Source organism: Rhinopithecus roxellana, chromosome 21 (assembly GCF_007565055.1).
Source record: "Rhinopithecus roxellana isolate Shanxi Qingling chromosome 21, ASM756505v1, whole genome shotgun sequence".
NCBI lineage: Eukaryota > Metazoa > Chordata > Mammalia > Primates > Cercopithecidae > Rhinopithecus > Rhinopithecus roxellana.
In genome coordinates this window covers 77,700,035-77,772,123 of record NC_044569.1, presented here as the reverse complement: position 1 = coordinate 77,772,123, position 72,089 = coordinate 77,700,035, and the positions used below count along the sequence as shown (strand labels likewise).

Here is a 72,089-nt window from a genome sequence, read left to right as displayed (position 1 = left end):
CCACATTCCAGGCACTTTTTGAGGAGTGGGAGTTGGAGACCTTCCATGCATCACTGCATCTAATCCTCATAACAACACTGTGAAGTGAATGTCATTGTCTGTATTCTCTATGAGAAACCTGAGGATAAGAGGAACATTTCCTCTTCCCCCACTGTGGTTATTTTCTTCCTTTTAAAGAAGTCTCTAAGTGTAGAACTATGCACTTCACTTAAGGTGATCTTATGTATTCTCACCCAGTCCAGAACACTTTTGAGAGTGACAGAGACCAATGTTGTAATTTTGTTCCAACAAAAGGTGTAACCTGAGACTGGGAATACCTGGACCTCTGATCATCATAACTAAAGGCCCCTGAGAGGTTCTAGCTAGGAGCACTGTAACTTAAGGACATGATCAAGTCACATCATCTTTTGTTTGTAACTCTCACGGCCCCTGTCTGTATGCGTCGTATGAGAAAGTATCATCTTATATCAACTTCCACTCAAGAAATGTTCTCCTTTTCATAAGGGACTCATTTCCACCTAAATTCACTTGGGTTTCCGAGAAAATTCCAAACAAAAGAGGCCTTCTGTAACTCTCTCAGGACAATAGTTGAGAAGAAGTTCAGTCCTGGACGGTGTCATGCCTGCCATTCCTAGGGCTGGTTCACTGTCAGCCTCCCATTCACTCAGGAGTTGAACAAGTCAAGACTATTCTCTAGCCCTTTGCCTGGTCCTCTGGAATTACTATTTCTACATACCTCAGGAAAAGGTGACATTAGTGTTTGCAGAATCCCTTTGAGATCTCTTATGAAGATGATTTGATGGCATAGATTATTATTGTAAAAAACAGACTGTGGGATTGTGTCCTTGGAGTTCTAAACAATGCTCTCAACACCGTATGAGAAGATGAGCTTGAAACATCCACTTCCTGGTATCTTCTAATGGCTTTCATTATTGTGGATCAGCAAATGTTTTGTCAATTCATAGTGAGAACCACTCTGTGTGATGATTACTTAACAAGGCACAAAACTTGTTTTACATGCACAGATAGACTGAATCATATTCTGAGTTGGGATAAGCACTAACAATACAGGTAGGAGCTTGTTCAATTATATGCCTTCTGAGAGCCAGCTACCAAAGAGAAGAAGACTCTAAATTTGTCAGCAAATTTATCCAAAGTGATTCCAGGTTTGATAATGCCAAATGAATAGAATTTTGTCTAGTTTTACTTTATTATCTTAAAACTTGCAAAGCTTAAAAGGAATTCTAGTTATCTTTTTATGTTAAACTAAAGAACAGGGAAGTTGAAGTTTACAAAATAAATAACATTTTATACAATAAAAAGGTATAAAATTATAAAATTCATTGTGGAAAAAATACTTTGACTATACAATTTGTCTATCTTCCTTAATTTCCATCAACTTACAGAATTAGGGCATCATTTTTCTGGCTCCATTATACTTTGAATGATCTGAAGGTTCCCATTGCTATGATAAGCAGTAAAGTTATAACATATCACTTAACCTAACAACTGATATTATGCTATGAACATTTTCATAATGTGGCATTAAAATGTATTTTAACCCATAATGCCTACTTCAAAAACAAAATACTTTATTATAAAGGTGAATAGTGACATGCTTACAAGAATATTTCTTATATAAAGAAAGAAAGATACTTTAGAGCACCTAGAAATGCTAGCAAAATATATTACAAGAGTAGCTTAATGGAGTTTTTATTTTATAAAGTTCTCTGCATATAGATTTATTAGAGTTGAGTTCATTATACCAATCTTTTTGAGGTATAACTTTGGTTTCCCTTAGCAGGAAAAGAGATTGATTTTTGTTTTCCAACCTACTTGTTTGTCACATCAAAGGAAAAATGGAACTCTAAGGTAAACAAGCTCATTTTTTATGTTTGTGTCTTGGTGCCCAGGCCTTTAGAATCTAGGTAAAGAGAATCACTTTGCAATATTTCATGACTATAAGCCACTATCAGAAGATTCGCTTGCAGAAAAGTTGTAAAGATTCACTTGGCAGAAAAGTTTGCAAACTTTAGTGAGCATAAATGCTACCTGTGGTGTTTGCTAAACATGCAGTTTCCTTCATCTCTCCCCTTCCCCCATATCCCAGGACAGATTCTTCTGGTCTGGAATGAGATCAGGAATTTCAGGTTTATCAAGCACCTCATGTTTCCCAATGCTTGTAACCCACTTGCTGTTCTGAGAAATGCTTGTCCAAATTATCAGGGAGTAGAGAAAGGAAATGTAAGACAAGTGTAGTAAAGGCAGAAATAGGATGTTTATTGTAACCTGTCAAGGGTGGTAGAAATGTATGGGTATAATCAAAACACTAAAACTTTATTTTCTTGCCATTTCACTTCTTTTCTTATCAGCTCCTCCCCTAGACCCACTCTCCACCCAATATGCCTTTCAGGTTAGAACCTATTTATTCTATCCTTCTAGAAGATAACTGATATCACTTTACAATGTTTTAACTTTAATAGAGTGCTCTAGAAATATGTTCTACATCAACTGCTCCTCTTTTTGTTAGAGAGGAAGTTTAGTTCAGTGATTAAAGACAGACTACCAGGATTCAGATTCTACCTCTATCATTTATTAGCTACACACTTTTAGACAGTCACTTTATGCCTTAGGTTTGTTATCTTTGAAAAAGAATAATAATAGCATCTATGTCATAGGATTGTTGTGAGAAGCAAATGATTAACATATGTGAAACATTTAGAACAGTACGAAGAACACGTTAAAGCTGTATAAATGTTACTTATTATTTGTTGTGTTTAAGCCAATGGACCAGTTATGTGTACCTAAAAACTTGGTGTGACACTTGAGTAGTTTTTTTTTTCGTGGATTTAGGGAAATAAAGAATATTATTTTCACTAAGCTTCAGGAACCATTGGCTTTTCTACCCAAATGTAAATAAAAAGACACATAGGCGTAGTAATCAACTTAAAGAAGGCGTGAGAGAACTGTTAAAACAAGAACTTGGATTTTTGTAAAAACAAACAAAAAAAAAGCTGAATATCTTTTAGACATGTATAAAACAGTAATAAAAATATAATTTCAGAAGATATTCATTTAACACAATTTAGCGGTTATTATTAATAACATTATTGTTATATTTTAAATCTAGGAAGATAGTACGTTATCTTAACACTAACAAAGTTTTCTCAGCCTAACAGGCAACCACATCCTTGTATGATTTTCTGATCAGGGGACCTATAGGTCATTGACAGCTGTAGTGAGGTTGTCTTTGTATTCAGCACCAGAGAGCTGCATGAAGAGGGAAATGCCATTTTCCAGGAAAATACCTCGCTAAGCCTGTGACATAAGGCGAAGACTTAAGAAGCAAGGCCTGTAGGGAGATAAGGAAACAAACCACTAACCACTCTATATTAGAAATACCCACTGAATTTAGAGGAGAATAGAGAAAAGGGCAGAGCCTAAATAGAAAAGAACAAAAAAAGAGAAAAAATTGAAAATTTAGTGCACGGGCCAGAGTCTGAGAACAACAAAAGCCACTAAGAAATCCCTGGCATATGGTTGGGTAAATTCTGAGATTTTAAGAAGTAATTTTAATATTACAAGGCTTTGTTTTGCTGTTTTTGCTTTCTAGTTCTTACCATCCACTCTTACCTCTAAAACTCCAGTGAGGCCTGATATGCCTATATATTTCTGTAAGGTGGTATTTTGGTCAATAAATGGTTAGGACTATAAAAGACTGCACATTGACACACAAGGAAAGAACGACCTGGGAGTTCCAGGTGGTGAGTTTCAGGAAACCCTGTGACAGGCTCTGGCAAAACTATCAACCTCATAGAAAGCCAGGTACAGGTTGTACTAATTTTGGAATGGGTAGGACCACATTCTCCTATTCCAGTTTGGTAAATAAATAGGACCACTTTCTCCTATTCCAGTTTGGTAAATAATATATATTTAGCATATACTACATGTCACACACTAGTTGTGTATAGGATTTTGCATAATTATTTACATATTATTATTTAAACCTCACAAGAACCTATTAGGTAGGGACTATTATTATGTCCTCATATAGTCAAGGAAACCAAGGCCCAGTCTTACTGATTTACTTGTCTAAGATTACACAGCTAAGTAGAACCACGATGGCAGAACCAGGATGCAAAGAAAGACCACCAGATCTAGAGCACAGTGTAGCACTCTTAACCCCTCTCAGGCCTTGGTTGGCCTCAGAGACCGGAGGAGGATGCCAGCTTGTGTGATGCGTAAGGGCAGCAAAGACAAAAGTTCAGTGGAATGGCCTGAGAGTGGCAACTTAAATGATAGAGGTACAATAGGAGTCCTGAGCTGGGCACTTAGAGCCAGTGATGATGGTAAATAGCAGAGACATCAGTCCCTGGCAGTGCCAGAGATAGAACTTTTGCTCATTTCAGGGACTTCCGCTGCTCACTGGGGCATGATGTGTGTGAAGACCAGTTCCATGTACAGAATGCCAAGGTAGAGCAGAAAGTACTTATAGGTGAAACATGGATGTTCTGGGTAAAATCAGAAAGGAAAGAAAAATGCTTAATCTCACTATTACTTAACATTATTCTGACAAGTGAAGTAAGACCTAAAGCAGAAAAAGAGATAGACAATATAAAAGATTTGGAAAAAGAGTAGAGACAAATTGTTGTTGTTTGCACATAACATTTTAATCAACACATGACTGGGCATGAAATTAATAGACAATTAGACAATTAACAGACAACTAGAGGGTAGTTTATTAGTGTTTCGCAGAAACCTTTGTGAAAAAGCTTTATAATTTATTTCATAGAAATATTTATATAAAATATTGTTGCTTGTATTTACCACTGCTATTACCACCACCACCACTCTTTATGACTACAGTTCCAATTACAGAATGCAAGTTTAGTCATCCTTAATAAATCCTTTTGCCTTCTTTGTAAGGTTCTTCATATAACCCTTAAGATATTGTTAAACATTAAGTACAAGGTCTGGATGAGTCAAAATGTTGATACTTAGAAACTAAGCGGCACTAGCTAGTATTTCAGTCTCCAAGTGAACCTTTGTCCCAAGCAAGTGTGCTAGGTTTTAGTGGAGAAAGAATAATTTAAAATATTGTTAAAATAGATGAAAAGGAAGAGAACTACATATAAATCAACATATTTTAAAGTATAAATGTTACCAGATTAAAACACCACGAAGACCCCTGCCCACACACACAGAGAGAACATTGTGTCCAGGAAGTGCCTTTGTGGGAAATAGAAAGAGAAGGGCTTTCATCTGGCAGACACAGCTTCTTATTAGGACACACAGCTCGGTGTGAGAGGACCACAGCCGCATTTCATCTCTTACTCACCACTCCCCATGTATCTTCCTTATTCAAGGCACAATCCAAATAAATAAATGCAGTAAATGTGTTGAAAGAGATCTTATTGGCAACAACAACAATAAAATTAGGAATAACTGAAATAGCATACGTGCAGAATCTATATGAAGAAAATTGCAAACATTTTCTGGTAAATACAAAATAATAAATTGAGTGTCATAGCTTGTGCTTGAGTTGGATAATTAAATATTTTAAACCCACCAGCTATTCATGCAAATATTCATTTGCAGACTTAGAAACTTCCAACTAGACTACTGTGTTCTGTAGCAGGGGATGGAGGGATTCAAAGTGTGTTTCTTAGATCAGAAACCTCATTTATTGACCCTCTATTGACTACAACACAACTCTACAGAATTGTATGTCCTCTTGAACTCTTTAAGGTTATATAAGCAACACTGCTTCCCAGGTGGAGAAAACTTATAGGCACAAGGAAAGGGGGAAGAAAGGTGAAAGACTGACTGTTTATCACTGTTTAGATGATGAGATGGAACTAATAATATTAGCAGATGAATTTAAACGTCATTGTTTGTTTTCACCACTGCTATTACCACCACCACCAACCTTCATCTCTGATTTCCCAAATCTTCTAATCTTGTTTCTTTCAGGACCCTGACCCACCAACCTAGCCATTCATCACTGTCGAGGAGTTCATAAATATCTGTAATTCGACCCACTTCTTCCACCATACAAAGTGGCAAATGAGTGCACTGCTCTTGGCTTTACCCATTGGGAGAATTTCTCTTTTCCACTGTATCAAGGGTTGCCCTTGAGTGGGGCAATAATATGGCATCAGTCTATTTCCAGCTACTTCAACGTAGTGAACCAACTCACTAATGAGCCATGGGCAGGTGTTTTCCCCCCTACTTGTTGATCAGTTGATCAGAATTAATCCCATATGTTAGTTAAAGAAGAGACCTGAATACAAGAGAAATAAGTGTCATGGGTGTCTGGATTATCTGACCAGATAACCTTGTGGAACTTCTTGAGCTTAATTCCTTATATATAATTTCTATCATCTAATAAATTTTTCTTGTTCCACTTGGCCCTTTGTCCTGGTGGATTTTATGAGGCCAAATCATGATGGAAGGTCTGCGTTACATTACGGGGTCTTTCCTCAAGGAGACCAAATTTACCCTTCAATCAATGGCCTCTGGGTCTGTAAGCTCCCTGACATCTGGGAACTGGATGAGGAACTGTGATGACTATAAGTCCTCTGCTCACCACTTCATGATAAAGTCTACCATGATGGGTGATCATCCATCTCAACCCTCAGAACACTGTAATTTGTTAACCATCACCACAGATACAGATAGGTCTAGACACCTTAATGACTACTCTAGCCTTGATATTCATTATAAAAACTATGCCAAATATGTATGGCCTTTGCCATTCTAGAATCTCATTATCCTCATTGTCAGTAGAGAGAGTAGCAGCATCTTTTACTGTCAACTCCAGCCTATAGACGACAACCACTCAGTCTCCTCAAAGATGCAGTGTCCCTGCACCAGGGCACTCTTCATTTCCTTAGTTTAAATGGTGCTCTCTAGGCCCTCTCAAGGAACATAATCAGATCATGGGTTCTACCATGTCACATAATAAATTCATTTAAATATTCCCACTTCCCAAACCTTCTTGGAACTTCTCAGATCCCCCAACATCTCCAATTCACTTACTGTAGACCATTTCCACGTCTAAATTTCAAGAAACACTCTCATCAGTGTATTAGCACTGATTCCAAGTGTTCTTGTTGCAACACTCGATTTTGAGTTACAGTAGAGTGTGCTCACATAAAGAAATTCTCCCTTCCCCAGTTTTATATTCTACCCGCTCTAGTCCAACACCAATTCCCACATGTGATCCAATAATTCCTGCTAGTACAAATGGACTAACACTTGTAATCTCTTTGTGTTTAAGCTAGTTCTCTCCAGTACAGAGACTGCATTTCTCCATAAGTCTGGCTTGAGACCTGTGATGGTTGATCGGATGTGTTAACTTGGCTAGGCTATGGTGTCAGCTGTGGTGACAGGTCAAATACCAGTCTGGATGTTACTCTAAAGGTATTTTTTTAGATGGTATTAGTCAGCAGACTTTGAGTAAAGAAATTGCTCTTCATAATGTGAGTGGGCCTCATCCAATCAGTTAAAGGCCTTAGGGGCAAAGACTGCACTTCCCTTAATAAGTAGAAGGAATTCTCATATAAATTCTGCCTGAGTTTCGGACATGCTGCCCTGGGGAATTCAGATTCAAGAGTACAACAACAACTACAAGGCTGTAACATCAACTCTTTTTTTTTTTTTTTTTTTTTTTTTGAGACAGAGTCTTGCTCTTTTGCCCAGGCTAGAGCACAGTGGCGCAATCTCAGCTCACTGAAAGTTCTGCCTCCAGGATTCACGCTATTCTCCTGCCTCAGCCTCTTGAGTAGCTGGGACTACAGGCACCTGCCACCACACCCGGCTAATTTTTTTTTTGTATTTTTAGTAGAGACGGGGTTTCACCATGTTAGCCAGGATGGTCTCGATCTCCTGACCTCGTGATCCACTTGCCTCGGCCTCCCCAAGGGAGGGATTACATGCATGGGATTACATGTTGGGATTACAGGCATGAGTCACCGCACCTGGCCAACATCAACTCTTACTGAATTTTCAGCCTCACCAGTTCGCACAGTTGAAGGAGGCAATTCCTTGGTCTCGCTCTCTCTCTCTCTTTCAGCTGCTCATTTCCAGAAAGGAGTATTTCATCATAATAGTCTGTTTTCCAGGGTGTTTCCCATTTTCTTAGTCTAAGTTCTCCCGCAAGCAGAGCTTGAGACAAGGTAGAGCCTGGCATGCAGATTTATTTGGGAAGCAATCCCAGAAAGCAGGAGGAAAGGGCAGAGGAGAGAAACATGTGAGAAGCAGAAGACAACACACGGCTGTGTTACCGAGTTGGTCACCACTACGGTGACTGATACTTAACTCTATGTGAACTTCCGAGGAGTCTTAGGAAATGTCTCCCAGATCTCTCTGGCCAGAAGATAAAAGGAAGAATCATATATCCATGTTGAAAAGTGTGCTCTGTGTTGCATGTACATGGGCACCAAAATGGACTTACTGCTCACATGATGAACTTTGACACTTGTCACTGAAAACTATTTGAAGCATAATATTTAGTAAACTCAAAGGTTCTGTTCTCTGACCGTGGTTAATCTTCTGTAATTCAGTCATCTCACTCTTTTACAACTGCTTTCTAATTCTTAATCTTTTATTCCTACATTTTATCCTATTCATGTTATCCTATCCTATTCATTTTATCCTATCCTATCCTGGCTGGCATCAAGCAGATTCAAATCCTGTCTTACCTCTTCCTGACTCTCTGACCTTGGGGAAGTTTAACTCTCTAGGTCTGTTTTCTTGTCTATAAAATAGGATAATAACAGCACCAACTTTATGGGGTTGTTATGAGCATGATTTGAGATAATGCATGTAAAGCATTTAACAGCGGATCTGATGCATAGAAACCAGTCAATAAATGATTGCTATTATAATTACAATAGCGATTATAATAATGATGACAGTATTTGTCAACTCTAATACTACAGTCCATGACATCATCTACTCTCTTACCTTTTGACCCTTGGGTTTGTATTGAACCTGACTAGTAAACTTCAAAACAGAATTTATCATCTCTTCCCTTCGATTGGACTGAAATTGGACATAATTACCATAAAAGAGAAGATTAGGGCTTATGTCCATTCATGGTCCCTAGCTTTAGTTAGAGTAACTCTGCTGTTTTCCCAACTGTGTTTATTGCAAAGACATCCTTTGCTGCTGGCCTCTGGTCTTATCTTCCTTCTTTGATTTGCTGTTTTTGCTTATTCTGAGCAAAAATTGAAAACAAGACCTGGACTATCTCAAAGCCACTCTCCTTTTATTGCTTATCTACACCTACTTTGGCAACTCCGTTCATCCTCGGCTTCTTTCCTGTACCTCGGAACATAGATTGTACTGTTATCCTAGTCTAGAAATTTAACATGTGTTCTGGAGGCCCCTTTAGTATCTGCCCCCAACCCCCAGCATCTCTTCACTTTGCTTCATCAGATCAACATACCTATTGTTACCTAGATGGGCTAGTCATCATGACCTTGATTTAGAAGAGCTCTGAAACCTGGCCACCTAGGTGTGAATCTTTGCTCTGCTACTTTTTTAGCAGTGTGACAATTTGGCAAGATTAGCTACTCCATCGCTCAGCATAACCTCTATTCAAATGGAAAATAATAATTCTTACCCACATGGAGTGTATATGATGATTAAACAAATTAATATCTGTAAAGTGTTTAGAATAGGGCCTAGAATATAATCATGATTCTGTAAGAAATTGCTGCCGTTATTATTCTTAATGTAGAAAACACATCCATGAAGATGCAGAGTGGGAAGCCGAGCAAAAGCGAGAGCTCCATGACTACCATTTGTCCCAATAATCACATTACTGGGTATACATCCAAGGGAAAAAAAATTCTACCAAAAAGACATATGCACTCACATGTTCACTGCAGCATTATTCATAATAGCAAATATATGAAATTAACCTAGGTGCTCATCAAAAGTGGATTAGATAAAGCAAATGTGGTACATATACACCATGGAATACTATGTAGCCACAAAAAAGAATGGAATCATGTTCTTTGGAGCAACAAGGATGCAGCGGGAAGCCATTATCCTAAGTGAATGAATGCAGGAACAGAAAACCAAATACACCAAAAACCACATGTTCCCACATATAAGTGGGAGCTAAACTGTGGGTACTCGTGGACATAAAGATGGCAACAACAGAAACCAAGAACTACTAGAGGGGTAGGAAGGAAGAGGGGTGAGGGTTGAAAAACTAACTATTGGGTGCTATACTCAGTATCTGGGAGATGGGAGTATTTGTACCTCAAACCTCAGCATCATGCAATATACCCAGGTAACAAACCTGCACATGTACCCCTTGAATCTAAAAGAAAAGTTAAAATACATAAATAAATAAAACTAAAAACTATAGCCAAAAATTAGAAAAATTTTAAAAATCTTTTCTTTTTGTACATGGTCACCATTAATTTGCATCACTGTGTTAAACTGTATAATTTCTGTTAGATTTGATACTTAATGTATTAGTTCATTTGCATTGCTAGAAAGGAATGCCTGAGTCTGGGTAATTTATAAAAGAAATAGGTTTATTTGGGCTCACAGTTCTGCAGGCTGTATGAAAACCATGGTACCAACATCCGGAGGTACCAGGAAGCTTACAACCAAGGCAGAAGGCAAAAGCAGGGAGCTGGTGTACCTCATAGTGAAAGAGGAATTAAGAGAGAGGGAGCAAGAGGGGAAGATAGCAGGAGGGGTTACACTCTTTTAAACAACCAGATGTCATGTGAACTCATAGAATGAGAACTCACTTATTACCACGAGGACACCAAACCATTCATGAGGAATCCACACTCCCATGAACCAAACACCTTGCACTAGGTCCACCTCCAAAATTGGAAATCACATTTCAACATGAGATTTAGAGGGGACAAAACATCCAAACCATGTCACTTGAACAGGGGAAACAAAGGCTGCGGGTCAGGTGAGATGATATTTAAGGTTGTACCAGGCCTGGGCTTCGAGGACCTACAAGAGGTGATGCCAAGTGTCTGTAGTGGTATGGCTAATGGTCACATCCTAGATAGAAGGATGCTGCGACAGTCTCTTCACTGTGATTTCTTATTACAATGTCTCCCTGGCTCCTCTCAGTGTTAGGCACCTGGTTCATCAGTTTTCTGTTGATTTTGTGATATGCCTAGGATTATTTCAGTAAGTTTCTTTTCTGTCATGTGAACTGAAGTTCATTCTTCTTGTCTGATCCAGGAATCCTAGTGACTATAGGATTCTTGAAGCTCGTTCTTCCTTTGGGAGACATTATTCCTTTACTCCTACCCAAATGCTCCTCAGATTCATATGTCTCTGCTTTCTCCATCAAACTCTTTAACCTCTATATTCTTTTTCTGTTCCCTTGTGGTACTTTTTTCTCATTCTAAACATTCTCTGTGATTGAGTTCATCTATGTAACTGTCTTCAACTACTTCAACTTTAATGTAAGTAGTTCCTACATCTATATTTCTGTGTAAGTCTTCAGTCCTAAATTCCAGATGCAGTTTTGACTTCTTATGTATTATATGACTTGGGTGAACTGACCATGTCATCTTCCATAACTGAACCCACTCATGTCACTATACTCTCTCAGGAAGTAATAGTTAAGCCAAAATTATGCAAGAGTCATCCTTGACTCTTTCTTTCCTCCTGTTCCCTTCTCCTGTTGCTACTGCTTTATTTATGATCCCTCTTCTTTAGGCTGAACAACTGCAAGACCTACTAAACTTCTAAACAGAACAACTGCAAGGCATTCTAAACTTTTAAACATGCAAATCTGATATTGATTCCCTGCTTAGCAGTTTTGGATGGTTCTATATTTCCTTCATATCACACAAAGTAATTCTTGTCAAATTATTTCAGTTCAAAACTAGTCAACTGAAGGATCTTTTTTGAAGTCTTACTATGAAGTATAACGTGCTAGAATTGTGAAGATACATATACATGATTTCTTACTCTTAGAGAGCTCAAAATCTTCTGGGAAAGAAAATCACAATGCATCAGACATGGCTTATGTTCTTAAGAGACTTCAGATCTCTCAACCTTGCCTTCTCCCACCTCTCTTCCAGATCTGCATGGTTCCTGACAAACTTCACAGAGGTACCGAGCGTGCATTTTGCCTCCTGCTCACACAGAGGGCCTCTTGCCACTTTCTTTTCACTCACCAGTAACCACACAGGATTGAAGTGACAATAGGTTCTCAATAAATGATTATTCATAAAATGCAACTTTGATATTACAGTATTTTAAATATTCCAGCATCAATTATAAAGAGAACCTAAATAAGAACATCATATTGTGTATTGGAGAATAATTGGAGATTTATGGCTTATATTATTTACTTTATCTTTAATAGACTTCTAGCTTATATGAGTAGAAAGCATATTTTAAAAGAAAATTCTCCCAACCAACCCAGAGGCTACTTTGTTGAATTGATTACGTAACATAAATAAGCATCCCAAGAATAATGCCTAACTCTATTGATGTTTTTACTAGGTCATCAAGTTAAAGCTAGACTTTACATTTAATACCCTCAATAAAATGAAAGGAAGGCAAATGATTTTTAATAAAATGTTCTCTCTCTCACAAAGGAAGAGGCAAAAATGAAACAGACCCTTCTAAACTTACATCAGAAGACATTTGCTGTGAAGTGTACTTACTATTTAAGGATCATCTATGAATATTTGCTGAAGACATCAACATTTCTAGACTATTTGGCTTGTGTACTGCGAGACATTTGTATCTATATTTGCAAGCTTTATCTTTGATTTTTGAAATTTTTTATTCTGAGATAAATCCAGACTTACAGAAGAATTGTGCAAAGAGTAGAGTTCCCATATACCCTGTGTCCAACTTCCCTTAACATTAATAACTGTATAACTATAGACCTATTATATATTTAAGAAACTTATCTTGGTATGATCATATTAACTAAACTATAGAATTGGGGGGGGGGGGATTCACCAATTTTTCCACCATTTTTTTTGTTCCAGTTTCCAATCCAAGACACTCTGTTGCATTTAATTTTCCTGTCACTTGTCTCCTCCACACCATAGCAGTTTCTTAGTCTTTCTTTTTCATGGCTTTGACATTTTGAAGAGTACTGGCTATTATGTTCACTATTTGGGTGATGGTTATAATAGAAGCATAAATTCCAGCATTATACAATATATCTATGTAGAAACCCTGCACATGTAATCCCTCTAACTAAAAATTTAAAAAGAAAGAGTGCTGCCCAATTATTTTGTAGAATGTTTCTCAATTTGGGTTTGTCTGATGTTTTTTATGATTGGATTTAGCTTCTGCATTTGGGGAAGATATCACAGCAGTGATATTTCCTTCTCAGTATACCACATTGAAGGGTACAAGATGTTCATGTGCCCTATTGATCATGTGATTATTATTGGTCACCTCGATTATGTATGATTAAGGTGGTCTCTGAAAGAATTCTCCACTATAAGGTCATATTTTTTCCTCTTATAAGTTTTTTTTTTTTTTTTTTTTTTTTTTTTTTTTTTTTTTTTTTGAGACGGAGTCTTGCTCTGTCTCCCGGGCTGAGTGCAGTGGCCGGATCTCAGCTCACTGCAAGCTCCGCCTCCCGGGTTTACGCCATTCTCCTGCCTCAGCCTCCCGAGTAGCTGGGACTACAGGCGCCCGCCACCTCGCCCGGCTAGTTTTTTGTATTTTTTAGTAGAGACGGGGTTTCACCGGGTTAGCCAGGATGGTCTTGATCTCCTGACCTCGTGATCCGCCCGTCTCGGCCTCCCAAAGTGCTGGGATTACAGGCTTGAGCCACCGCGCCCGGCCCTCTTATAAGTTTTAATAATATTTTGGACGAGGTACTTTGAGGCAATTCAAATATGTTATTTATGCTTAAACTTTTATTCACACATTTTATCATCCATTAGTGGGTCTTGTCTGGGGCAATTACATTTTGGCATTCTAAAGGTGATTGCCTATTTTCCTAATTCCTTTTACATTTATTTAATTGGAGTCCACCTATAAAGATGAATTTCCTACTTACTCTCATGTATTTATCTGGTTGTTTATATCAGCATGGATCTTTAATGCTTATTTTGTTCCTTATGTTGTAGTCCAAGAACATGTAATTATTTTGCTGCTCAAGTTCTAACTATGGCATTTGGAGCTCTTTCCAGTTGGTTCTTGTGACCTTTGGTATGCTGCTATTTCTTTTCCTTTTCCCTATTCTTCCTTTCCTGTACTCTTCAAAATGTCAAAGCCATGAAAAATAAAGACTAAGAAACTGCTATGATGTGGAGGAGACAAGTAATGGGAAAAGAATAAGTAAAAGAAATAGCAGAATAAGGATAAGGAAAAGAAATAAGGAAATAAGCATTTCCTTATTTCTTATTTGTTATTTGATGACATGATTTAGGCTTATCATGTATTTTTTCCTGTACCAGACATATAATGAATCATTTCCCAAGGATTTTTGGAATCTTTTATGAAGAATTTTATTTAGAAGAGAAGATCTGGTTTCTAGATATGGTCATTGCTACCAGGGCATCAGAGGTTAAAGAAAAATAAAACAAAAAGAGAGACAAACAAAAGTGACAAAGGAAATTCCCAAGATAAGGTTAAAGAGAAGTCTCAGGATATCAGCTGTGCTGAAGGTCTAGAGCTCCACAAGTTCAGCTTGGGGAGAAGGGAGGAGATACTCAGAAAGAATGCCTGCTGTGGGAAGATGAGGCGGGTGGATCACTTGAGGACAGGAGTTCGAGACCAGCCTGGCCAACATGGTGAAACCCTGTCTCTACAAAAAACACACACACACACACACACACACACACACAAATTAGCTGGGCATGGTGGCGGACACTTGTAATCCCAGCTACTCGAGTGGCTGCGGCAGGCAAATTGCTGTAACTTGGGAGACAGAGGTTGCAGAGAGCCGAGATTGCACCATTGTACTCCAGCCTGGGTGACAAGAGCGAAACTCCATCTCAACAAATAAATAAATAAATAAATAAATAAATAAATGTCTGCAATATATAAATGGAATTGAGCAATTACTTGATATATCTGACCTAATTGATAGCCATGATAATGGAGAAAGCAAATATTGATTTGACCAAAAATGTGTGAAGAAAGTTGAGTGAGAGATAACTATTGATTTGGTTGGCGGAGGAGTTGTAACAGAGCTAGATATTTTCTATAGTCCAAAGTCAATAAATAATTGTTTAAATTTAGAAAATAACAATTTATTTACAACACATTATTTAGTAATATGGTGGCAAATAGCAGAAGAAATAGTGAAAGGAGTTGAATGTAGTTGCTTCTAAGGTGAGAGAACTGGGATTTGGGAGTAGAGAGACATTTTTAAATCAGTGTATTTTTTTAAATCAGTGTATTTGATATTTATACACTACTTTTACACAGGTAAAAATTAAATTTAAGAAGTGAAAAAGAACACAGCTGCAAAAGTTACAATAGATAAAGATCGATGAAGCTGCCTCTCTTCCAAGCAAAATAAATACAAAATAAATAGATGTAGAGATATACTGGCAAAATTTTTCTACTCCAGGATGAAAAAAATAATAAAAGAGTTCAGGAAAAAAAGAAATAATAAAACAAGCTAAAACAAAATGATTTCGAGGGAAAAATTCAATAAGAGCTATGTTCCAAGCACACCCTAAAAATTATCTACCTTGTATGAAGTCAATAGAAATTCAATTTCAAATATTTTCAAGTTTACAAAATATTATCCATGTATCTACTTTGAACAAAAAAAAATGTATTTTTGTATTTAACAGGATTGACAGCAAATTTCACAGATTACTAACTGATTTGCAGAGAAGACAGATAAGTTTTTTTTTTTTTTTTTTTTTCTTAGAAGTGGGGTCTTGCTCTGTCACCCAGGCTGGAGTGCGGTGGTGTATTCCCAGCTCACTGCAGCTTCCAACTCCTGGGCTCAGACGATCCTCTTGCCTCCACCTCCCAAATAATTGGTACTATAGGTGCACACCAGGGTCTCACTTTGTTGCCCAGGTAAGTCTCAAATTCCTGGGCTTCAGCTATGCCTCAGCCTCCCAAAGTACTGGGATTATAGGACTGAGCCATTCTGCTGGGCCTGAGAAATTTAAAAAATATACTAAAAATACATAATGGTAAGAGGAAGTGTATTAGCCTGTTTTCACGCTGCTGAGAAAGACATACCCAAGACTGGGAAGAAAAAGAGGTTTAATGGACTTACAGTTCTGCATGGCTGGGGAGGCCTCACAATCATGGCGGAGGCAAGGAGGAGCAAGTCAAGTCTTACATGGATGGTAGAAAGCAAAGAGACAGCTTGTGCAGGGCAACTGCCATTTTTTTAAAACCATCGGATCTTGTGAGATTCGTTCACTATCACGAGAACAGCACAGAAAAGACCTGCCCGCATAATTCAGTTGTCTCCCACCAGGTTCCTTCCACAACACATGAGAATTGTGGGAGTTGCAATTCAAGATGTGATTTGGGTGGGGACACAGCCAAACCATATCAGGCTGACTCAGCATTTAAACTCAGGTCTGTTTGACTTTAGTCATTATGCCACGTGGGAGCATTACTCCAGGAGCTTGGCAATGTCCCCTTCTCCTCATTTTTCCTCTCTTGATGTTTATTTCTCTTTATTCTGAAAAAAAATTCTGTGACAGATTCTTGGGCAAGAACTTCCAAACTCAGAATGCAAAAGTTTATTAATCTTTCCTAAAAAGAAAAGAAGAGAAACAATCTATTATTATTATTATTATTATTATTATTATTATTATTTTGCAGTGAAACCACAACAGCAACAAAAGAAACAAAATCTATCTGCTGAGTGCTGCTGGATTCTGGAGATACAGTGTGTTAAAACGGATATGGCACTGTACTACTGAAGGGTCCATTCCAATGGGGAAGATGGACAAAGAGACAAAAAACCAAAAATAAAGTATTAACTTCTAATAACTTTTAAGAAGAAGAAAAGGGACTGGCAAAAAAAAATGGTGGGAACCATGGGGACTACTTTAAATTGGGTGGCCGGGAGAACCTCTTTGAAGAGATAAGGTTGAGGCTGATTTGTGGCAGATGAGAATGAGCTCATCACATGCTAGCTGGGGAGAAAGCATTCCAGACAGAGAGACTCGAAGTGGCCCAGTCGTTCTGTGGTTGGCAAGAATGACTACCAAAATGTCTAGTCTGGTGTGGACAAATACCTCTCAATAACTAATCCTATTATTTTTTGTTTTCAAATATTTATTTGGTTTCTTGTGTGGGAGGCATAATTCCAGCCACTAGGAAATATACTCTTTGAACACAAAGAGCTTACGGTCTAGGAAAGAAAACTTGCAAGTCAACTGGAGATAACCAAGTGGACTGGAGAGGCTTTATATAAGAAGAGCACCTAATCCCAATTTGGGTAGGAGTGACAGAATCAGGAAAGGTTTACTTAAACAAACAGTGCCTAAGCAGATGTAACCCATACAGCAAGAACATACAGGGGCTTATTATTGTCTTCTTGAGTTGGATAGAAAGAGTTGAGTAGATGACTTCAACAGTGTTATGAGTTGAATTTCATGCCCCACCAAGTTTGCATGTTGAAGTCCTAACCCTGAAGATCTCAAAATATGACCTCTTTTGGAAACAAAGTTATTGTAGAAGTAATTAGTTAAGATGGAGTCTTTAATGGTGGGCCTCAATCTCATAGGACTAACGTCCTTATATAAAGGGGAAATTTGGACACAGAGGTAGAGACACACAGAGTGAAGAAGATATGATGAGACATGATGAGAAGATGGCCATCTACAAGTCAAAGAGAGATGCCTGGAACAGATCTTTCCCTCATAGCCCTCAGAAGGGCTTTGAAGGGCCTTCACTTATAGATGAAGTATCCACACCCTGATTTTCTGGCCTCCAGATTTGTGAGACAATAAATTTTTGTTGTTTAAGTGGCCCAGTTTGTGGTATTTTATCTGGGAGACCTAGCAAACGGATATAAACATAAACTCAGAAATACCCATAATATAGTATTAAATGAAATGAACATACACAGTTTGCCTGTAACTTCTTAATGCATCCTAAAAACAAACAAAAAACTTCAAACAAAATGGATATACTTTCTTTCTTGGGGCCTGTAAATTAGAATACACCACAGAGTGTGTGAAAGCAAAATAAATCTTTCTAATTCAGTAAGTGCAAAGCAAAGCATTTCACCTGTCTGTTCAAAACAAGAAAAAAATACAGATAAATACGCCAACTTTGTAAATTGTTCTTGATAGTTACATTAATTATATATTTTCTGGATTAAATAATGGTATTTACACTTAATCTAAACAGAAAACAAAATATAATATTGAAAACATAATATTTTTCAGACAATCATAATCCTAGTCATCTTTTATTTATCCATCACTATTAATTTATTCAAATGTAAGAAGCACATTTTCTCTACAAAGACTGGATAACGAAAATAAAGAAGTTGTTAAAGAGAAGATCTGGAATATTCTCAACACAAAGAAATAATAACTGAGGTAATGGATACTCTGATTTGGTCATTAAACCTTATATGCAGTTATCAAAATATCACATATACTTCATAAACATATACAGTTATATATCAATAAAAAGGTTTTAAGGAAAGTCTTAAATAACAAGTACATATTTATACACATAGAATAAGCTCAAGTTTAATTGTCAGGGGAACAGGTGAAATGCCTTTGGAAATTTTAAATACTCAGAATATCCTTGGGGTTTCTTTCACTTTGTTTCTTCCATTCCTTCTCCTTCTCTACCTATTCCAAAATAAATACATGAAATGGCAAGCAGAAGGAATAGATTCACCCATTTGTAGTCATGAAAACATCTAGAAATGTCTCAAATATTCTACTTTTTCTTCTAAATTTCTATAGTGATTAACAAATTGAAGATGCACTCGTTATGATTTTATTGGTTCCCGTTTCATAGTGGTATTATTTTAGCACATTATTGATCTAAACCAGTAGATCTCAATCTTGGTAGCACATTAAAATCACCTGTAATCATTTTTTAAACACATGTGCCTAAGCTCCAATCCCAAAGCTTCTGGCTTAATTGGTATAGGGTGGTGCCCAGACATGAATATTAAACAAAACAAAACTCTACATCCAATTAAAATGTGCAGCCAAGACTGAGAACCCCTGACCTAGGCAGTATTCTGATAATTGGCCAAGGTTAGGAAACACTAGTTCGGGACATATACTGAAAATGCAAGACAAGCTAGACCGGTCTGTTTTGTGTTTTGTGACAAAATTTCCTCAAACTCACCTTAGTGCTACCTGTTGCTGAAAAACATTTCCTTTTAACATTTACTTTTACTGTAAAAAAAGTAACATTTACTTTTCCTGTCTGTGATTGTTTATATTGTTTATGCATTTGGTTTTTCCATTAATCCCTTTCACAGCATTTAAGAACCAATTTGAGATTATATGTATACTTTTATATATACACATACATGTGTGTATGTGTGTGTGAAATACATACACAAAATATAAAAACAATAAACTAAGTAGTGGTAAAATACCTGTGTATATTTAATCACTGTAAACACTAAAAAGTCCTTTTCAAATGATATCTTTCTTTGGGGAAGCAGCTCTTTCTTTATAATTAGATGCTTCTTTCCTCACTAAATTCGAAATTACCATCTTCTATTCAAATGAATTTGGGATGCATAATGGACATTCTTAGAGTCTGACACTACTGGGTACAGAATGCCAGATAATCAAGCATATTTTCTTGTTTCCTTCAAGTCTTTCCTGCCAGAACACCTCATCCTCATCCTCATCCTCATGTGGGAGTTAATGGGAGTAGAAAGAGTGTTCCATTTTGCTTGGCCTTTCCAAGTGAGGTCACCCAATGAGACTCCACACAAAGCTGCTTCTTTTTACACAGGTATCGTCCAACAAGGGATCAAAATATAGACGGAGTTCCTCCCTCCCTTTCCTACCCTAACCCTAACTCTAACTAATGGGTGGAATAGGGAGGAAGGAACTCCTATGTATTCATAGTTTATGTATTACATGTAACCCGGTGTCTACAATAAATAAATAAATACATAAATAAATAAACCTACCTGGGCTGGTGGTGCATGCCTGCAGTCCCTACTTGGAACTTCAACTACTTGGGAGGCTGAAGTGGGAGGATTGCTTAATCCCAGGAGTTTGAGGCTGCAGTGAACTAGATTGCACCACTGTACTCCAGCCTAGGCAGCAGAACAAGATCCCATGTTAAAAAAAAAAATAAGTAAAAAAAAACACAATGAAGATTACATGCAGCATTCTAATTTACAGTAGCTGTTACATTTGTACTTCACAAATCAGCATGAGGTTCTAGAAATGCACATTTCTTTTTTGCAACCTGTATTAAGAAGGTAAATGTCTAGTTGCTGCTCAAGACATAGTAGACTTTTCACATTTAACAAGCAAACAAAACAAGCAAAAGTGAATAAAACATCATCATCATCATCAACAACAACAACAACAAAGTAACATATTTTGTGACAATAACTCATGGGATTCTTTTTCCTTATTTTCCTTTACTATATTCTTTCATTTTTACTATAGGGAGTTTTTACTTAGATCTGCAAACCTTCTGCAGATAGAGTTTTTACTTCTTAGGCTTAATAAGTTTACTTTGTTTTAATTATTCTACAAGAACAAGAAACATTATATATATACACACATATATATACATATATACATATACATATATACATATATACATATGTATATATACACACACATAGGGGATAGCATAAAATTATTCAGGTCTAAAACAAAACAAAACAAATAAAACAGACAACCAATGTTATTTTGGTCAATGTTTAACAACCAGCATTTTTCCAAAAAAAAACTTAGAGAAAACATTAACTTATGACATTTGATGATTTTTGTGATGTAAATTCTCCCACCATAGCTGATTTCAAGCTACAGATTTTGAAAGACATGCACAGTCAACTTTAGTGAACCAGGACAAGGAGTTTCAGCACTCCACTGGTGGGAACATTAAGACAGTACCTCATTAAATATCCATTATAATCCAATGAAGTGGAAAAAGAAATAGTAAATTTGAATTCAGAACAATTGGATTTGAGTCTTGGCCTGTCTACTTACAAGCCATGTGAATTCAGTCAAGTAATTTCATCCCCCAATCCTGACTCTTTCTTAATAATGCATTTAAATATTTCTCTCTAGTTACCTTCCTTTGAATGCGTTTCTTCTTCTTAACATGTTTCAAAACAAGTGTAATGTACCCTTCATAGCATGTACCCTTGATGTGATGTGATATGATGCATTTTTAGGGCACAATTGTTTTCCCCTATTCATTTTGCTTTTCTCATACTGTCAGCAGTGTAGTAGACACATAAAAGGCACTTACTTATAAATACTGAGCTTATTCTGGAGCAGCACTATCTGGAGGTCTGGCAAAATATTGAGCCCATCTCAATCTGAATCCAAACTCTAAGACTGAAATTAGGAAGTTCCTAAACTCAGCATTTTCTAAACTCATTTTCTTTGAATTATCCCACTGTAAGGGTATTGCCTGTTACCAGGTGATTGCAGAAGCAGTATAACGCAATAATAATTTAAGCCCAGTGGCTAATTGAGGCCATTTCATAAAGGGAGTATGCTTTAAAGGGTGTAGTTTCTTTTGTTTAATGTTAATTGCTCCTAATCCATTTACATAAACAAAACCACAGTTAACACAAATGTAAAGTGGGTAAGTGTAACCTTAATATAGTTTAATCTAAAAATATTCATGGGCTACTATCTTCTCTTTCTTTTTCCAGCCTATATCCATTGTATCCATTATACACTATAACTGAAAATTAAAAGTTCTTATGTACTTTATTAATGAAATAGAAATACGGATACCTGAGAAAATATTTCTTTTTAATGTGTGTTTTGTCTCTTTGTTGTATGGCACAACTGACAATATTAAAGATTTTCCCAGTGTTTGCCATTTCTTTTAACTGAAATTCACAGATGCCCCAGCATCCAATTCTGATAACTCTTATGCTTATAGCTTTGATTTTTTTATTTTTCTCTAATTATCCACTCAAACCAGTAACCCAGATCCACAGATTTGCCAGCAAAGACCTAAATCCGGGCTCTTTGCAAGATTAATGGTGTGACCTGGGGCAAGTCCTTTTCCTTTCTGAGTTTTCTCATTTGGAAAATGGAGGACTAAATGAGCTATACATATGAAACTATAGTACATTATTTTATTATTTTTAAGATTAAATTTATTTCAAATTTTAAAATTTGAAAAAAAAGTAAAACTGAAATAACTAATAACCTTAGAAACACCATTCTTTAGGGTCTTTTGCTTCAGGGACCTAGAAAATCAATTTAACACAGTTCTGGTACTTCTAATTAAAGGAAATTTTGTGTTTGTTTAGGCTTTCTCATGTAGGTCAAGACACCTGTTAAGTTTCATAGTTCAGACAGATGATTTGAAGTTGATTTATGGTGTTTTACTTGATCAGCTCTAAAACTAACATCATTTTAATTGTGTTTCCCTTTTTCTAGCCACACAGAGATGCTTTAATCATGTAAATCTTGCTCTCTGCCTTTTTTGTGCAGTGTTTGTCGCTCTATCAACATGGGATGCCTTTTTCTCCTTCCTTCTTGCTTGACAAATTCCTCCACATCACTTCATATATCAAATTTCTGGAAAGATCTCCCTGCCCTGTCTCCTCTGAGTTGTTTGTCACCCCAATTTGCTGCCATCATACCCTGAACTTACTGTGATAATGTCACTTTTCACCTTGATTTGAGCAGATCCTGATGTAGTGCATAACACGTAATAACCACTCGGTAAAACCAGTTGAATTAATTCATTCTTCTTCCATCCTCCTTCATCTTCTCCATTTTTTTTCACGCCTTCTCTCTCTTTTTCTTGCCCCAGTCTTTTCTTCTCTTTTATTCATTTGTCATATTTTAATCAAGCATATTATTTAAAATGTATAACCTCGGGTGTTTTCCATTAACTAGTTTATTATCACTACATTCTCTAATTTTGTGTCACAACATTAAACAATCTTCAGTGCTGTAATTTTAACTGTTCTATTTGTTCAGTGACATGTATACAACTATTTATCTTAAAAAATATTATTATAAAATGCTTTACATGTTACTTGTTTTTAGTGTTACAACCCAACTATTCCTTCAAATTATATCATATATCTCCATTTTCTAATACAGCCTAGTAAACAGAGTGCTTTCTAGGCTACTCAAGAACCAATGTAAGTTGTAGACGCCTCTTTTCTGTGACTTGGTTCCTTCCTCCTGTAATTGTCTCACTAGCCTTGGGTTGGCAGTCTCCTCTCTCTCTCTCCCTCTCTCTCTGTACACTTACACATACAAATACTTTTTTTTTTTTTTTTTTGTAACATAGGGAAAACTAAAAACAAAACAAACACTGAAATTTACATGAAAATTACTCCCAAGTCCAAGCACAATAAAATAAAATAAAATAAAATAAAATAAAATAAAACGTCATAAGAAACACCTTATAGATCCTTTTTACTTTCCTTTTTCTTTTAACACAGGGTCTCGTTCCATCGCCCAGGCTGGAGTGGAGGGCATAATCACTGCTCACTGCAGCCTTGACCTCCTGGGCTCAATCAATCCTCTTTTTTTTTTTTTTCGCTCTGTCTCCAGGCTGGAGTGCAGTGGTGCGATCTCGGCTCACTGCAACCTCCGTCTCCCGGGTTCAAGCGATTCTCCCGCCTCAGCCTCCTGGGTAGCTGGGACTACAGGCGCCCACCACCACGCCTGGCTAATTTTTTGTATTTTTAGTAGAGATGGGGTTTCACTGTATTAGGCAGGATGGTCTCGATCTCCTGAACTTGTGATCTGCCCTCCTTGGCCTCCCAAAGTGCTGGGATTACAGGCGTGAGCCACTGCGCCCGGCATTTATTTATTTGTTTATTTATTTATTTATTTATTTATTTTTCAATTTTTGCCCAGGTTGGCCTCGAACACATAGCCTCTCCTCTTTGCGCACCAGGACAACCGGCCAGAGCCACAGTTCCCAATCGATCCTCTTATCTCAGCCTCTTGGGTAGCCGGGATTACAGGCATGCACCACCATGGCCAGCTAATATTTGTATTTTTTTGGTAGAGAGAGGGTTTCCCTATGTTGTCCAGACTGACGTCAAACTCCTGAATTCTAGTGATCTGCCCACCCTGGCCTCCCAAAGTGTTGGGATTACAGGCATGAGCCACCACTCCCAGCCTCTCTACTTTCTAGCTTTGGCCAGTATCCTGTCTCAAGTTGTTCATGGTGTGAATCTGTACATGCTTCTGCCTCACTAGGAAAACTTTATCTCCTAATCACAAGTAATGAGGACAACCTAATCTCCACCCTCCTTCCCTTCCACTAGAAAAATCTATAGGATACAGTGGTATAACAATACGTGTTTTAAAAATTAAATTATTTCATCTAAGATAGCACCACCAGAGCTTTGATGAAAAGTACTGTCACGTACCTTTCAGAATAGTAGCAAAATAGCAAGAGATTCAACATGGTAGCTTAAGTTAAACTGAGGTAAAACTCAGTACCTGAGACCTTGGATTTGCCTTAGGAGAAAGACAAGCTTGCAGGCACTCACAAACATCTCCAAGATACAGGAAATAATTCTCAGAAATATTCTGGTTCAAATTATTCTGGGGAAAAGGAAACTTTTACCAAAAGATAGTACAATCTGTCATCTTCTGTATCCACATCCCTACAGGAGAAAGTGTTATATCTGACCACATAAAACAGTTTCAGTCTTCCATTTTCATCTTTCTAATTTTTCAGTACATAGAAATAGCAGCAGTTTTTAGTGACCATTGGAAAGACCAGCAATTTAATCCTTCATCTTCACCCTTAGACCCACAAAGGAGCATCTGAGCCATTGAGTTTATGGTTTGTTTGTTTGTTCGATTAACCTTAGGTAAGATAAATTCTTAAGGGCATTTTATGAAGCACTATTCAGAAACCAATCAATAGACATTCATTTTTGTTATATCCAAAACAAGGTGCAGAAACCTTGAGGAATGGTTTTTATATTTAGTTCAATAGCAAAGAAATAGAAATGGTTTCTTCGAGTATGCATCACATTTGCTATAGAAGTAACAACACCTGCGTTTCAATCTAGCCAACAAATCAATTTATAATGCTCTGGGTGAGTTTTGCGGTTGTTAGTTCTAAAAATGCCAATAGTTTCTTGGGGAAGATTAGGTTTTCAACCAACTTGTAAAACAAAAGTTCGATTTCACTGTCATCAGATTCAATCACAAACATAATAAAAGGCTAGGTATTAAAAGGAGTAACAACTTTCTCATCTCAAAGAAAACCCCATTTAAGAGAGAGATTTACTTGTTAACTTCTTTGGTTTATTTTAAATGGGATAATTTTCTCATAGCTCCAAATACCTGCTGAGATATTAAAAGTGCATATAGGCCAGGTGCTGTGGCTCACACCTGTAATCCCAGCACTTTGGGAGGCTGAAGCCTGGATCACCTGAGGTCAGGAGCTTGAGACCAGCCTGGCCAACATGGTGAAACTCTGTCTCTACTAAAATTACAAAAATTAGCTGGGCATGGTGGCAGAAGTCTGTAATCCCAGCTGCTGGGGAGGCTGAGGAAGGAGAATCGCTTGAACCCAGGTGGGGGTGGGGTCAGAGGTTGGAGTGAGCCAAGATCCTGCCACTTCGCTCCAGCCTGGCCCAAAGAGTGAAACTATGTCTCAAAAAAAAAAAAAAAAAAAAAAAAAAAAAGTGCCTATGCATCATAAGAGAAAATGCAACTGCTTGGAAGTCATGAAAAAGTACTCAACATTATGAATAGGCCAATAATTAAAATGCAAATCATGTCTATAATTTCTTTCTCATCGACACAGCAAGATTTTAAAGAATGAAATAATTATATTCAATTCTTACTCTGATATTTACTGTTGTATTCATTGACAGTAAGAAGGTATATTGGTACTCTGCTTTGGTGATGCAAGTTAGCTTTATATACCAAAAACTATTATATTCCTTATGTTTTGACCTAGAACTTCTGTTTGTGGGTCTACATCTCAAGAAATAATCCTGAGTTCAGAAAAAGCTTTATGTATTAGGGTGGTTTTTATAATAATGAAAAATTGAAAACAATTTAAATGTTCAATATTAGGAATTGGTTAAATCAGTTGTGATATAGTTATTTGAAGGAATTTATTACAGTCATTAACATGGTAGCTATATAGAATTGTCATGACATAGGACAGATTTTATGTTATAACTAGGAGAAAGCATGCTACAAACTTACGTTCACAGTACAAGTATAACAATGTTAAAAATTCTACACACAGAAACTGGACTGGAAACATGTATATAAAAAGATTATCTTTAGTGAGTATATATTACCACGCTTAAAATGAACATTTAATAATGTGATTCTTAATATATAAGTAATTGGTAGTAAGATTCCATCCACATTAAAAAATTCCTTTCAAACGTGTAGCTTTAAAGGCCACCAAAGGAAAGAATAATTGGAGAAAATAGCAATAAATAAATAAAAATCTAAAGTATTTGTTATATTCACTTCACCAGGATTTTCATCCTGACCATCTTGGAAACTACTGTAATTTTCAAAACATATAGTAAAGTGTAAGCTCCATGAGGGCAGATATCATGTCTTCTTCAGCTTTGTATCATCAGCCCCACTGGTAGTACTCAGCATACAGAAGGTGTTAATAAATGATGAATAACTAACTAGTATTATTGAAACAACAATTAGAAACAGTAAGTTTAGTGGACATCTGTTGATTTGCCTGTCTAGTTACTGTTTATCCTTTTTTTCTGTCTAGCCTAGTGTTATTTTTGGGCAATCATTTCTCCAACATTTTTTGTCCATGTGGTCAGGCCCACCACTTGACTTTAGGTTTATGTATAAGATTCAGGCCAGAAGGATTGTGTTTTGCTCAAACTATTGGGAACAAGACATGTTCTTTCAACAATGACTTGCTAAACCAGTCGCTGTTGAAATCCTGGAGCTTCTGGTGGTCATCTTTGCCTCCACACTGGGAAAACTGAAATAATGAAATCAACACAAAAAAGGCAGAACTAAGAGATGGAGAGAATTTATGCTTTAATCTTAGTTAGGTTATCCCCAGCCTTCCAGTTACATGACCTAGCAAATCCTTTTGTGCTCAACAATTTTGTTTTGTTTTCTCTTGAGCCAGTTTGGGTTAGGTGTGTGGGCTGAATAGAAAGAGTTCTGAACTACCCAGAGATATGTGCTAACATTTCTTTTCATAGGTTTGTCAACAGTTTCGATAATAATGGGGAGTGATTATTTTATATAAAATTAATCACTATTCTATGCAAACAGCCTTGAGAAATCATTGTTAGTAGCTATTAGTGCACATGAGTTACTTCTAATGTTTAATAGCCCTTTACCCAGGTAAAAGACTGTGAGTCTAGTGAGATTGAAGGAGTTTCCACTGCAGTGCATTGAACTCATGGGAGCCAAGCTTTTTTTATTTTTATTTATTTTTTTAATAGCTAATGCTTCTTTTTCTTTGTTCATACACTTCGCCCATACTAAACTCACAAACTCTCTTTTTACACCTGTAGTTTATTATATTTACTAAACTACATATTTAGTCATTCATACATAACCCAAAGTACCTTGTAATGACTTCATCAATGTGTACAGTATTCCTACCAGCCTAGGAGTCTTTTAGAATAAATTAGGTCATCTTACAGAGATAATGGTTCTATCTGTAAATGGCTTTTTTGAGGCCCTGAATTTATTCATAATGAACGCTTTCTGTAAGTTGATCATACATAAACATCTCTAATCAAATTTGTCACTGTATTTCCATAAAATATATTATTTAAATTTATAAAATGGTGTTTTTCCTTGATGTGCCTTAAGGTTAAAAAAAAAAAACTAAAGAAATACAAGAGTCATGAGGATCTTTATATTTAAATCTTTCTCTGTATTGTAACGTCATAAGATTTCTGTCTTCTTTTTTTCTCCCTATATGATGTTTCTCTCCTAACAAAGGTCAGAGCCCAGTATGTAACCCCTTAACTATTTGTTCGATGAATAAACCTATTCATGCATCTTTAGGTAGCCTCTACATAAGAGACCTTGGATTTGCAATAACTTTGTGTTTGTTTCATTTGAAGTTCAGTCTCTTCAACTTTTTATTGCATGACTAGGCAATTATATGTTGTAAAATATTAGTTCTTGCTCTGAGCCAGACACTGTTGGAAGTATTTTCTTTATAATATCACATTTAATCTTCATAACAACCTAAAAATTAGCCACTATTATTGTCCCCATGTTATAGATAAAGAGATTGAGGCACAGAAGAGTTAACTAACTAACTTGCCTAGGGGTTATATTGTTAATAAGTAGTAAAGCGAGGATTTGAACTCAGGCAGTCAAGCTTCTAAGTCCAAGTTCTTAACCACCACACAACACTATCAATCTTTTGCTTAAGCTTATTAATTTAGGCATAGATTAAAACAAAGAAACATACAGATAGAAATAAAAATAAAATAGAGCTTGCAGTGGTTTGAATGTCCCTGCCAAAAGTCATGTTGAAATTTGGTTGCCATTGTAATGGTGTTAAGAGGTGGGACCTTTAAAAGTTATGCCATGAGTCTCCACCCTCAGGAGTGGGTTAGTTATCATGAGAGTGGGCTTCTGATAACTGGATAAGTTTGGCCACTTCCCTGTCCGTCTTGTGCCTGGCTTCTGTCTTCTGCCTTCCATCATGGGAAGACCCTCATCAGATGCCCATGTCATGCTCTTGGACTTCACAGTCTCCTGAAGCATGAACCAAGCAAACTTCTATTTTTTGTTTCGTTTCTTTTTGTTGTTGTTGTCGTCTTTTTAATAAATTACCCACTCTGTGGTATTTCTTTATAGCAACAGAAAACAGACTAAGACAGAGCTTTTACTGAATAACCTGATGGCAGAAAATTAGAAGAAATATATCTTGTTTTCATTTAATTTTAAGGTAGATTCACTTTTAAGGAAGAGTCAATAATTTGTAATAACAAATTATTTTTTTCCATAAAGTGCTTATATTTTATTTTTAGGAAAACTTTGTGTGCAAGTACAAAATATGGGAGAAATAGTAATGTAACAGATTTGCAAACCAATAATTTGGGGTTAGCTTTTACACAAGTTTTTCTATTACCTTTGAGAAAGATAGATAATGGGAAAAGAGAGCATGCAGAAGGTAGGCCAAAAGAGGTAGGATCAGAACATCAGTTTCCCAGAACTGTGGAGAGTATTCTGGATTCACTTGAATTTAGCAGTGCCTGGAATCTCTTCATCCAACCAATATATGCCATTTTGTTCAGTAACACCAATTTAATTTTGCTCTTCTATACTTTCCTAGTTCAGTGGAGAATATCACGTTATAGAAAGAGGTAATGATAACTTCATTAGCTGAAAAAATGTGTTTCTACTTTCCAGGACTGGAGAATTTGTCTTTGAATTATTTAAGCTATATGACTATCTATTTATCTGTCTGTCTATCTATCTAAATATATACTTAGATGATTGTGCTAGAACATGCACAGAATTACACTTGGCTTTACACACATATACATCTAAGTAATTTTTCTACTTCTATATTCCCATTCTTTTCTCCCAAAATGCCAGATATAAAAGTATTCCATTAAAGTGAATGTATTTTCTGATTGAGAAATCAAATTCCAATGCAGTCACAAAATATGTTTGTTAATGGGTATACCACTAGCAATAAAATACTACAAGATATCTTTTAGCTTTTTTCTCGTGGGTCATTCATTTTCCAAATTTTCCTAGCTTCTAATTCTAATGAAGCAGTTACATTTATTTCTGTCTCTACACACAAGAAGAAATTGTTCCCATTGTCAAATAAGCTGAAGAAAATCTTTCATTCCTCACTTCTCAGCAGCATGGTTGTTGGGCTCTACCTTAACGTTTGAAAATATTTATCCTCCTCTCCTAACTTCCATCACTGCCATTGAGTGCAATTGATATCACTGAGCTCACTAATTTGGGACAGGAATAATGATGCTAAAGCTCTTATTAGAAGAATCCTTAGGGTTTAAAAAACCTACACTTGATGGCCTCATTGTACCATTAGGCTAGGATATCCCATGTGTAAAGTACAAGTAATTAGGGTGAATGGAGTGATTTTAGAGAGACTGGGTCTCAAAGATTGTAGTTGTCCTTGAAAAAATATAAGGGTAAAAAGCAATGGCTCATGTACAGTACAAGGAAAGCCACAAGAAAGATTATATTGTAGCTATTTCTTTATGCTCTTTCTTTTATGAAGTCTTTACACTCTGATAAGTTCCTTGTGACATCTAGAGGGCCAACCACAGTGAATAGTCAATAACAGGAAGTAGATACGATGCCTTTATGAAGTTGCTGCTTTAAACTGGAATGCCAGCTCTCTAGCAGAACTGCACTGTTCCACAGGACCGACGACACCTAAATGCTTAGATGGGAGATAACTTCTGATGAGTCTGATTACACACGCTTAGGTCCTCTGATTTGCCAATGGTAGTTGAGGAGGCATCACTTACTTGCATGGCGTTTGTGCACGATTTATGTTTGTACCCTGGGGCAAGACAGGTTAATAAGGCCAAGAAGACGGGAGGCTGTGGGAGTGGGTAATAACTGGGGAGGACTTCACAGCATCAACCTGGGGGAAAGGGAGGAGGGCTGAGGATGAAGGGTGTTCCCTCCTCCTTCTGCCTATGTCTTAAGTGGCAAGATAAATTTTGAAAGCTGCTGTGAGGAGGAGCTACTCACTGGGTTTTGGGGTGTTTTGTACCTCACCCTCCTCACTTGTAGGAAAGCCTCTTTGCATTTAGACGTAACTGAACTGGAAGGAAGCAGACCGGCCAGGGAATAGGGGGAAAGAAATTCTCCCGTTGCTCCTCCTCCTGTTTATCACTTGCCTCCTGACTGTCTTCCAAACCAAGCTCAGCTGCATCAGGGTGGCAGCAGAATACCCTGTGCAAGTGCCAGCGTCTTCTTAGCCGCCCTGTGCATCCCAGGCTGCCCTGTTATCTGGCCACCGTCCCTGGCCATTGGGACTGCTTCTGATGGCTGTAGCCTCCGCTGCCCCAGGGAGCATCTTCTGTAAGCAGCTCCTTTTCTCTCTCCTGGTGAGTAACAACCAAAGGATTAGGGAATTCAGGCATGTTACTACCTGCTTCCTCTCTGCAGTTCGGGCTTGAAAGAGACTAGGAGTGCAGATGGGAGGCAGAGAAGAGAGACTGGGGTAAAGAAAAACAGATCTGAGGAAGATTCAGGGAAGAGTTGAGAGACTTGGGATCCAGGATGGAAAGTGTTCAGCTTATTTCTCAAGCACTCACTGCCAGAGTGTTAAAATTTTTCAAGGAAATCCCTCTTCCATCCTGCTGTGGTGTTTTTCTAAGGAGTAGAGAAACGAATTCACTCCTTAGGTATTTGGCCCAGAAGTTTCTGAGGTTTACTTTTGCTACCAGTGATTACATAAACTCATGTTATTTAACATGCTGAGTACTACTGAGCTGCAAAAAATGGAGAAAGAATTCTGGGTGAACATGCAAATTATCCAGGACTTTTTGAATTTTACTCATGAAGCAGTTTAAGCAAAGAATAGTTTAAGAAAAATAACAGAAATGTGACTGTCATTGAAGATACCCTTAACTTGGCTTCCACTTGGGTTTTTAATAGCTTTGTAACTGTGTAAGGTGCTATTTTTTCTTTGGTGGTGAGGGAAGAGAGGGGGCTTATTTCACACATCCAGCCATCATTTCTGAGGTGCGAATTTCCTTTTCTTCATTTTAGCAAAATATTTTAGTTTCAAATTATGTTTTTAGAAATGGCAGGTATGGGGACAAACATGTTCTCCATGTAAATAATATACAATGCAGGGTTGATGGTCACCTTCTGATCTTGTAACTGCTTAGGGAGAAGATAACTCAGATACCATCTTGAGTTAGTACAAGTTTGGTAAAATGTGGTAAAAATTTTCCAAAGGATTCTACCCACATTTCTCTTGTTTCTGATCCCTGTACTGTCTAATATCTCTTGGTAAATTCATCTCCAGTTTGCTTATTTCTGACCCTGAAACTGACTAAAAGGGTGTCACTAAGCCACTTAGTCAGTGATTTAACCTGAAGATGAGAATAGTATTTAATGAATGGAAACCTTCAGTGGCTCTGCCTGCAGAGGGAGGACCATCAACATGGAATCCTAGGACAAGAAGGAAAGAAGATGGGGGTGGGAGTGGAAGTATGGATATAACATATAAGAATGTCTCATATATCTATATATATATGTGCACCACTCTCTATATATACACACACATATATACAGTCATGCTCTGCATAACAATGCTTCAGTCAATGATGGACTACATATATGAGTGGTCTCATAGATTATAATGGAGCTAGTCTATATAGGTGAACCATTTTTTATCTTTTATATTGTATTTTAATGTACTTTTTCTATGTCTAAAAATGTTTAGTAACACAAATACTTACAATTGCCTACAGTATTCAGTAGAGGAACATGCTGTACAGGTTTGTAGCTTAGGAACAATAAGCTATACTATATACTATACACCTAGGCTGTACCATGGTGCATACCATGGGACATACATATATGCACCATGGTGTATACCATGTAGGTATAACCTAGGTGTTTAGCGGACTATATCCTCTAAGTGTATGTAAGTACACTCTGTGATGTCTGCACAATGATGAAATCACTTAAAGTTGCATTTCTTACAATGTAAGCAATATATGACTGTGTGTATATATACACACATACACATACATATATAGGTATAGGTATATGTACAGGTATATGCATATATATGTATACATATGTATGTGTTTGTGTGTATGTATGTCCTAATTACAAAATGCTCTTTCCACATCATATACTTAGACAACTATTAACAGTATGGTCTATGCTTAGAAAGTTCTTTCAGTGTAATTTAGTATATTCCTTGGCATTAGGGATGAACATATTTAAAAAGTTAAATAAATACGAATGTCTCATGTTTTAAAAAGTGGTTTTAAAATTAGAACTAAATAAAAATGTGGCCTTTTAATTCCAGATTTCTGCCTAACATAGATTTGTAAAATTACAAACTATTTAGACTGCTACAATATGTCTGATAGACTTGAGTTGAGCTGGAAAAGAAGTGCACATCCTTAATATGGATGTTAATCCATTCTCCTTCCTCCTCACAAATAATAGGTCCCGTAATTCTAGAATTCAGAGAAAAGTTGAAAGCTGATCATAAAATTAACCTACGTGTTTCCGGAAAATCTAGCTCTATTCTATCTTATATTTAAATAATAATAAAGCAGTTATTTTGATAAAAAGAAAAAAACAGAAAATGCAGAGAAAAAGAAGCAAAATATATTTTGAACCTATAGACATTTTCGAAATGATAGCTTTTCTTCTTTTCTTTTGTTTTTCAGATAGTATCTATGTCTTTGAACTACCTAGTTTTTAAAAAACTATAGCTGGGTCTTGAATTTAACTAAAAATCTTTACCCATTTGAAGGATACTCTCCATATTTTGACATATGTTCTTTTTAGATTAGTCATGTAATTTGAGATCATTTACAGTTTTGGCCAAGTCAGTCTGAAAACTGATTTGAGAACAATGATTTCTGGGGAGCATCTTTTTTTGTGAGATTAAAAAAGCCCTTAACTATTTTCTAGACTTCATCAACTATAACTTCAAATAGTAAAAATGATGATTAGAGAATTAGGACATATATGCAATTATGCATTTCAGAGTTAAGTATTTTCTTCATGCTAAAAATCAGAATGGCATTTATGAGTGGTCTTAGAGATGTAAAACTGCTATATAAAGTCAATGGTTTGTGAAATATTTTCTTGCACTGACACAATATGATTTAGGTTCTAAGAACTACTATTCACTTAATTTTTTCATTGATAAATAAATGACAGTGTTATTCCTAAAGCTATTCTCTTTGCTGGTTCCCTTTACAGTGAGTATTAAAAATTTAAAGAATTAAATGATCAGTTTGTTTCCAAAACTGACAATATTTTTATCAATAAGAAAAAGTTATAATGTGAAAATTTGTGATCAAATTTAATTCCTGATATTTTTTCTTTTCTTTTTTTTTGAGGTTTTTATATTACTTTGCGATGCTTGTCAGAAAATTTATCTTCGAGTTCCTTCTCATCTGCGGGCTGAAACACTTGTAGGCAAAGGTGAGAAACTCTATTAACAATTTCGTGGTTGTAACTTGCCACATTTAGCTTCAGACTGCTCTTATAAAGTTTGGGTTAAAAGCCACATAGTAGCTACTTGACATTAACATTGGATGTACAATAAAAGATAGGCTACTTGTTTTTTGGTAATGGTTAGGAATAATTAAAATATCTAAGTTAGTTGTATAATTCTCTTGCCAAAAAAATTAGCAAACATCAGAAGGCTGAATTATCTTGGATTACATCAAACAAAGCAAGGCACCAAAACCAGGATCATATTCTAATTTGTATAAACTAATCTGCTGCCAAAATTTCAAAGCCAAGATTCTTTATTGATTAGACATGAAATGGATGTCTCAAAATCTAAATGCCCCCAATAAAATTTGTACTTGAGGTCGATTACAATGAACAAGTATCCACCAAGAATAAATGTGACATATTTCACAGAATAGCTTGTGAAAATCAAATAAAGTTTTGGTGGGTCTTAGTACCATAGCCATCTCTGAAGTATAAGTTGGTTGCTCTGAGTCCAAAGGTAAAGATTTTTTCATCAAGATTTTTCACTGGCTTTGAGTTCACATGTAAAAAATTACACACTGAATACAGAAATGGTATCCTTTCCAAGCCAGATGTTGTTTTGCCCAGTGCTTTAAGTTTTTAAATTAATAAACAGTCCACACTCTAAAGACACATAGTAAATATGTTAAATGTGTTAAATATGAATCTGTAAAGGAGGTAATTTGATAATAACTACAATGCATTGGGTTTACTAAACCTCGAAAGGTATTACAGAAAGATTACTTGCAATATTACTGAGAAATATTACTTAAGAATAGACAAGTTTTCTTCTTATTTATTTATTTATTTATTTTGAGACAAAGTCTTGCTCTGTTGCCCAGGCTGAAGTGCAGTGGTGCTATCTCTGCTCACTGCAAACTTCACCTCTCAGGTTCAAGCAATTCTCCTGACTCAGCCTCCTGAGTAGCTGGAATTACAGGTGCATGCTGCCATGCTTGGCTAATTTTTGTATTTTTAGTAGAGATGGAGTTTCACCATATTGGCCAGGCTGGTCTAGAACTCCTGACCTCGTGATCCTCCTACCTCGGCCTCCCAAAGTGCTGGGATTACAGGTATGAGTCACCTAGTTTTCTTATTTTTGGCAAGATAGTTTTAACTATCAAACTATTGCAAAAAGTTCAAAATCTACTGACATCATACAGTTATACCACTTATGACATAAAAAATTCAAGTTTGTACATATATAAATTTATACACACACACGATAATCAAGAGTTCAAAGGAAAGAGAATAAAATTGTGACACTGGGAAAATATTTTATTTCTTAAATTAATGTATGATGAAGGTAGTGGAAAATGTGATTCCATTAATTTAATTATTTAAGTTTTACGGCCCCCACGTTTTAGAATAGTAGGTGCTAAGCATATTCCAAATGTAACCTCCCTTTTTCTTCTTCTCATGCACTAACTCACAGCTGTCATTCCTGTAAAACTTGTTCCACTCCTGTTTCATCTGACAAACTGCTGTGACATTTCTTCCCTGCAGTGAATCTGGAGGAGTGTCTCAAGTCGCCCAGCCTAATCCTGTCCAGTGACCCTGCCTTCAGAATTCTAGAAGATGGCTCAATTTACACAACACGTGACCTCATTTTGTCTTCTGAAAGGAAAAGTTTTTCCATTTTCCTTTCAGATGGTGAGAGACAAGAACAACAAGAGATAAAAGTTGTACTGTCAGCAAGAGAAAACAAGGTATAAGGCAAGGGCTTAAGGAGCCTAGCACAGTAATCTGCTTACGGGAGTCCTTCATGTTATATACTCCTTTCACGTTAAAATCCATGCTATTGATTGACAAGTTTGTCTTTTCCACTTACAATTAGTGTAAATAAAGGCTAGACTTTTAAGGAGTGGCAGAGCTATTTACAAACTTTTATAAAGATGAATGACTCTGTAGACGGGGAGCAAAGTAAGAATATCAAAGTTTTCTAATAGTGATTTCTAGTTTGGCAATAAGAACAAGCCAACCTGAGGAGCAAGGACAAGACAAGGGTGGGTCTAAAACTCAGCAAAATGTGATTCAGGCTGGAAATGTGGGCTCCACCCTGTGTGGCTCTCTTCCCACTGATTGCAGGTTTGAGTCTCTCTTTAAAGAGGAGAAGAGATTGTCTAAAGCTTACTCCCATCTTACTAGAAAATTCTATAGGGGAGCCCCTCTCTTCAGAGAGTGGAGGTGTGGCCAATCCACAAGACTGGTTTGAATGTTTGACTCTAGGCTCATTTTCTTGCAGTGAGTGGTAGAGATCAGTTCAGAAAGCAGTAAGGAGAAAGTTGCTGGAATTCACATCTCATTTTCAGCAAATTCACCACAATAAATTTCGTCTTATAAAACCATGAATGATTCTATTTATGAGAGGACTTCCCAACTAAATTCTTTTTGATTACATGAACTCCTCTTAATATGTTTAAGACTTAAAACATGTTATTTTGTATCCACATTGTAAAATCCCCACATTATATAAAATCAACTATACTTAAGCAAATGCTCACCTGTGTCTATATAGATGCATAAATGACTGTATTGTAGAGTGAGGGTTTTAACAGATTTTGGTTGTACCACTCCTAGTGGAATAAAGTTGATTGTTAAATATTTAATAATGAATTATCTATTTTAGGGGGGTTTATAACTTTTCAAAGTGGCGTCTTTCCAAATGTCCTATACATTTCCTGGTGGTTAACTGAGTAAATAGAGAAATAGGTAGAACAGGGGAACGTAATGCAGTCTGAGGTGTGTGTGTGTCTTATCAATAGAAATCCTTTGCTGATTAGCCATGGTATTGTAATGTAAAACCCTTGCGTCTGTTTGTTGATGTATGTGTAAAAAATCACAGTTCCAAAAATGATAAGCAATGCTACATTTCTTTGTTTCTTGTCAAATGTAGGCTCCTAAGAAGAGACATACCAAAGACACAGCCCTCAAGCGCAGCAAGAGGCGATGGGCTCCTATTCCAGCTTCATTGATGGAGAACTCATTGGGTCCATTTCCACAACACGTTCAGCAGGTGCATTTCACTTTATTTGATTTTATACGTGTCCAAATTTTTGGTTCTTAAACTTTTCATTTGAATTGCACATCATATTGAATCAGAGCTTTAATGGTACAAGTAATGATCATCTATTCACCATAATTAGGGTCCCATAGAAGTGACGCAGCATATCTTATTACTTTCTTACATGTATCATATTTAGAAATTTAGAAACAAATTTTATATTTGGAGTTTCTGATGCTCTTAGGTCTGTGTCTAAATTCACCGAAATACTATGGTAGACTTGTTAACACTAATGTACAGAAGGCACACCTACATGTTTTGCATAGTTCAACTCTTGCTTAAACTAGCACTCATCTTTTATAAAAATGGCCTGTATTTCTGCTTACCAAGTAAGATTGCCTCACTGCCACATAGCTGGAATGCAAACATAGAACAGTTTTGAAATTTTGAAATATAGTGGCATGAACTCAGCTCACTCCATCCTCCGCCTCCTTGGTTCAAGTGATTCTTCTGCCTCAGCCTCCCGAGTAGCTGGGATTACAGACACCCACCACCATGCCCGGCTAATTTTTGTATTTTTAGTAGAGACAGGGTTTTGCCATGTTGGCCAGTTCGGTCTCAAACTCCTGATCTCAGGTGATTCACCTGCCTAGGCCTCCCAAAGGGCTGGGATTACAGGCGTGAGCCACTGTGCCCGGTCAAAATTTTCTAATTCTTGAGGAATTAATTGTGGAAGAAAAGTTGCATTACTTCTAGCTTTATTAATCACATAATTTTCAATTACAAAGAATTCAAAATCACTGAAACTGTTACTATTATTTAAATGAAGATAAGAATAAGTAAATAACAATTGAAAAGGTATATCACTCTACAAATGTTATAGATATACAAATGACAAAATGTTGAGATCAAATAAGTGACAGAATTTCTGGCTTTGCACAATGCAAAATGCAGATAAAAATTTGGAAAACATGGCAGATAATGGGCACTCAAGCAGAAGAAAGAAAGAACAGAAGAGTAGGAAAGAGGGCTAGTGGTAAAAAATAAACCATCACAAGAGGTTTGAAAATATTCAATAGGTTGAAAATATTCATGATGACATATTTGTTCTATGCCTAAATTATTACTGCAGATACAATCTGATGCTGCACAGAATTACACCATCTTTTATTCCATAAGTGGACCAGGCGTGGACAAAGAACCCTTCAATTTGTTTTACATAGAGAAAGACACTGGAGATATCTTTTGTACAAGGAGCATTGACCGTGAGAAATATGAACAGTTTGCGGTAGGATTATTGAAATATTTACTCAGAATTATATCTTTATTACTGACTTACTAATATTTTCAACTATGCTTGTTCACATATTATAAGAATCAATTATTTGATTTAATATTCCAGATATTAATATGTAATATAAACTTTAAATTTCTATTTACCATTGATGAGGAAAAACAGTGGATATAATAAGGGAAGTGGGGGGGGGGAAGGTATAGAAAATATAATGATAGAATTTTAAAGAATATATTTTGGTCTATAATCCTGGATAAATAACAAAGAATTTTACTGAATTTAAAGTTATCTATAATAAAATAGTTCAATTACTCTCAACCATGGTTGTACATTATAAGTCATGTGAGAACTTGAAAAAAAAATACTGATGCTTGGACTTATGCCCAGGTATTCTGATTCTAAATGTGTAAGTGTTGGATCCACTGCCTTAGCCCCTTACATAGCTTTTTTTTTTTTTTTTTCCATTCCTTTCACTCACTGTTCTTCAGCAATGAGATCCCTTAGTACCATTTTACTTCCTTAGTAACCAAGAACAAGTTTATCAATTCATTTGATTCTATCTTATCCTACCCAAAGACAAGACAATTCTAACTCTTCTGATAATTAAATCCTCTTGTTTCTGTTAATTTTATATAACTCTTTGGCGGTATGATGTCACATCTGACGAAATAAGAAATTCATAGTAGGTTTTTGGAATGGTGGTGAATAGAATTGATTAAGCATTTATTGTCTTGAATTATAAAAGAGTATAATAAAGTTCTTTGCTAAAGGAGTGTGTAAGAATGAAACTTATTTCATACTTGGGCAGTTCAGAGAATAATATCTTAGCAGACATCTGGAGAATGAGAAATAGTTGGTGGCCACCTCAAGGCAGCTATGAAAGAAGTTAACAATTGTGAGGAGGGGACGTGGTAGGTAAGTGTTCCAGGAAGATGCATCAGAAATGGAAATATTTACTTGTTAAAAAGAAATCGACAACAACAATGACAAACCGTGGCTGAAGCGTAGTTTGAAGCTAAGGAAGAGCGTGAAATATGAAGCTAGGGATGTAAGTGAAAAACAGAGGGGGAAAGATCTTATAATTCATCCTAAGGAGATTAGATTCTATCCTAAGGATATCCTCCAAAGCACTCTATAAGGCAGTGAAAAATTTGAAACTATATAAATTTTCCACTTTAGTTGTTTCATAATTAAATAAAAAATTCATGGTGGGATTATAGTGGCATATTTTCTTTATAATTTTATGTTCCCTTCCAAATTCTCTAGAATAAACATATTTTACTTCTAGTAATATAGCCCACTTTTACTTTAAAAAATAGTATATGCAAGTTCTTACAGCGGAAGTAAGCTGAGCACCATTGCAATCACTTTGATCTTTCTACTCATAAACAAATAAATGATTGATAGAAAGTAAGTTTGCTGCTGTTTTTACAGTTTCTTTACTAGAGAAAAGATCTAACACTAGAAGTCACTCTTGAGGAGAAATAAAAAGGTGCCTGTATGTTGCAATATCCACTTCATTTTCAGTTTTGCTGAGGAATTGTTTGATAGGGTTCTCTCTGCCAACCTGCTTTCTATCTTTGCTTCTTACTGTGATCATTGCCAAAGGGAAAAGGAGAGAACAGTTTATAATTAAAAATAAGTTGCTTTGCTATTTGTAACATTTAAAAAATACAAATGAATACAATAAGTTGAAATTTATCCTCAAAGTTAAACTTGTAAATAATTTTCCCTCAGAATTGCCCATGTTTCTGTAGTTCCCATTCACACAGTTAAGTTTGAATTGGCATTAAGAAACACCACTTGCAAATTAGTGAAATTTCTTAAGTGAGGTGTAGCAACAAGATGTAAACATGATGCAAGTTACAAAACCACTTGAAACAGGATAGAACAGAAGACTTCCTCCTCAATGCAGAGGTTAAGATTAAGATAATATGTTTTTAATGTAATATACTTTAATAATAGTTTTCTATCAATGCTCGATTCACTTAATTTTTAAAATATTGAATAATGTATTTTTCTAGGAATTAGTAGATCCTAAGTATCTGCTGTTTTCCTTGTAGCCTCAAACAAATCACAACCTCCTTGAGTTTGCTTTCTTCTTTGTTTATGGGCTGCTAATAGCTGTCTTCCCAACCTCAGTAGTGTTCTGATCATTAAATGCCATAATATTAGTGATACCACCATGTAAACTGTAAAAGTTGTTGAAGATGTTCTAATGGTAGATTCAACAATACACATGCTCTAGAATTTTGCCCTTAAACCTGGGAATTTTCATGGAATTTCCTAATTCTTTATATAAGCCATATGCACGTTAAATATCAATAACAGATTATTTTTATTTGAAATAACCTGATTTCATAGATTTGGGAGTAGTAGCCATAGGTCTAATTCAATGTATATTCAAAGAATAGTTACATAAGAAGGGAACTTTCTTCAACAATTCCAGGTGATACTGTGAAAGCAACTGCAAACTTCCTTTCTCTCTTGAGTGTTGGGGATAATCTGTACCTTTGGAAAAGTTAGTTTCAGTCTGGTCCTTTCTTACCTATTCAAGCAGAACATTAGTATCTTTTACCACCTTGTTTTTTCATTTTTTTTTTTTTTTTTTTTTTTTTTTTTTGAGACAGGGTGTCACTCTGTCTCTCAGGCTGGAGTGCAGTAGTTCCATCTCTGCTCACTGCAACCTCTGCCTCCTGAGTTCAAGCAATTCTCCTGCCTCAACCTCTCGAGTAGCTGGGATTACAGGCACCCACCACTACGCCTGCTAATCTTTGTATTTTTAGTAGAGATAGGATTTCACCATGTTGCCCAGGCTGGTCTCAAACTCCTGGCCTCAAGTGATTCACCCACCTCGGCCTCCCAAAGTGCTGGGATTACAGGTGTGAACCACTGCACCTGGCCTCTTGTAATGTTTATTTTCTCTTCTGGACACATAAGTCGGTTCATTCTCTTCATATATGGGTTGTTAATTCACGTTCTGCACCCACTCAGCTTTGGTGTTACTGCTCTCTCCTTTCTCTGCCCCATCTACTGAATGCCTACCACTGTAAGGCCAAACTCAAGTCCCTATTCTTGTCGGCAGCTGTTTGTATTTTTCCAAAGACGACAGCAATTTCAGCAATATATAGTGTAAAAGGGCTAAAATAGATGAGATTCTTCAAGCTGTAGAATAATTCAAAGAAGGAAATTATATTATAATAACAAGCACAAGACACTAAATAACACTCTTATAACCTAGCTAAAAATACAACTAAAAATATTCTAAATTATTTGTTATTATAACATTTAAGTATATTATTACTGCTTTTAATACAGAATGATGGAAAGAGTAATGAAACCATTACCTTTATTTTTTTGAAATTGTTGCTTTGTTGACTAAATAACATATTTATAATGAGTTACTCTATCATATGAACGTAAGTCAAATCTCCTAGAGAGTTAGGCTCTGTTTTAATGTTAAGCTAATGATGATTCCAATTTTGATTCATTTTGGAGATACTTTGTTCATTATTAGTAAAACAAAACAAAACCAGGATACTACCTGTAACAAAATCATCAACTCTGAATCAGTGGAATGTGAAATAATATTTACTTGTAGTCAAATAACAAAAATATTATTTCAAATTACAAACGAGCATATGGTGGGAAGCAGATGATCTTCATTTCTATTGAAGAGAAAAACTGAGACAAATTAGTATAAATTATAGCAGTGTGGACTTAGTATGTTGGATAAGGAGACTTGTTAATGCCATTGTAATGAGGTAGAAGAATTCATTACAAGAGATGCAATAGAATCTTTATGGCGATTTTTACAGAAGGATAACTTAAGGGTAGTTCGTCTTCCTAAAAGGAAAGATGAGTAGAATTGAATGCAAAAAGCTATTTATTGAAGGCTTACCCAAGGCAAGGCACTGTGTTACTGTGTCAGGTACTTCCAGGATACACATATCAGTAAGTCTCAGTCTTCAAGCCTGAGAGCAATTGTCATCTAATAGAGATATAAAACCATTTTATAGTTGTATCCAGCCAAAATATCAAAATGACAGCATTTTAAGGCATTAAAATCCACATCATCTATATGAAGAGAAAGGGAAGGATTGTTAGGAAGGGTGAGTAGTGTTGACACCTGGATGTGCTGGCAGTAATGATGATAACGATGATGTGATCGTGGTAGTGGTGTTGATGATAGTGGTGGTGGTGATAGTGGCAATGATGATGACAGTGGTGGTGGTGATGGTGGTGGTAGTGGTAGTGGTGATGATGATGATAATGGTGGTGATGATAGTGTGGTGATGATGATGGTGCTGCTGCTGATGGTGGTGGTGATAATGGTGGTAGTGGTGGTGGTGGTGATGACAATGGTGGTGGTGTTGGTGGTGATGATAGTGGTGGTGGTGATGATGGTGCTGCTGATGGTGGTGGTGATGATGGTGATAGTGGTGTTAGTGGTGGTGATGATGGTAGTGGTGATGATGGTGGTGGTGGTAGTGGTGGTGATAATGGTGGTAGTGGTGGTAGTGGTGGTGATGATGATGGTAGTGGTAGTGGTGGTGATGGTAGTGGTGGTGGTGGTGATGGTGGTGGTGGTAGTAGTGATGGTGGTGGTGGTGATGATGGTGGTAGTGGTGGTGGTGGTGATGATGTTGGTGGTGGTAGTAGTGATGATGATGGTGGTGGTAGTGGTGGTGATGATAATGATAGTGGTGGTGTTGGTGGTGATGATGATGGTGGTGGTGGGGGTGACGGTAGTGGTGGTGGTGATGATGGTAATAGTGGTAGTGGTGATGATGTTGGTGGTGATGGTGATGATAATGGTAATAATGGTGGTGGTGGTGATGGTAGTAGTGGTGGTGATGATGGTGCTGCTGATGGTGGTGGTGATGATGGTGGTAGTTGTGGTGGTGGTGATGATGATGGTAGTGGTGATGATGACGGTGGTGGTGGTATGGTGAAGTGGTAATGATATACTACTGTATTCCGCTCCTAAATTTAGAATTTATTGATAAATAAGATATAGAAATCAGACTGAAGAAAGCCATAATATAAGTTTTATTACTGAAAAATACCACCTGGAAGTTACTTGGAGAAAAGTGATTAGGAGGGCAGAGAGAACATGAATGGTTATTTTAATACATTCCATTCCAGAGTTTGAAGTGTAAATTCTTTCCTTTCCAGGTTAGAATGAACAGTGAACATGAAATGTTGCCTTTTAATACAATAATGAGGATTTTGTGGTTACTTTAGCAATTAGTGGGTAAATCACTGAAGAGTGTGATTAGTGAGTATCGTGGTTAAAATCGTAAAACTCTATAAAATCTGACTTCTGAGGTTACATCGATTGGAACAGGGAATGTCAGAACAACTGCATCAAAGTTGGTCGGTCAACATGTAGAATGCATTTGGAGTCACATGAAAATGATGGCAATGGGAATAGAAAAGAGAACATGCATGAGAAACACAAAAATGCCATAATCTCTAGAACTTGGCAACTGACTACTAAGGTTTATGAGAGAGAGGGAGGAGTTTAGTGCCTGGAATTTTAATCCTACTTCATTTAGAAATGGTTACAGTAGGGAAAATCAGAAGAGCTAGTTGTGGTAAAAAACTGAGTTAATGCAGAATTCACTTTGGGTAGGTTTAGTTGGTCCCATAAGTGATGAAAATCCATTCATCAACTATTTACTGAACACTTACTATGCACAAACCACATAAGGGGGGGTGTAGGAATAATTTGGAATTTAGAGGGAAAGGACATTAAATACATACTGGCTGTTGCGGACAAGGCGTTCATTTTGAAATGGAATTTCTGATATGTATATGCTTTTATTAACATTTTTATTGTGAAGAAATACACACTTACAATAGAAAAATGAGAAAATATAGGTAAATAATTTATAATTGAATTATCCTGAAATAGTTGTGATGTTCATTTATTTGTGTGTATATGTAAACCTATACGTAAACAGAATTGTATTTTTATAAACTTTAAAAACACATGTTAATAACATAACTGGGGGAAATCTATGTGCATTCTAACAAGTAAAACAGCCTACAGTTAATTCAGAGGACATCTGGAGTGCATGGTGCTTAGAGTGGGAGAATAATGAACAGTAACACCGAGAGGGAATTGAAACCACATGTCAGGCAGAAACTGCATCTGTGGGTTATCTCTCCATTGCATCATTTCTTAGTTACGGGTCTTTGGGAATGATTTTTTTTTTTTTAATGTTGCATTTCCCCCCACTGTTAGGCTTACTTTTGTGCATAATTTGTCATTTGAGAAAACATTGATGATATTTTCCCTTCTTTCAGTTATATGGCTATGCAACAACCGCAGATGGCTATGCACCAGAATATCCACTCCCCTTGATCATCAAAATTGAAGATGATAATGATAACGCCCCATATTTTGAACACAAAATGACTATCTTTACTGTGCCTGAAAATTGCCGGTCCGGTAAGTTCACATTTTATAGTAGCATGACAAGAAGATTATTTGACATTTCATAAGTATTATAATTAAAGATGTTTACCTTTTGTCATTGCATTTTATGCTTTTTCTGGTATTTCTGATTGCACATACTTTTTCCTATTAGGAATTGTTGTTATATGACATTCGTATTAAGGGCCATAAATGACTCTGAGCAAACTTTCTTAAATTTAAGCAGATGCATAAGATAAAATATTATACATTTTCTCTTTTATATCATGATTTTATAATTCTGGCAGCATTTATTTGACTCAATTCTCTCTAGGGTGGGGTTGTTGCTGAAGTTGGTGTTTGGTTTACCAATGCATGCTTAGAAAGTCTGCAGTGAAGGAAATGTTGCTCAGTTTTGCCACTGGGAAAAGTCGTTGTTCAGTATAAAAGGGACTATACCCAGAAATTCATAGAGAATATTACAGGGGATTTACACGTGGACCAGGGATCATTTTTTCTTCCAACAAAATAGGATGTTATTTTTTCATTAATTCATTCATTCCGTAGTTTTTAAAAAATTGTCATTTAAGGATATGTAGAAGCCTACACGTAGGAAAAATTCAACTTTTCCTTCTAAGCAAGAAAAATACTCCAAAAAAAGTGATGTAACCAAACATACAGGAATGTCTATTTTATGGTGTCAAGGAATATTTTTTAACAGACATTTGAAATTCGAAGGATTTGACTTTCGTAGGCTATGTATGTGTAGTACCGGTTTATATTAAAATCTTATAATATCAGTGTTTTCCTGAATTCTCTTTATTAAACGACTGTTGGGTATTAGCTTTCATTTTAGCCTACTTTTGTAACCAGTGTTTAGGATGATGGCAATTTTAGGAAAACACTAGATTTTTGCTTCCATTGAATTCCTTATTAATATTTTAAACACAATTATGTAGAACATTTTTAAATGTTTGACTTTCAAGGATATACTACATAAAACGTTCCAGTTTTATGAGATCATATACTTCTCAAAGGAAAACCTTTTTGTGCTCATCTTGCTACCCACATCTAGAAGGTAGCTAATTGATACATAAAGTAACTAACTGGTTAGATTAGTACACAACAGATCTCAATGTGCAACAGACAAATGCCATTCATATTAAATATAAAGATATTTTATATTTTTAGCAAGTACATATGCGTCACAGGTGCATTTTTGAAACTGTACATAATTTGAATCTTTATAAAGTTTCAATACATTTTCAAGGAACCGGAAATATATCATGGCATGGAAATAGTGATCTGATATATAAAACATAAACATTGCCTTTTTTGGCATATCTTCCCAGCAAAATGAAAAAAAAAATTAAACTGATTTGATGCTATGTGAAGCCAAGACTGTGACCCAAGACTACTAAGGGGTGTAACAAGACTGACTAGTTTATTTTCAAATGTTGCAAGAGCAGTTGTTATTTCCTGTGGCCTCCTCCATTCTGTTTCCATGTACATATGTGTGTATAATATTGCTGTTTCACAATGCTAATGCAGTGTGTCTAATACTCTCATGTCTGGACTATGAAGCTTGTCTAAATGATACACAGACTGCTGCGTATGATTTTGTCTTGCATATATTAATAAGCATTTGTATACATCAATAATGTATCACATTTATTAAAGTATAAAAGGATAAAATATTTGTTATTATGTGAAAAGATGTGGTATTCCTCTGATTAACATTATCAAGTTGGGTTATAAAAGAGACAAGGTATGCAGAGAAGGTCCCATTCAAAAATGGTCCATGAACACTTACACGCCATTGGTGAGAATATAAATTAGTTCATCCTCTGTGGAAAGCAGTTTGGAGATTGCTCAAAGAACTAAAAACAGAGCTACTATTTGAGCCAGCAATGCCATTACTAGGTATATACCCAAAGGAAAACAAATCATTCTACCAAAAGACACTTGCACTTGTATGTTTATTGCAGCACCATTCACAATAGCAAAGACACGAAATCAATCCATGTGCCCTTCAATGGTGGACTGGATAAAGAAAATGTAGTACACAAAGGCCATGGCATACTATGCAGCCATAAAAAATAATAAAATTATGTCTTTTGCATCAACAGAGATGCAGCCGGAGGCCATTATCCTAAGCAAATTAACACAGAAATAGAAAGTTAAATACCACATGTTCTTACTTATAAGTGAGAGTTGAACATTGGGTACACATAGACACAAAGATGGAAACAATAAACAATGGGGATTCCAAAAGGTAGGAGGGAAGGAGGAGGGAAGGGGCTGAAAAACTAGGTATCCGGTACTACATTCACTACGCGGGTGATGGGATCCTTAGAAGCCCAAACCTCAGTATTGCACAATATACCCCTGTAACAAACCTGCATGTGTACCCCCAAATCTAAAATTAAATTAAGTTAAATTTAAAAATAGCCCATGAACTTGGAGAGAAAGAATTTCAGAACTAGTGTTTCTAAAGGTAGTGTGGGAACTGTTCTCATATACGTAGAATACAAATCACGTTATTCACAGGAGCCACCTAACTGAAGTTCCCGAGTAAGGGAGGCTTGGAGACATTTAGAACAGTTTCACATTCCTCAACTTAACAGTAAAACTAATCTACTTGTGGTTTTGGGGAGAATTTGCTACAGCAATGCCTTGATTTTATTTTGTTTATGATTCAATTATATGAGTGGAAATTTTTATCACTTTTGGATTTTTCTAAACAGGAACTTCAGTGGGACAAGTGAGTGCCACAGATCTCGACGAACCTGACACTCTCCATACTCGTCTGAAATATAAAATCTTACAACAAATCCCAGACCATCCAAAGCATTTCTCCATACATCCAGATACCGGTGTCATCACCACAACTACACCTTTTCTGGATAGAGAAGTAATGATGATTAATTAACTTTCCAGTCATTAAACTACATTTAAACTGAGAATGAGAGAACGTTGCAATATGGCCACTCTGGCCTCCTTTCTCAGCATGCTTCTGTAGGCTGCGGTTAGGGCTTATCTGGAGATGTCCTCTGTCCTTACAGAGATGTTGGGAAAGTACCATATATTAGACAGGGTCTCTCTTGAAATCAGTAATCTGATTTGATCTGTTGATGATAAAATTGCTTTACATTTATTTTATTTTTGTTTTTAAAAAACTATTTTTATCTGACTCCAATATGCTTAACTTTTTAAATTAATAAACTTTGGTGTAGCAGCTTTGGGTTCACAGCATAATTTAGTAGAAAGTACCGACGGAGGCCAGGCGCGGTGGCTCACGCCTGTAATCCCAGCACTCTGGGAGGCCTAGGCGGGCGGATCACGAGGTCAGGAGATGGAGACCATCCTGGCTAACACGGTGAAACCCTGTCTCTACTAGAAACACACAAAAAAATTAGCCGGGCATGGTGGTGGGCGCCTGTAATCCCAGTTACTCGGGAGGCTGAGGCAGGAGAATGGCGTGAACCCGGGAGGCAGAGCTTGCAGTGAGCTGAGATCCGGCCACTGCACTCCAGCCTGGGCGACAGAGAGAGACTCCGTCTCAAAATAAAGAAAATACAGACAGTTCCCAAATACTCCCTATCCCCCCCAACCACACGTAGCCTTCCCTGCTATCAACATCCTGCCCCACAGTGGTATATTTGGTACAACTGATACACTTATGTTGACACATCATTACCTAAAGTCCATAGTTCTCACATTGTGGTTCACTCGTGGTGCTATATATTCTATGAGTTTGAACAAATGTATAAAGGCATGCATCCGTCATTATAGTATTATCCAAAGTGGTTTCACTGCCCTAAAATCCTCCTATTGAGGATTATTGTGCTTCTGTAGTACTTCTCCTATTGATGGCTTCTTCCCTCTTAATTCCTGACAACCACTGATATTTTTACTGTCTCTATACTTTTGCCCTTTTTTAGAACGTCATATAGTTGAAATAATATAGTATGTAGACTTTTAAGATTGGCTTCTTTCATTTAGTAATATGCTTTTAAATTTCTTTCATGTCTTTTTAAGTCTTGATAGCTCTTTTCTTTTTAGCACTGAATAATATTTCATTGTCTGGTTGTACCAGTTTATGTACCCATTTACTACCGAAGGACATCTTGGTTGCTTTCAAGTTTTGGCAATTATAAATAAAGCAGCTTTAAATTTTAAAATGTTATATTAGACACATCACCTTTCCATTGTACCAATCAGCCAATATCTTGTTCTGTACTTTTATTTATGTTCTTTTTAAACAAAATTATATGTAAAAAAGAAGATTTGGGCAGGCACAGTGGCTCACGCCTGTAATACCAGCACTTTGGCAGGCCAAGGCAGGCAGATTGCCTAAGCTCAGGAATTCGTGACCAGCCTGGGCAACACAGTAAAACCCTGTCTCTATGAAAAATACAAAGATTACCTGCGTGTGGTGGCGGGCGCCTGTAATCGCAGCTACTCAGGAAGCTGAGGCAGGAGAATCACTTGAACCTGGGAGGCAGAGGTAGCAGTGAGCCAAGATCATGCCACTGCACCCCAGCCTGAGTGACAGAGCGAGACTCCATCTCAAATATATATATATACACACACACACAGAGACACACACACACACACACATATGAATATTTGTACAATAATCATATCTAAACAGTGGTTGTGAGAATTGCAAGTTATAGGAAATAAAAGTGTTCATTAATGTACTTTTTCTTTTTTTTCCAGAAATGTGATACTTACCAGTTAATAATGGAAGTGCGAGACATGGGTGGTCAGCCTTTTGGTTTATTTAATACAGGAACAATTACTATTTCACTTGAGGATGAAAATGACAATCCACCATCTTTCACAGAAACTTCTGTGAGTATACTTCTCTATTCATTAATCTAGATTTATCTACTTTTTCAAAAAACATATCTAGAATTTGGTAGCTCTGTGAGATCACACAGTTTGATTTAAATAACTACTACTTACAAATAACATAGGGAGAAAAACATGATCTCTGTACAAATAATTGAAGTACTAGTTATTTCTGGAGGCTAGCGAAATAACCATGCTCTTGGCTACCGAAGAGCTTCTTAGCCCTAGATGTGTTCATGTGTTCAATTTTTTTTTTTTTTTTTTTTTTTTTTGGTGTTAAGCTCTGCTATCAGATTCCTTAGCATTAAATTTTTTATGTAGGGTGAAGGAGGAGAGGCTCTCTCTTTGGTGTCCTTTACATTTCAGCTTCTTAAGATGAATAAGGAACTAGCCTATGGAGACAGTAGTACAGGCTGGCTCACAACTCCAAACAAGCTCTTCCTGTACTATGAGTAAACTTTTCCTTAGGCAGTAAACAATAAGATATATATATATAAATATATGTGTGTGTGTGTGCATGTGTACATATATATATTTATATTTTTATGACCATAGTTTCAGGAAATGGTTCTCCTTTTCTGAACTTTTGATAAAGAAACTTTCATTTTTTCATTAATCTATTTCAGAACACAAGTCAGAGAAGGAAAAACCTGCAAGTACGGTGATAGACATATTCATGTAATTTATTATATGAGTCCCTACAATATATGAGGATGTATTTTAACCCATGTTTCATATGAGGAAATAGAAAGTCTGTTAAGTCAAGATCTCATACTAATAAACCATATACAAGGAATAACCAGGATTCAAATCTAGGTCTATTACGCTCCAGTGTCTGTCATCCTTCTATATGAATTCGCCTTCTACCTCTAACAGATTCAATTTCCTACTTCTTTCAGTCTTTAATATCTTATGATTTTGTAAGATATTTTTTATGGGGGGCTATTGTTTAATGTCTCAAAAAAAGGGAAAACTTTTCTGCTAAAGATTTGCAAGTGAATCAAAAGTACATTTGGAAAGATTGATGTGAAAACAATTCTTCCAGAAATTAGAAGCCAGCATATGTTATAATTACCTACAAGTACTGAGTGTTTAATATATTAACGTAAAACATTTATTAAGTGCTTACTGTGTACAAATGGAAGACGATAGACTGTAAATATTGTAGAGGTTCAGAGAAGAGACAAATCTGAGTTCTAGAATGATTAGGAAAATAATCTCAGAGAAGTTCAGAAGGTAAGACTTGGGGTAACCTTTGAAGAATGGAAAAGATATGAAAAGGCAATTTAGGAGGAAAGAACTAAGCTACGCGTTAAATTTGTAAAATGCTTCCCAATATACTGAGGGCAGCTTTTTCACATTGCTTTATTTTTTCTTTAAATACATGTTTTAGAATATAAAGCCACATTGTCAAAGTTGTAAATTGATAATAATAAGGGACAATTCTTTCAGTATGTTACAGAAGTAGAAGAAAACCGAATTGACGTGGAGATTTTAAGAATGAAGGTACAGGATCAGGATTTGCCAAACACTCCTCACTCAAAGGCTGTATACACAATCCTACAAGGAAATGAAAATGGAAACTTCAAAATTAGCACAGATCCAAACACAAATGAAGGAGTGTTGTGTGTTGTCAAGGTAAACAAATAAAATAATCAGGCGATGCTTTAAACTATCCTAACTCATGCACTGATTTTAAGAGATAATTCTTATGTGTATATGACTAGAATACTGCAATCCAAGGCCAAATGATTTATATTGGTTTATATAAACTTTATTTTCTAATTCTCTTACCCTAATTTTCTCTCGTAGAAGAAAGTCACGTCAGGTACAAAACTCATTGTTCTTTATATGAAGAAAACCAAGACAGAGAAATATTGAATACTGAACCAGTTACTTGCTTTAGAAGGGGTCTTAGACACTCACTTGTCCAAATTTCTATTTTATAAGAACACACAAAAGAAGAAAATGGAAGAATCACATTTGAAATCAAGCCTCAGCTATTCAACTCCTTTCATGTTCATATTATATTTTATTTTGCCTCTCTATGATGTATTCTGCAAGACAGACTATTGCACTAAATATTCAGCAACTTTTCCCATTAATCCTCCTGTATTCCGGGTAGCCATTGCTTTGGATTTTAAAAATTTACTTGCAATTACTGGTTTCTAGGATGATTACTTTAACTGGACCTAATTTTTTTTAGTCCATCTATCCATAGCTCTCACCAACTTCTTGCATAGCTTCCTTCATCAATTTCTTAGAGACAATGTAAGTCCTCAGAAGGTTCAGGCAGACATTGTGTTCTCCTGATAAGATTTTTAGAAAATATTCTTTAATTATTGAACCATCTACTTTTTCTTTCTTTATTTCTTTTCCTTTCCTGGTTGCAGGTTTTTTCCCCCTTGATTTTTTTTTTTTCACCCTTTAAACGTTATTTTAGGATTCTTTCTAATTATTCAGTTTAGGGCTGTATTAGTTTGTTTTCATGTGGCTGATAAAGACAAACCTGAAACTGGGAACAAAGAGAGGTTTAATTGGACTTACAGTTTCACATGGCTGGGAAGGCCTCAGAATCATGGTGGGAGGCAAAAGGCACTTCTCACATGGCAGCAGCAAGAGAAAAATGAGGCAGAAGCAAAAGCAGAAACCCCTGATAAACCCATCATCTCTTGTGAGACTTATTCACTATCACAAGAATAGCACAGGAAAGACTGGCTCCCATGATTCAACTACCTTGCCCTAGGTCCCTCCCACAACAGGTGGGAATTCTGGGAGATACAAATCTGGTTGAGATTTGGGTGGGGACACAGCCAATCACATTAAGGACCAAGCGCTTTCATCAGGAACTAAACAGCCTGAAATCTAATGTGCTTTGAAAAGGTGCTGTTAAATATCATTCTATCTTTTGACTCAGGCATAGAGTAACTGCTGTATTATAGCCAAATTTCTATCTAATTATTCTTTATACTAGTTTGAAGACAATTTAGTAGTCACTGTTATCCCATATAATAAGCAATGAAGTCATCTGACTTTTTTCATACACTTATCTTGCATTTCTGTTAATATTTAAACTTAAAATCAAAAAGGCTGAAGGCAAGATCTTCCAAAAGAAAAATGAGAAGAAAAATGGGTTGAATCCAAGAATCAACAATTTTGCATTTGGCAATGTTTGTCACTTTAGGAAGCTAATTATTAGTCTTTAACTGTGTTAGCCCTAACTTTGGGTTACATTTTAAATGTAAAAATGATATTCCTTTGTAGAAAAATTTGAAATTAGAGGCCTTATATATAATGTTATATATTGACTTATTAAGGTATGCTTATTTAACAGCCATTGAACTATGAAGTCAATCGCCAAGTTATTTTGAAAGTTGGTGTAGTTAACGAGGCACAATTCTCTAAAGCAGCGAACTTACAAACTCCTACAATGTGCACTACGACTGTCACCGTTAAAATTATAGACAGTGATGAGGGCCCTGAATGCCACCCTCCAGTGAAAGTTATTCAGAGTCAAGATGGCTTCCCAGCTGGCCAAGAACTCCTTGGATACAAAGCACTGGACCCGGAAACAGCCAGTGGTGAAGGCTTAAGGTGATGTACTTTTCAAAAAGCTCCTTAGTTTTAATTGTTATGTAAATTGATTTTAAAGTTAGGAATGTTTCTTGTATTTTCAAAACGACAGATTTGAAGATCATGTCCCTTCTTTGATTTGACCATTTATATTTGATTTCTAAAAATTAGGTATCAGAAGTTAGGGGATGAAGATAACTGGTTTGAAATTAATGAACACACTGGCAACTTGAGAACTTTAAAAGTACTCGATAGAGAATCCAAATTTGTAAAAAACAACCAATACAATATTTCAGTTGTTGCAGTGGATGCAGGTGAGTGCCATTTTCTACAGATAAAGTATAAATATAGAATATGTTTTTAAGGAAACCTTGGGGTGAAATCTGTTTATTTCTAGACAAAACATAATTCAAACAATGTTTGCATTATTATTGTTCATGTTATTGGAGATCACCCAATTTTGGCTCCAGGGCATCTATAATGCAAAGCTATGAGGTAGTGAATGACCAAAGCTGAAGGCTGAATTATATCACAATAAATTTAAATGTAATTACATCACAATTAAAATTAAAGTCTAAGATTTCAAAGATGATCTACATTATTAATTTCTGCTGAGGAAATGGTGGCATACTCAAGGATCACCATTTTTTTCAGAAGTACAGGTTTAGATACATTGTGATTTGGGCTTGCTGAAAGGGTTCAACACGCCTAAAACAGTTGGGTTCAAAGTAAGTTTGTTCTGAGCTTCTCTTAATGGAGAACGAATCATTTATCCTGTTTTATAAAGGAATGGTCAAACAATGACTTGAGTCTTTTAGGTGGTTTGCAATCTTTTACCAAGGTCAATTTTAGAATCGATTCTGTAAAGAATGTCTCCCGAACATAGTAAAGTAGTGATCTGGAACTTCTTTTGAACACATACATTTCTATCCATAAACCACTTGTTAGTATGTTTAAATATATATTTATGAATGTTTTTAAATATTTGCTGTCATATGTATTTATGTACATGTTCTACTATATTAATGTATACATCATAAAAATATGCAGAAGATATTAAAAGAGGATGATAAAAAGATAAGTAGAAGCTACACTCATTTTATCATATTGATGACAAATTTACCATAAATTGTGGCAAATTGCCATAAATAATAAAGGTAAATGAACTTGGGCTTTTATAACATAGCCGATTCTTTTGACTACATGCCTAATTCAAGAAGGTTTCCACTCTTTTTATCTGCATATGTTGGATGTTCGACACAAACTAGCTGATACAGCAATGCTATAGGTTTTTTTTTACTGCATCTGTTGCATTCATTTAGAAGGAATGGGTGAATGTATTAATAAATACATATCAAATTCCATGGTAATTAACACAAGTTGGCAGTAGTGAAAATGTTCTTGCTTATTTATTTGTCCCTGTGACTTTTTTCATAACAAAATGCAAACAATGTGTTCTCAGATATGATACCCTATTTTTTTCTATGATTGCAAAGAATACTTTATGTTTACTCTTTTATTCTGCAACTGTTGGTTTGTCTATTAAGTTCTAAGTATTAGACAAGCTGACATGGAAATTAAGAATGTTAAGATAAGGCCAATTCTTACATGATATCAACTATAGAATTATTATATTTTCACAAGAGATTCTATGGTGTGAGAACTTTCCTCGTAAAGAATGTACGGATATTATCAGAAGTGGAGATCAGTTAAGAGCTGCTCAGATTAAGGATGAAAGAGAAGAGATTACAGAAATGCAGAGGCGTAATTTTTTAAAAATAAAATAATGTCTGAAGCAGAGAAAATTATGGAGAACACAGTATTTAAAAGTTAACTTTGTTTTTTGGTGCTAAAAGACAATGTCTATAAGCACAGTCATCATAGTGTAAGAAAATAAAAAGCAAACTTCAACAAATTTATATTCCATGGCTATAAGATAACCTGGGTGTGCTTAAGAAAAAGTAAAGGATGTGACACATTTTAGTGAAAAAACCATATAGTGATATGAAGGATTTTGTTTCTTTGAACCTTAATACACACACACACACACACACACACACACACACTTTGTTCTGATGCTCATGAATATTCCTGGATGATAATCTAGGTATTCTTCTACCTTTCTTAGAATCCAACTTTCTTTCTTGTGTCAATCCTCTATCAGTCAGGCTGCCAGTCGAGAAAACACCGTTTTACATGCCTTCCACGTAGAGTAACATTGCTCCTCCTGTCTGAAATTCAGGTCCCTTAACTTCTTCAAATAAATGGCAGTTACAAGGTTTGTGATCCTTTCCATAGTCTGGATTCAGTTCTTCTCTAAATACCTTTTGACCCGGGAATAACAATTATCATATATGGTGTGGTTTCTATAGAAAAGGCTGCTTTCATTGTTTCTCGTGTATATTCTGTTCTCTTGACGAGATTAATTATGAGTTCAATTTTGTATAAAGACCGTTTTTCTTTGTAAACCATCCCTTTCCAAGTATCTGGCAGAAAATGTGGTATACGTATACACAGTGCAGGTGCTGATATTTGTCATTCCTTTGTTGTTTGAGAGTCCTATGAATCTCCAGGTTATAAATTTTACTACAAAAAGCTTTACAGTTCTAGGGACATAATTAGCACTTGGAAAAACTGGTTTTAATATGGAAAATTGAGATAAAACATTTACTAAGTGCTTCTTTATTCTTCCCTTCTGCAAAAACAATTTTCTTAAGATAACAGATATTTAAGGGTTGTCATGTAGAAGTGGCAAACGTTTTGCATGGATAGTCCAAAAAGAACATGAGCAAATTATAGGAAATTATTAGGAGGCATATTGTAGCTTAATAAGTAAACATTTAAATCTTTTAACAATTTTAAAATTTATAGAATAGGCTGATTTATAAGGTAGTGATTCTAGTTACTGAAACATTTGAGTAGCAATAAAAAAACTACTGCTTTTCAGAATTGCTGTTGAAGTGTTATGAAGATTTTTAGTTAACCCAAGATGTACTTTCTAGCTCTGTGTTTGTGATGTTTCTTACTCATTTATACTTGGCCTTTGCTTATGTGCTTAATTTATGGTAAGCTTTAGAAGTAAATAAACACACCCAATGACCTTTCACCATGCTTAGCTATTATCAGTAATTACTTATTTTTGGCTGTTTACCTCTTCCCAGGGGTAAAATAAAAACTTACCATCAACCTCTTGTAATTTTTGCTATCTTCTAAGACAAGCTTGTCCAGCCTGTGGCCTGCAGGCAGCACGCAGCCCAGCATGGCTTTGAATGTGACCCAACAAAAATTCACAAACTTTCTTGAAACATTATAAGATTGTTTGCAACATGTATTTTTTAGCTCATCAGCTATCATTGGTGTTAGTGTATTTTATGTGTGGCCCAAGACAATTCTGTTTTCAGTGTGGCCCAGGGAAGCCAAAATATTGGACACCCCTGTTCTAAGACCTTCTCAGCTTTGGCTTTGATTGCCTTCCATGTAAATAATTTCAAGCATATTTCACTCTGTTTTTATCAACATGCTTAAAACAGAGACTGTAATAGAGAACAGTAAGTTATGGGATAAATGTTGGTTGAATATGTGATTAAATAAATCTTGATTTGCATTCCTGTAATTACCACATTTTTATTGGATTCTTAAAGTGTGTTTTCTCACCATTTTTCTATAAAGAGAAAGATTTTCTGCTTAAATTTTAAAAGGTGAAATTACACTATATATATCAACTCATCTGTAGTGCATGTAACTAAATTTTTTACTTTATAAAGGCCTCTTTTTCACATTATTCATTTCTTTGTTAGTTTGCTGATTTTAAAGTTGTTACTTATATTCAAATTTATTTGCTGTTTTCTGGCAGTCTCAAAGTATTTATACGCTATTGTACATTTCTTCTCCTAATAGCTATATCTCTGTTTTATTTCTGGATATTTTTAAACTTGTTCAGATAGTTTTAAAATAGGCATAAATAGTAGTTACTTTATTTAAACAATTAGTTTAAAAATCACTGAATAAATTAATTTTGTAGTTATTCACCAGAAAAAAATTTTCCTGAAATACGCTACATGATACGACTTAGGGTTATTTCAAATTAAAAAGAAAAATAAATTATATTTGCATGCAAGTTATAGTAGTCCTTATGATAAATTCAACAGGCATGTTTCAGAATGTGGACCAGTATTTAAAGCAAAAACATGAAAAACTGCATCAATTACCTTTCTGTTTATTTCAATTTTGATATCTTATCATTTATTATAGTTTATTATCCTTTGACAAGTGGTGGGATTTGACATGTTTCTGAACTTCATTATCTCTTAAACACAAATAATGGGCACTATGTTAACTAAAAATACTCTGTGTGAAGTCTTAGACCATTAATAGTGGCAATCAACAGACGAGTATGAGACAGTTTCTGTTGTCAAGAACATATGAATGGCATTAGGGCAGAGATGGAAACTTATTTTTCTGGCTTATTCAATTCAATGTTTTCAAGTATAAAAATAGGAACTGCATTATGTTCAATGTGTTAGTATAAAGTTATAGTTAGCTGGGAAATACTGGGCAAATCACTAGGCTCTCGAGGTGAATACAACTTACTATGCTATTTCTGCAGTTCAGTGTGTGAGCCAAGGTATTAGCAAAGAGTTCTGAGAAAGCACTGGAATATGGCTGCCATTGTCTGTGGAAGTCACAAGTTTCGTGAGGAGGTGACATTTGAGTAGATTCTTGAAGATAATAGTGTGTTACCTGGCAAAGAAGAGGAGAAAAGTATTCCTAGGAGTGGCAACCTACAAAGCAGACAGGAAGGGAAACACCTAGTGCATTTCTAAAGAAGTTTTCAAGGTTTGGACAAAGAGTGTATGATGCAATGCAGAAGCTGAGAAAGTGATTGATAACCAAATGCAAAAGGATGAACATATGCGCTGCATAAAGAAGGATTTAAGGCATCCATTTGATTTTCAACAGGTCATTCTGTAGTGACCTTCCTCATAATCTAATACCTTTTAATTCTGAAAAGCACCTGAAGAAATTATCTGATTCAGCCCTAGTCTTCAAAGAAAAATGACATGTCCCTATTTTGTAGCCTCGATGTCTGAAATCCGGGAAGCATGTATGCGAACTCAAGCTCAGACAGCTAGTAGAAAGCAGATGTCAACTGTATATTTTATAAATTGTTGAAAATAAATACATTTTCATGTGAAGAAATAACCTATTTTTAATTTATCTTAGTTGGCCGATCTTGCACTGGAACATTAGTAGTTCATTTGGATGATTACAATGATCACCCACCTCAAATTGATAAAGAAGTGACCATTTGTCAGAATAATGAGGATTTTGCTGTTCTGAAACCTGTAGATCCAGATGGACCTGAAAATGGACCACCTTTTCAATTCTTTCTGGATAATTCTGCCAGTAAAAACTGGAATCTAGAACAAAAGGATGGTATGTAATTATGCTAAATGTTATAGTCAGTAGGGACTTCAGATTGGTGATGATCCTTTCACCTTAGTTTATCATAATAAATACACATTTATTTAAGGAAATTATTTTATTAACCCTAAAAACAACAATATCTTGTTTGTTTTTTTTTTTTAAATTGATGCCATTATGGTGAGCTTAGACTCTTGTTCTGAATATCCTTTAAGAAACCATGTAAGTCCCTTTCTAATTAACATTTGAGCAGCATGTTAAGTATAGATTAGTTTAATATCAGCATAAAGCAACATAAATTACTTTTCTGGCTCTTCTGAGAAATCAAAAATTCAACAAAAATGAAAAATTAGGGTTTATATTCTACATTGATTCCCGTCCACTGAGAACATCAAGTAGGAATAATATTGCTATCTAAACATCCTAGCTGTATATATTCTCTCTTTTTTTCCCTAGGTAAAACAGCCATTCTTCGTCAACGACAAAATCTTGATTATGACTATTATTCTGTGCCTATTCAAATAAAAGACAGGCATGGTTTAGTTGCAACACATGTGTTAACAGTGAGAGTATGTGACTGTTCAACTCCATCTGAGTGTAGAACGAACGGTAAAAGTGCAAGAGACATTAGACCAAATGTAATACTTGGAAGATGGGCTATTCTTGCTATGGTGTTGGGTTCTGTATTGTTATTATGTAAGTATATTATCATTATCTAGAATGTGTTAGCTAAAATTTTATCTAATATTTTTAAAACATGGAAGTTTTTTATATTAATAGCTTTTGGGCAATGTGTTCTTTTAAAAATATTGTGTCTATTTTATGTCTTGGTGCTTTGAGTGACAGAAGAAACGTATCAGTAACAGCAGATGAAATTTAAAGTAAGTTTCAGAGGCGGCAGCCTTAGTTCTTCAATAATTATCCGTGAGACAGTGGGTACATTATTTCCTCTTTTTTGAACTCATTTTTCCATGTGTAAAATGAAGAAGCTGGATAAAACTATTAAGATTCTGTCCACAAAAAATAATACAGTCTTTGAACCAGCCATGTTTATGTAGGGAATACACACATAGAAAAAGAATTTGTGAAAACAGAGCTATCCCAAAATTTACTCAGATATTTATGTTCCATATTATTAATGAAGTGATTTAGTATCATCGTAAGACTTCCACGAGTGGAAAATGGTCACATGAGCCACTGAGGAAAAGCAATACAGGCAAAGGATGCTAAGATTTTGCATTCTGCAAACTGTTATTTGGAGGTACAAAAGTAATAGAAATATTGTCCATGCTTAATTAAGTCTGCCTTTCTCTCTCTCTTTCTTTCTGTTTCTTTCTTCCTTTCCTTTTCTTTTTCTTACTCTCTCTTCTGACTCTAAAGAACCCATTTGCATTTATGAACTTTTCCTATAATCTTTACTGTATCCTAATTCATTGATCTGAGTTTCAGATTAAACTGGATATTCCTCTTAGCACTTTATTAATTGATGTACACTTTTGAAACTGGACACTAATTTTATGTAATTGCCTTTCTTGTTTGTATTTATGCCTAATGTTCTTCGTCTTGTTATTCTAAGCCCTTTAAGTGTGTTCTGTGTGATTTTAACTACTAATGATGCTATCTTAAATTTCAGTTAGATGAAGTTACCATTTCAATGTAGAAGAAATAAAAGACACACATAAGTTAATTCTGGACCTGGGAAGACAGTATTATTAATCTCTTTAAGCTACAAATAGTATAAATACATTTTTAAAATATTCTGTTTTCAAATCTTGTGACCTAAAGAACTCAATTTGTGGAATGAATTTTTTGAGACATATGCAAGAAGACTTTTAAAAAATCATGTAAGCAAATGATTTAATGTCTGTGTTTTACTTTGATCTTTTTTGCTTTTTAGGTATTCTGTTTACATGTTTCTGTGTCACTGCTAAGAGAACAGTCAAGAAATGTTTTCCAGAAGACATAGCCCAGCAAAATTTAATTGTATCAAATACTGAAGGACCTGGAGAAGAAGTAACGGTAAATCAGATTTCACATCCCTTTGAATTGTATGGTGAACAAATGATGACAGATTATTACACAACAATGTCAGTGATAATATCACTAATGTTTATTGAGCACTTACTATGCTAAGCAGAGTTTCAAGTGTCCTCAATGTTTTAAATCCTTTAAACCTCCCAATTCTACAGGGCTAGGGTTGTCACAACAAACTGAGTGACTTAAACAATAGAAAAGGATCTGTTTCACAGATCTGGAGACTAGAAATCAGAGATCAAGGTGTTGGCAGGTCCATGCTCCCTCTGAAGGAACTGGGGAGAGATCTGTTCCAGGACCCTTTCCTAGCTTCTGCCAATTCCCTGGCTTATGGCAGTGTAAATTAGATCTTCATATGGCATTCTCCCTGTGTGCATGTCTGTGTCCAAATGTCCCCTTTTTATAAGGATACTGGTCGTATTAACTTAGGGACCTACTCTAATCCCATATAACCTCATCTTAACTAATTGCATCTATAATGACCCTATTTCCAAATAAGTTCACATTCTGAGTCACTGAGGGTTAGGACATATGAATTTTTAGGGGACTCAGTTCAACCCATCACACCTATGATACTATTATTCTGATTTTATGTATGAGGAACAGAGAGGCACAGCAGGCAAGTGATTTGCCTATGGTGAAAAAAATGAAAATGAATGGTTAGTTTCCATTTTTCAAATTCACTTTATCTCTCTAATTTTACTTTCAGGAAGCAAATATTAGACTCCCCATGCAGACATCCAACATTTGTGACACAAGCATGTCTGTTGGTACTGTTGGTGGCCAGGGAATCAAAACACAGCAAAGTTTTGAGATGGTCAAAGGAGGCTACACTTTGGATTCCAACAAAGGAGGTGGACATCAGACCTTGGAGTCCGTCAAGGGAGTGGGGCAGGGAGATACTGGCAGATACACGTACACAGATTGGCAGAGTTTCACCCAACCTCGGCTTGGCGAAGTAAGTTCCACTGTCTTCGAGGTCATATTACACGGAAGTTAAATGCTAGTTACAAATCAGAATTTCCCAAAAGTTTTACTCCTCGTATACCTGGAAGTCAACGTCTTTTAAATGTTGGATTATCATAGATGTGGATGTCTGGTTTAAACCCAAAGAGAAACAGTTTACGAAAGTTTGTCTAGGAGTGCCATATGTAGAGGTGTTTACAAAGGATAAAAACTTGACAGCCTCTTCCCTAAAAATTAACAGAAAAACCACCTGGAGTGAAATATTTATTATATAGGAATGAATGGATCATAAATTACAAACATTTGTCAGTGTGCTTGAGTTCTTTGTGTGGTTATGAAGTCCTGGCTATCAAAATCAACCAGATAAATTATTGAGCTTTTAGTTTGAGTTTTAGTTCCTTGTTTTGTTTTATGTTCAGATTAATCAGTATAGGTTTTATATTAGCCAGTTTAATATATCACACTATCACAGCTATATAGTAGTATATAAACATAGGAATCATAGCCTATATTGGTTCTCCTCAAATATGTGAAGAAGCTACAAAGATAAATTTCAAATATACATGTTTTATGTTCAAATGGAAAATTATAAATGAGTTGTATGATATATGTGTAGTCTTAATTTTTATAAGTGTGCTCACTAGAAGCATTTATTTATTTGCTATATTTTAAGAGTGACTATAATACAGACCAATCCTGTGCATTTTTTATATATAGGAATCGATTAGAGGACACACTCTGATTAAAAATTAAACAGTAAAAGGTAAATCAAAGACATCATTTTTCTGCTAATATGTTTAGGTGTTTTTTAAAAAATAATAAAATGTGCTCTTTTTTGATACAGAAGGTGTATTTGTGTGGACAAGATGAGGAGCATAAACATTGTGAAGACTACGTTCGTTCGTATAACTATGAAGGCAAAGGTTCTCTGGCCGGCTCAGTAGGGTGCTGCAGCGACCGGCAGGAAGAAGAGGGACTGGAGTTTCTAGATCAACTGGAACCCAAATTTAGGACATTAGCAAAGACATGCATCAAGAAATAAATGTGCCTTTTAATAGTGTAATATCCACAGATGCATAAGTAGGAGTTTATTACATGCAGAATGTTAGCAGCATCTGCTAATGTTTTTGTTTTTAGAGGTAAACTTCATCATGTATAGGTAAGGGTACTATAAATATGAGATTCCCCTACATTCTCCTTGTCTGGTATAACTTCCGTGTTCTCTAGAAATCAAGGTTTTGTTTGTTAATTCTCTTTTAGGTGCATGTATATATTGCCCTAGTCATGACTGTACTGTACACTTTCTTGCACCTTGTATTTGAAAACTGATGTTACTTTTTGTGCTGTGGAAGAGCATTTGGGAAAGCTGGGTGTTATAGAGGCCAATGAAAGATGAATTTGTGTTGTAGATGTACAAATTAAATATTTTCTTCAAAATCTTGGGGAGAATTGTGTTCTTAGAAATATTTTCTTTGGGGCTAGATAATTGCATTCTCTTCACCTGAGTGGTTTAAAAAGGACTTTTAAGTATTCGTCAGTGCAGTCTTCAGTTTGGTGGTTAAGCTCATTTCTCTTTTACACTTTTGTACTCCTCAGAGCAGTGCTCCCAGCATTGTTTTCTTTCAGGATCCTTCAGAGCTCGGTCCTTGGACCTCTGCCCATGTGGATTTGTTATCAGGTCCCTTCAACTTCTAGGATTATTGGAAAGATAAGGACCAGAACAAGCTCACAGCAAACTTGAGGGGCAGAGATTTTATGAAGATTACCTGAGAAGATTTCCATGAAAGAATTGCAACCCCGAGGTTCCTGGGTTGACTTAGGCTCACAAATATGTTTCATTTGCTCCATATGGCTTACTACTAACATTTTAAAAACATAAATACGTTAGCAAAAACATTCACTCTTGAGTTTGGCATAGGCCAACCTTATCTGTGGTTGCCACCTGCCATCCCCAAGCATTTGGACAACTAGCCCTGATGGCATTAGGCTGCAACTCTGATATACAGAGATTAGCACCTTGAATATGCCAAAAATTGAATTACCATCTGTATTAATAGTTAAGACTCAACCTAAATTTATAGTTACTTTAAGAAAATGGGCAGTCAGAATTAGGGACTAGAATGTTTATGAGAAACCCCGTCTCTACTAAAAATACAAGAAATTAGCCGGACGTGGTGGTGCATGACTGTAATCCCAGCTACTCGGGAGGCTGAGGCAGGAGAATCGCTTGAACCTGGGAGGTGGAGGTTGCGGTGAGCTGAGATTGTGCCATTGTACTCCAGCCTGGGTAACAAGAACAAAACTCTGTCTCAAAAAAAAAAAAAAAAAAAAAAAAAGAAATCTATTACTGCAACACTTACCAAACATTTGTGGAATGATGAATAAATGAATGCACACATTCAGAAATAATTTTGAATGTGTAACATTTTAACAGGATAGTATATTTTATTAATCTAAAAAGAAACTATATATTTAAGTAGCATTTTCATAGCCATGTGTGGCAAACTCTATAAATCTATAAACAATAACAGTATGGAAATTTCTCATCCAGAAAACACAAAGACTTAAAAAAATCTATTAACTAGTTAACTATTTTTAAAAATGAGTGGCTTTTTAAAAAATGTTGGGACTAGTCTTCTTATTCTCAGTTCCAAATTAAAGGTGCTTCTTGATATGAAACTGGATATTGGATCAAAAGAAAAAAGTGATTTTAATAAATCAGGTTTTATTTTACAAGGTATAGATAATATATAATTTTTATAACCATTATAAAATATTTCTGTGGTCATGCAATTTTTGTTTTCTGACGTACAGGTTGCTCTGATGATAATATCAGTTCTAAAATTTTAAAATATAAATTTGGACGTTTATCATAAGTTACATTCTTGAATATAGGTACAAAATGTTCTTGGAGCAATTAAAAATCATTAACTGAACCTTAACTTTAATTGTACTTTTATGTTCAGATATAAATTTTCTTTTCCTTAATTAAGCAAGTGAAAAGAAATATGAAGACAAACGAACATATGTAAATTAAATTTCAGCTAATGATTTTTAATTGCTCCAAGAACAATTTGTATCTACACCCAAAAATGTAATAATTAATGTCCACAGGTAGATATCTTAGCAAAAGAAGATACCTTAAAAGCATTAGAAAAATTATTAGAAAATGTGGGAAATAAATTTGTATTAACCAGTTTTGGCTATTTAAAATATTTTCAAAATATCGTTAGAGTTTATCTCAGAGAAACCTTGACTTTTGGTTTAGTTAGGCAATTCAAAATCATTCTGTTTACTCCCCAAATTAAAAGTTTATTGTGTGATTGATAAAATGTGTGACACTCTATCAGAATGCTTACAAATTTCATTTGTTAATAAAATATTGTATTTCATGAATTTGTTTCATATAACTTGTCAGTTCATTGTCAATTAATAAGTTAATAGTTATGAATGGTTTTTCTAGAATTAAATCAGTATTGAGGAAGATATACAGTTAAATTTTCTTATCTTGCTTCAGATCTCAAATATTTCATGTGAAAAAATATCATGCGAACACCAAGATAGATGAAAATCAATGTAATTTTATAAGTGAGCTTCATTAGACATGTCCTAATTTTACTGAACTTCTGCTTACTCCTGTGCTTATTAAAAGTATTCCATAAAACTTGACATCTATGCATATCTTTACTTTCAGAAAATGTCATAGGCTGTGTTATTTAGAAAATGCTCAAAATAGATGTTTCAGAGTCAAAGATTTTTATTATCACAGAAAAGCTAACTCCCTTTTTATTGTATGTTAGTTATGAAAGTTCTGTACTCGTTGAAAAACCTAAATGAAATTAGGGTAATGAAACAAACAATGTATATTGCTGCATTTTTCTACTCTCTTTTCTCTGCTTTTCTAATAAATCTGAAGGAGTGTTGCATTTGACTAGACACTGCATTTGTCTTTCTGTTTTTGTAGAAAAAAAGAAAATAAGAAGTATAGCAGGAGAAAACATTACTAAGAATGGATAGATTCTTGCGTATTTTATAGGGCCCAATAAAATTAAGTTAGCATAGTTTTTCAAAACTCTTCGAAAAAATAATGTTTACATAAAAAATAAAAATCACATATATATTACCTCAAATCCTTACTACCAAAACCAAAATAATTTTTTAAATAGCTATTTTAAATAGACTAATTTAAGTGTATTAGAAGGATTATAAAAACAAATGTGTGAAGTACATTTATGATATGTATTTTATGAAGCTAAGTCTTTTACTATTTTAAGATATTCACTTCTTAGAGTAAGTTTTTTGATTGATGGAAATAAATATCCTGTCATAAATCAATGTACAGAGTTAGCAGTTGTTTATTCCCTAATTTTAGAGAAAAAAAAAAAAAAAAAACAATGAAAGACACATGTGGTTTTCCTGTGGTCTGCATTTGCCTGAGAATACATAGGATTTCAACATTTTAAAAATTGGGTTTTCAGTGTGCAACAATTTGATACCTGTAACTGTGGAATTCTATTTGTCTATGTTTAGAGACTTCTAAATGATATACTGTGGAATTATTAATACTAAAAATACTCAAGGCTTCATTTGAGATATGTGAAGTTTTAATTTACCTAAAATTAATGTTATTTTCTACCAGGTAAAGTTCAAGAAAAACTAAAAGAAGCCCGCTAATCAAAAGTGGAAATGAAAGGATTTCCTTACTTGGCTTTGCCTCCCCTAAAAGATGTAGAATATTTGGTACTGAGTGGTGGATGACATTTACATAGTTCAAAATCTCTCTTAAAATCCAAGTTTCTAAAGATCATCCATCCATCGTAGATATCCTGCAAGAGGGATGTGCTACTGTCCTACACCCACCATATTTCCCACCTCTTTGAGATCCATACTAAAATTCAAGGTTGCTGGTTCTTGAAGTGTAATTCCTGGATTAGCAGGCTCAGCATCACCTGGAAACTTACTACATATGCAAATACTTTGGTCCTTAGCCCAGATCTACCGAATAGGAAACACTGAGAATGAGACCCACCTATAGAGTAGGTTAACAGACTCCCCAGGCCTTTCTGATGTACCGTCAAGGTTGAGAATTTCTGTCGTTCTATTCCTCACCTCAGCGCTAGCTCTCTGATACTCAGTGTGGTCTGTGGACAAACAGCATTGGCATTGCCTGACAGCTTGTTAGACAAATAGATTATCAGCCCCCACGTCAGACCTATTGAATCAGAGTCTGCATTTTGACGAGATCTCCAGGAGATCTGTAAGCACATAAAACTAGGATAAGCACTACAAAAGTGATTAGGTGAGAGGAAAGACAGCAAAAATGAATGGGTGAAAAACATGATTAGTTTAGTGGAGTAAGCAATACAGGTAACCTCAGATGGTAGGTTCATGATATTAGTTAACGTCTAGATAATTCAATATTATTTAGATATCATCTAGAACATAGATGTGATGCCTGGTGCTCAGGCAGCCATTTTGTGAGCTTCAGAATGGAAGCCATGTACTGAGAATAGTGGAGCAAAAAGATTACCAGAGTTTGGATCCCTGATAAATTGTAGAGCCTCCATTCTGCTTTAGTCTTCCTGCCTCTAAACTTGGTCATGTGTGTGAATAAACCTTTTTGTGTTTAAGCCATACAACTTTAGGTTTTCTGTTATATGTAGTTGAATGTAATCTGATATGGAGAGAGGACAAAGATTGGACGCAAATAATTGTTTTATCCAAGTCATAAGTCAGTGAAAGTAGCAGGTTACCTTCCGTACTTTGAAAACTCACTTTCTTTTTTTTTTTTTTTTTTTGAGACGGAGTCTCGCTCTGTCGCCCAGGCTGGAGTGCAGTGGCCGGATCTCAGCTCACTGCAAGCTCCGCCTCCCGGGTTCACGCTATTCTCCTGCCTCAGCCTCCGGAGTAGCTGGGACTACAGGAGCCCACCACCTCGCCCGGCTAGTTTTTTTTGGTATTTTTTAGTAGAGACGGGGTTTCACCGTGTTAGCCAGGATGGTCTCGATCTCCTGACCTCGTGATCCGCCAGTCTCGGCCTCCCAAAATGCTGGGATTACAGGCTTGAGCCACCGCGCCCGGCCGAAAACTCACTTTCTTTTGGTTAAGAGTCCAAATACGGGTCAGGTGCAGTGGCTCACACTTGTAATCCCAGCACTTTGGGAGGCTGAAGGAAGGAGAACAAGAGGTCAAGAGATCGAGACCAACCTGGCCAATATGGTGAAACCCCATCTCTACTAAAAATACAAAAATTAACTGGGCATGGTGACATACACCTGTAGTCCTAGCTACTTGGGAGGCTCAGGCAAGAGAATCATTTGAACTCCGGAGGTGGAGGTTGCAGCGAGCCAAGATCACACCACTGCACTCCAGCAGCCTGGCAACAGAGCAAGACTCTGTCTCAAAACATAAATAAATAAATAAATAAATAAATAGATAAATAAATAAATAAACAAATAAATAAATAAATAAATAAAGAGTTCAAATATGGTGAGACTTGAAGATATTCCAGTGTTCTCTGAAAAGCCTCAGAAGAAAAGGGAGTATTACTTCATGGAAATAAAAAAAGCTACAATAATGTGTCATTTGAAGATAATGTCTTCCATCCTTTCTAAAGTCAAAAGCCTTCAGTGGCTCATATTTGTAGTCTCAGCACTTTGGGAGGCCAAAGTGGGAAGACTGCTTGAGGCCAGGAGTTTGAGACCAGCCTGGGCAATATAGTGAAACCTTATCTTTACAAAAAATCTTTACAAATGTTAGCTGTACCGTGCCTGTAGTCTTTGCTATTCAGGGGACTGAGCAGGGACAATCCCTTGAGGAATTTGAGGTTACAGTGAGCTATGATTGTACCACTGCACTCCAGCCTGGGTGACAGAGTGAGACCCTATCTCAATTAAAAATTAAAAAAATTAAAGTCAGAAGCCTGACTGTGTAGAAAGTCACTGATTTAGGAGTGAGGAGATTGTGATTCTTCTGTAAACCTGCTGTGTGATCTTTATTAAGTCACTGAACCTCATTTACCTCAATTTTTCATCTCTACAAAGAATTTTGTTTATTGATTTTATAAACCAAACTATGATGTTCTTTAAGGTAGAGATGATGTTGTATTCACCATTGTATTCTCCCTCACAACTGTGCTCGACAGGTGTTTTGTTTGTTATGGGATTTAATATTTATTTGTTGCACTAATTAAAATTTTAAATAAAAATAACTTCCCTAAATATACACATTTTTAAATTAAGCACTCCATTTTTATCCCTTCTGTTTTGTGTTCCTACACAAAAATGATCTAGTAGATGTGATTCCTTAAGTCTGAGAGAGTTAATATTTTGTTGCATTCCAGTATCCTGAGGTATGTTCTCATTGCTCCGCTAATGAAAATAAAGGCAAATAAAAATAAATAAAACTTTTTCCCATGAATTAATTCAATGAATGTTCATCACAATTCAAAACTGTCTTATGCCTCTACTTGAATAGACTTCAGAATGAGTAAAGATGAGTTTAAACAGAAAATCATGGAGCACTCAGCATGAACAAAGATAATTTTATGATTTTGCTGCATATGACAAATGGTGATTCCGTGTTTGAATTGACTGAGGTGAAATTCTGCTGTTCCACATTGTAGGCTATATAAAAAGTTGTTTTTTTGTTTATTTTTTTTTTAATAATCTCAGTGAATCAGCGAGGACTTGCATTAGTCTGCTAATAACAGAAATAAGAGTGGCTTAAACAAGGTAAAGTTTCATTTTTTATTTATTTTATTTTATTTTACTTTGAGACAGAGTCTCACGCTGTCACCCAGGCTGAGTGCAGTGGCGTGATCTCAGCTCACTGCAACCTCGGCCTGCTGGGTTCAAGCGATTCTTCTGCCTCACCCTCTTGAGTAGCTGGAACTACAAGCATGTGCCACCATGCCCAGCTAATTGTTGGAGAGATGGGGTTTCATCATGTTGGCCAGGATGGTCTCAATCTCTTGATCTCATGATCTGCCTGCCTCAGCCTCCCAAAGTGCTGGGATTACAGGCATGAGCCACCATGCCCGGCCAAAAGTTCATTTTTATTTAATATTAAACAAGTTCGGAGTCTTCAATTTGTATTAAGGCTTATTCATGGCAACAATGTCTCAGGAGGCTTCTCTTTTTCTGCCCAACTATCTTTTGTACAAATTGTGTGATAGCCACAAGATGGCTAATGCAACTCCAGCCATCATATCTGTATCTAAAACAGAAAGAGGCTGGGTGTGGTGGCTCACACCTATAATCTCAGCACTGGGCTGAGGTGGGTGGATCACTTGAGGTCAGGAGTTCAAGACCAGCCTGGCCAACATGGTGAAACCCTGTCTCTAAAAAAAAAAAAAAAAAAAAAAAAAAAAATTAGCTGGACGTGGTGGTGGGCACCTGTAATCACAGCTACCCAGGAGGCTAAGGCAGGAGAATTGCTTGAACCCAGGAGGCGGAGGTTGCAGTGAGCCAAGATCTTGCCATTGCACTCCAGTTGGGGCAACAAGAGCAAAACTCCATCTCAAATAAATAAATAAATAAAAATAATCAGAAAGAGAGAGAAAGGGGGAACCCTTGTTTTTAGAGCACTCTTCCAGAAACTCCTGGCAACTACTTCTGCCTACTATATACCTTTGGGAGAGCTGAGTAACACGTCCGTCCTTATCTGCAAGGGAGAGTGAGGAATGCAGTTTTACAGCTGAGAACACCTGCTGAACAAAATCAAGGTATCGTAACTATGGAAGATACGTAATAATGATGTCAGGTAATCTAGGGGAAATTCTGTAAATATTCTTAACCAGTGTAACACTGCCCCAAGTCAACATTATTGGTAGCCAAATATTTATTCCTTATATAATAGTTAAGGACTGTATGCTTAGAGTGGAGAAACCCATTTTCAATTGTCAAGTTTTATTAAATATAATAGAACAAAATGTTATTTAAAAAGTCACATAGGTCAGGTGAGGTGACTCATGCCTGTAATCCCAGCACTCTGGGAGGCCGAGGTGGGCGATTCACTTGAGGTCAGGAGTTCAAGACCAGCCTAGCCAATAAAGTGAAATCCCGTCTCTACTAGAAACGCAAAAATTAGCTGGGCATTGTGCCTGGTGCTTGTAATCCCAGTTACTCAGGAGGCTGAAGCAGGAGAATCACTTGAACCCAGGAGGTTGCAGTGAGCCGAGATCATACAACTGTACTCAAGCCTGGGCAATAGAGCAAGCCTCTGTCAAAAAAAAAAAAAAAAAAAAAAAGTCACATAAATTAAACCTCAGTTTTTTTCAGAGATTAAAACCTGATTACCAGGCCAGATATATCCCAAATTTGTGGTGGTGAGGAGTGGGAATAATGTGGGGAAACTGATGGCTTTTACAAATTGAAAGAATTTATGAATACATTGCTACATTAAAAATCAGGACACTTCATCCCAAATGCAAATTTGTGACTTCTCTTGAAAAACTGGCAAGTCTGGTGACACAGAATCCACATTCCTGAAGGTCACCAGTTGGCTAGGGGTAACAGGCTTTCCCTTAGACAGTGCTCTCTGCAGCCTGCCATTCATGTCACAGACAGAAATGCTGTCGATTGCCATCTTATCGTGACACTTGTACGATGGTTTTCCGAAGGTAGATTTAAGAAGGAAAAAAGACATATTTTCAGTACTATTATCTTTTCTCAAAAGTAGAATAATGAAAAAGAGGTGGTCTTTTTCTTCAAAATATGACACATATTTGGATTACTTTTCTGGCCCCTGAAGGCATTGAAGTTTGCGTCTACTTGAACTATGTGACTTTTTCAATGTAAAATGAATTATGCTAACATTTAGGATATAACTTGCTTCTTTTTATGTTAATTTTTTATGGCTTTCACCCCCTTCCCTGCATCAGAGTATTAACTCCATATGAGTAGGGATCTTTGTGCCTAGAACTATACCTGCCACATGGAGGGAACTCAATAAATGGTTGTGAATAAAATTTATTGAGCACCTACTATGTGCATGCAGTGTGAAATGCTTTCACAAACGTCATCCCTTTTAAAATATTAATAATAGGCCAGGTGCAGTGGCTCATGCCTGTAATCCCAGCACTTTGGGAGGCCGAGGCAGGTGGATCACTTGAGATAAAGCATTTGAGACCAGCTTGGCTAACATCGTGAAACCCCGTCTCTAATACAAATACCA

At 36.0% G+C, this 72,089-nt stretch overlaps 1 protein-coding gene across 3 annotated transcripts; it reads left to right on the top strand.

Annotated features, from left to right (window-relative positions):
* The first annotated feature begins 30,756 nt into the window (after positions 1-30,756).
* Positions 30,757-65,844, top strand: DSC1 (desmocollin 1). Of its 3 annotated transcripts, XM_010380887.2 has the most exons (17): positions 30,758-31,195; positions 34,193-34,277; positions 35,841-36,043; positions 37,231-37,350; positions 38,471-38,626; positions 44,948-45,092; positions 47,804-47,970; positions 49,782-49,916; positions 51,369-51,554; positions 53,251-53,510; positions 53,661-53,803; positions 58,713-58,925; positions 59,370-59,609; positions 60,811-60,932; positions 61,657-61,905; positions 62,631-62,676; positions 62,758-65,844. In XM_010380887.2, exons 1-16 carry the CDS (start codon positions 31,133-31,135, stop codon positions 62,664-62,666), a joined length of 2,523 nt encoding a protein of 840 aa, XP_010379189.2. In that variant the 5' UTR covers positions 30,758-31,132; the 3' UTR covers positions 62,667-62,676; positions 62,758-65,844. The 3 variants fall into 3 exon arrangements, with proteins under 3 accessions (XP_030782078.1, XP_010379189.2, XP_010379181.2); XM_030926218.1 differs by lacking the exon at positions 62,631-62,676 and having other exon boundaries at positions 30,757-31,195; positions 47,804-47,820; XM_010380879.2 differs by lacking the exon at positions 62,631-62,676.
* Positions 65,845-72,089: the final 6,245 nt, after the last annotated feature.

Coding starts and splice junctions, on each gene's coding strand:
- DSC1 (XM_010380879.2), top strand. CDS start 31,133: ATGGCTGTAGCCTCCGCTGCCCCAGGGAGCATCTTCTGTAAGCAGCTC. Junction 34,278..35,840: donor TGAAACACTTGTAGGCAAAG/GTGAGAAACTCT, acceptor TCTTCCCTGCAG/TGAATCTGGAGGAGTGTCTC. Junction 38,627..44,947: donor AGAAATATGAACAGTTTGCG/GTAGGATTATTG, acceptor CCCTTCTTTCAG/TTATATGGCTATGCAACAAC.